General features: G+C 44.0%; 7 protein-coding genes and 1 pseudogene across 18 annotated transcripts in view; 5 read left to right on the forward strand and 3 right to left on the reverse strand.

The window, feature by feature from the left end:
* Window positions 1–1,945, forward strand: part of LOC117594240 (zinc finger protein 624-like) — a 4,714-nt gene extending 2,769 nt beyond the window's left edge. For both annotated transcript variants that reach the window (XM_034291345.1, XM_034291346.1), the window contains exons 6-7: window positions 59–185; window positions 323–1,945. In XM_034291345.1, the coding sequence (XP_034147236.1) occupies window positions 59–185; window positions 323–1,704 (1,509 nt within the window). In that variant the 3' untranslated portion in view covers window positions 1,705–1,945. The remainder of the gene's footprint in view (window positions 1–58; window positions 186–322) is intronic.
* Window positions 1,946–4,097: 2,152 nt separating this feature from the next.
* LOC117594270 lies at window positions 4,098–6,441 on the forward strand (annotated as a pseudogene).
* Window positions 6,442–7,039: 598 nt separating this feature from the next.
* On the forward strand, window positions 7,040–12,750 carry LOC105006070 (zinc finger protein 30 homolog). 2 transcript variants are annotated; one of them, XM_034291343.1, is made up of 9 exons: window positions 7,040–7,171; window positions 7,956–8,161; window positions 8,528–8,620; window positions 8,774–8,869; window positions 9,321–9,431; window positions 10,064–10,190; window positions 10,328–11,168; window positions 11,565–11,745; window positions 11,853–12,750. In XM_034291343.1, exons 1-9 carry the CDS (start codon window positions 7,168–7,170, stop codon window positions 12,435–12,437), a joined length of 2,244 nt encoding a protein of 747 aa, XP_034147234.1. In that variant the 5' UTR covers window positions 7,040–7,167; the 3' UTR covers window positions 12,438–12,750. The 2 variants fall into 2 exon arrangements, with proteins under 2 accessions (XP_034147234.1, XP_034147235.1); XM_034291344.1 differs by having other exon boundaries at window positions 7,959–8,161.
* Window positions 12,751–19,621: 6,871 nt separating this feature from the next.
* LOC106024249 (zinc finger protein ZFMSA12A-like) lies at window positions 19,622–27,792 on the forward strand. Of its 2 annotated transcripts, none has more exons than XM_029116748.2 (9): window positions 19,622–19,977; window positions 20,863–21,068; window positions 23,014–23,106; window positions 23,262–23,357; window positions 23,699–23,809; window positions 25,113–25,239; window positions 25,377–26,217; window positions 26,383–26,500; window positions 26,652–27,792. In XM_029116748.2, the coding sequence occupies exons 1-9, from the start codon at window positions 19,974–19,976 to the stop codon at window positions 27,234–27,236; spliced, it is 2,181 nt and encodes a 726-aa protein (XP_028972581.2). In that variant the 5' UTR covers window positions 19,622–19,973; the 3' UTR covers window positions 27,237–27,792. The 2 variants fall into 2 exon arrangements, with proteins under 2 accessions (XP_028972581.2, XP_028972586.2); XM_029116753.2 differs by having other exon boundaries at window positions 20,866–21,068.
* A 1,985-nt stretch (window positions 27,793–29,777) lies between these two features.
* On the reverse strand, window positions 29,778–37,185 carry znf414 (zinc finger protein 414). Of its 5 annotated transcripts, none has more exons than XM_029118978.2 (8): window positions 37,054–37,185; window positions 36,682–36,805; window positions 34,738–34,851; window positions 34,489–34,594; window positions 33,809–34,248; window positions 33,386–33,769; window positions 30,645–30,800; window positions 29,778–30,269 (listed from the first exon to the last, which is right to left on the reverse strand). In XM_029118978.2, exons 1-8 carry the CDS (start codon window positions 37,054–37,056, stop codon window positions 30,193–30,195), a joined length of 1,404 nt encoding a protein of 467 aa, XP_028974811.1. In that variant the 5' UTR covers window positions 37,057–37,185; the 3' UTR covers window positions 29,778–30,192. The 5 variants fall into 5 exon arrangements, 4 of the variants coding, with proteins under 4 accessions (XP_028974811.1, XP_028974803.1, XP_028974820.1 ...); XR_003781616.2 differs by adding an exon at window positions 32,962–33,035 and having other exon boundaries at window positions 30,178–30,269; window positions 33,386–34,248; XM_029118970.2 differs by having other exon boundaries at window positions 33,386–34,248.
* A 2,027-nt stretch (window positions 37,186–39,212) lies between these two features.
* On the reverse strand, window positions 39,213–43,295 carry LOC105006074 (zinc finger protein 16). 3 transcript variants are annotated; one of them, XM_029116054.2, is made up of 6 exons: window positions 42,967–43,295; window positions 42,423–42,588; window positions 41,706–42,334; window positions 40,929–41,657; window positions 40,296–40,815; window positions 39,213–40,214 (listed from the first exon to the last, which is right to left on the reverse strand). In XM_029116054.2, the coding sequence occupies exons 2-6, from the start codon at window positions 42,586–42,588 to the stop codon at window positions 40,009–40,011; spliced, it is 2,250 nt and encodes a 749-aa protein (XP_028971887.2). In that variant the 5' UTR covers window positions 42,967–43,295; the 3' UTR covers window positions 39,213–40,008. The 3 variants fall into 3 exon arrangements, with proteins under 3 accessions (XP_028971887.2, XP_010862705.4, XP_010862706.4); XM_010864403.5 differs by having other exon boundaries at window positions 39,214–40,214; window positions 40,929–42,334; XM_010864404.5 differs by lacking the exon at window positions 42,967–43,295 and adding an exon at window positions 42,817–42,948 and having other exon boundaries at window positions 39,214–40,214; window positions 40,929–42,334.
* Window positions 43,296–44,674: 1,379 nt separating this feature from the next.
* LOC105006075 (MAP kinase-interacting serine/threonine-protein kinase 2) lies at window positions 44,675–56,521 on the forward strand. Its single transcript, XM_010864406.3, has 12 exons — window positions 44,675–44,788; window positions 45,264–45,482; window positions 46,063–46,153; window positions 46,580–46,684; window positions 46,972–47,069; window positions 49,658–49,737; window positions 49,842–49,915; window positions 50,075–50,235; window positions 50,529–50,624; window positions 54,406–54,600; window positions 55,406–55,570; window positions 55,685–56,521. Exons 2-12 carry the CDS (start codon window positions 45,435–45,437, stop codon window positions 56,045–56,047), a joined length of 1,476 nt encoding a protein of 491 aa, XP_010862708.1. The 5' UTR covers window positions 44,675–44,788; window positions 45,264–45,434; the 3' UTR covers window positions 56,048–56,521.
* A 5,373-nt stretch (window positions 56,522–61,894) lies between these two features.
* LOC109615554 overlaps window positions 61,895–69,236 on the reverse strand; it is an 11,230-nt gene continuing 3,888 nt past the window's right edge. The window contains exons 1-4 of one of the 3 annotated variants that reach the window (XM_020045057.3): window positions 64,176–64,345; window positions 63,695–63,970; window positions 63,000–63,056; window positions 61,895–62,327 (exon numbers count right to left, since the gene is read on the reverse strand). In XM_020045057.3, the coding sequence (XP_019900616.1) occupies window positions 62,224–62,327; window positions 63,000–63,056; window positions 63,695–63,970; window positions 64,176–64,224 (486 nt within the window). In that variant the 5' untranslated portion in view covers window positions 64,225–64,345 and the 3' untranslated portion in view covers window positions 61,895–62,223. Of the gene's footprint in view, window positions 62,328–62,999; window positions 63,057–63,694; window positions 63,980–64,175; window positions 64,346–69,236 lie in introns of those variants that run through there. The other 2 variants (XM_020045051.2, XM_020045054.2) reach the window with 2 other exon arrangements.

Genomic DNA, 69,236 nt, shown 5'->3' on the forward strand with positions numbered 1-69,236 from the left:
TGGCTGAGATGTTCTATGAATTTGATGACATATTTTCACCACCATTCCCTGTCTCCAGACTGCTTCGTTGATCAGTGCTGCCCCCTCTGTTCTGGAGGACTACATGCGCTGTGTCTCCCATGATGATCTGAACTCCATGTTACACAACCAGCAGTATCATGGGAACCTCAAACTACCCCAGAGTGGTAAGTCTGTCTGATTCCCAGAGGCACCAAGTCCCATAGAACTCTGGTCAGTAGTTTGACACAGGTACTGTAGTCATTTAATAACAAATCATCTGTTTCCTGTCTTCTTTCCATTGGTCCTTGTTGTCATTGGTCAGCTCCCACTCAGACAGAGGACCGCCTCCTCCACTCCTTGTCCTTCCCCCCCTCACTGAGACTGGCCAATGTCTTGCACCACAGCACTGGCTACAGCGAATCTGAATCGTTCACTGTCTATGAGAGGCCGCCCCTGCCTATCAGAGATGATCTGGAGACTGTGACTGACAGCTTGTGTGGTGAAATGTTAAAAGGAAATGTGGATAAAAACAAGAATGAAACCAATTCAGTAGAATACCAAAAAGGTCCTCAAAGCACAAATGAACACAAAGAAGTGAAAGATGAAGCTGTGCATGTTCAAAATATACAATTTAAGTCAGAGGAAGAAGGAAGGACTGTAAGCATTTACCATGAGCATCAGTACTCAAGGAGCACCAATGCCTGTCCTCAGACTGTACTACAACTCCAGGTCCCATCAACCAGCCCCCAAGCTGCCCTTAACTCCACCTCATTTCAGGACGCTACATCATCTTCATCCACCATGACACAAGGAACTACAACCTCCACTAACCCTACAACCAGTATATCCCCCTCCACCACCCCTACCATGTCTTCCCCCAGTTGTACCCCTGGTTCGTCAGATCAACCTCCACGCCGGGTGGCCCATAAATGTCCCCAGTGTGGTCGCTGTTTCATCTACCGCTACAAGATGTTAGAACACCAGCGTCTCCACACGGGGGAAAACCCGTACAAGTGTTCCCAGTGTGGCAAGACTTTCAGAAGGTCCTCCGACATATCCAACCATCGCCGGACCCAGTGCTCCAACGCAGCTTATGTTTGTATTAAATGTGGGAGCAGCTTTGGGTCCGTCCAGGACAGGGTTAACCATCGATGCGGTGGTAGCCACAGTTGCCACAACTGTGGGAAGGTTTTCAGGTGCCAATCCCACCTGACGGTGCACATGAGAAGCCACAACGGTGAGCGACCGTACCACTGCACCTACTGCGACAAACGGTTCACCTTGAGAGGCAACCTGACCATACACATACGGACTCACACAGGGGAGAAACCTTTTGTCTGCTCTTACTGTGGCAAGGCCTTCTGCTCTCCGGGGGACCTGCAGAGCCACAGGAGGACACACACTGGGGAGAAACCATACAACTGCACCATCTGTCAGAAAGGATTCACCATGTCTGGTCAGTTAACTCTCCACATGCGACTTCACACTGGAGAACGTCCCTACCTCTGTCACGAGTGTGGGGATACATTTCGTCGTGGTGTAGATTTGAAGACGCACGTTCTGAATCACTCTGGGCTGCGACCTTTTTCCTGCCATCTCTGTTCTAAGACTTACAAATGTAAAAATCACCTGAATTGTCATTTAAAAACACACAGTTCCACGTCTCTGGATATTATCAAGCAGTCATCTGTAGCTACAGTATAACTACGACACAAGCAGATTAAATATTATTTGAAGGGTTGTAACTGTTGCAGCTCTCTTCCATTTTCCGGATTTGTGACTTCCTCTGATCATGTCCTTATAACTAATGGTGTTGGCGTCTCTGTTCTCTCCCAACAGGCTCTCAGCATTGCCAAATTCTATGGTTTTATAAGGAAGTACAAATGCATTGACATACAGCACCAGAAAAAATGATGACACCAATGCACTTTTTTTTTTTCTTTCTGAAAAAGTTGAAAAGGAAAGTTTTGAGTGAGGAACAGAAGCGTTCCCTTTGCAGTGGTCTCTTAATTTTAACCCTTCTGTTCCTCACTTAAAACCTTCCTTTTCAACTTTTTTGGAAAGGAAAGAAAAAGGTGCAGTGGTCTCTTAATTTTTACCGGAGCTGTAGATATACAGTACCAGCCAGAAGTTTAGACCCACTTACCCATTCAGGTTAATGAGCATGTGTGTCCAAACGTTTGACTGGTACTGCATGTGCTCTAGCCATGTGGTATTTCAGGACTGTGTCATTTCTCTGACCTGCTGCAGTAGTTTGCTCTTTTGCCTGTTAGAGACATTAGAGCAGTGATAGAGTAGATTGTGGATTCCTATGTAAGGATTTTCATCAACTGAGCTACAATGCAATGAATCAGTAAAAACGATTTTCACGACCAAATAAAACATCTTGTTTGTTCATGGTCCAGACTAGCGATACTCAACTCTTATGGCGCCTGCTGATTTTCCATTCTACCGCATCAGTAACGGCACCCACCTGGTGTCCCAGGTCTAAATAGATCATTGATTAGAGGGATGTAATGTCTAACTGACATCAAAGTCCATTTGAGTTTGAGGGGTCAAGAGGACATCCTAGACCAGAACATCCTTGTAAAATCACTGTAGTGGTTCATATGTCCTTATGAAACGGACAGTACATACTTGTTTCAGACGCTGCCCCATCTTTAGTGCCGCTAGATTATTTAATTTTTTTAAATATCTTTCTCTGTGTTGCCAAAAGTAAAAACAGCATTAATTGAGGACCAAATATGATCAGGCCATCTAATAGCCATACATGTAACGATGGTAGACTTTCCATGAAGAGAGGGATATTTGAAACAAAAACAGAGCTCGCTGTCTGTTGATTAAAACAAAGGAATTCATAGCATTTTCGTAGCATAGGTTTTAATAGACCCACTTATTTTATTGGACACTTCAGTGGGCCTTTTCTAGTCTTGTCACAAAAAATGACAAACCGCAGACCACGTGTAACCACACCAGCCCAGGAATTCCACATCCAGCATCTTCACCTCCAACTTCCTTATATACATGTAAACACGACAACTGAAGTGACCCATCCTTAGACAACAGACTCTTGGCTTTCATCACACCATGATTCCGCTGCGTCGCATACAACATCCTCATTAAATGTATGCATGTATTCATCCCGGTTCTCGCTCAGTCTCTGTGTGATGTTCGGCTCCAACTTGAGCTCATGCAGAAAGTTCTCAGCGGCCGCGTGAACATCAGTCATCGGTGCATGAAAACCTGATGTGTTCAAAGCCTTGACCAACACATGTTTCATTCATGGTGTTAAAACAATCAAAATATTTACTGTACATTGTGTAATTGTACAGTATATCATTATAATTCATTGAGAACAAAACAACGGTCAGTGGAAACCAAAATCAACTGATTGAGGGCTGGATTCAAACTCACACCGAAAATCTAAGTCAACTATTGAAATCACAGGCTGTTCCAACTTGCGTAGATTTCATCACAGCAACTCGTAATGTGACTCAGTAGTGTGTATGACCCCACATTCCTGTATGCAGTCCTGACAACGTCTGGCCATGCTCCTGATGAGACGGCGGATGGTGTCCTGGCGGATCTCCCAGACCTGGATTAGGGCATCACTGAGCTCCTGGACAGTCAGTGGCATGTCGGGTGAACCGATACATAACGTCCCAGAGGTTCTCAATTAGATTCAGGTCTGGGGAATGTGATGGCCAGTCAATGGCATCAATGCCTTCATCATCCAGGAACTGCCTACACACTCTGGCCACATGAGGCTGGGCATTGTCCTGCACCAGGAGGAACCCAGGACCCACTGCACCAGCATAAGGTCTGATGATAGGTGGATTTCATCCTGGTACCTAACAGCAGTCGTTGGCTAGAACGTGGAGGTCTGTGTGACCCTCCAAGGACATGCCTCCCTAAACCATCACTGACCCACCACCAAACTTTTCATGCTGGATGATGTTGCAGGCAGCATAATGTTCACCACAGTGTCTCCAGACTCTTTCATGTCTGTCACTTGTGATCAGTGTGAACCTGCTCTCATCTGTGAAGAGAATGGGGCACCAATGGTGGACCTGCCAATTCTGGTGTTTTCTGGCAAAATGCCAATCAAGCTGCCCGGTGCTGGGGTGTGAGCACAGGTCCCACTAGAGGACTTCAGGCCATAATGCCACCCTCATGTAGTCTGTTTCTGATAGTTTGCACACCAGTAGGTCACTGGAGGTCATTTTGTAGGGCTCTGGCAGTGCTCCTCCTGTTTCTTCTCGTATAAAGGAGCAGATACCGGTCCTGCTGCTGGGTTGATGCCCTTCTACGGCCCAGTCCAGCTGTCCTCGTGTAACGGCCCGTCTCCTGGTATCTCTTCCATGCTCTTGATACTGTACAGGGAGACAGCAAACCTTCTTGCGACGGCACGTATGGATGTGCCATCCTGGAGGAGTTGGACTACCTGTGCAACCTGAATGGGCTGCAGGTACCACCTCATGCTGCCAGAAGTGACAAGGACACTAGCAAAACGCTAAACTAGAGAAGAATCCGTCAGGAAGGATGAGAGAGTAATTATCTGTGGGCACCACCTGCAAAACCATTCCCTTTTTGGGGGTTGTCTTGCTGTTGCCTCTCCAGTGCACCTGTTCACTTGTCACTTTCATTTGCACCAAAACAGGTGACATTGATTCATAATCGCTTATGCTTCCTAACTGGACATATTGACATCCCTGAAGTTTCACTGAAATTGATTATATACTGTGATGATTACATGTTCCCTTAATATTTTGGGCAGTGGATATCAGTGATAGACTAATATCAGTATGAATACAAATAAATCAGCCAGGCTCTAGTCAAGACAATGCTGGAGCGGTTTTGGGACAAATCTGTAGATGTTCTTGAGTGGCCCTGCCAAACTCTGGACTTGAACCCCATTGAACATCTGGGGGTGACCTGAAGACTGCAGTTCACCAATGCTCCCAATCAGTCTGACAGAGCTTGACAAGATCTTGTAAGGTGGAATGACAGGACCAGCCAAAATCCAAGTGTGCAAAGTTGGTAGTGACAAATCCGAGAGGACATGAAGCTGTGATCGCTGCAAAAGGCACTTCTACAAAATAAAAGGGTTTATAGAAAATTCTACATGAGAGAAATTGACTTAAATGTTTAAAAACATATTGTTGCCTTTTCATTATAGGTTGTTTTATGTAGATTGATGGTATAAAACAAAATAATGTCAAGAATGTGGAGGAAAGGAAGGCGGTCTGAATACTTCCCGAAGCAGCTGCCTATTTAAAATACATATTATAAGTATATTATAATAATTATTTTAACAATAAACCATCACTTTATTAGGCCTTCCTAAATAACCATGAGAAACGCCACATGAAGAAGTCCCCGATCTGCCTCCAATGTGGGAAGACCTTCAAGTATGAAGCCAGACTGAAGGAGCACATGAAGACCCACACCAGTGAGAGACCATACCACTGCACCTACAGCGACAAGCGTTTCACCACTAGAAGGAACCTGATAATTCACATAAGGACTCACACTGGGGAGAAACCCTTCCTCTATTCTGACTGCGGCAAGGCCTTCTGCTCTTCAGGGGATTTGCAGAGCCACAGGTGAACACACTGGGGAGAGACCGTTCCAATGCACCGTCTGTCATAAAGGATTCAAAATGTCAATTATGTGTCCACATCCGGCATCACACAGGAGAACGACCTTACGTCTGTCACCAGTGTGGGAAGGTGTTTTCTCGGGGTGTAGATCTGAAAGCACACGTTCTCAATCACTGTGGGGTGCGACTGTTTTCCTGCCACTTCTGTTCTAAGACTTACACCTGTCAAAATCACCTAAAGAGACATTTAAAGACTCACAGTTCCAAGTCTCTGGATATTACCAAGCAGTCGTCTGCAGCTGCAGTACAACTACGACACAAGGAGATTAAATATTATTGTCACTGGAGCAGCTGTGTTGTATCTCAGGACTCTGTCATTTCAGACCTGCTGCAGTTCAGCACTTTATTCTGTTGTCTGGTATAGAGACATATAGAGACAGATTTAGGAGGTTTTGGATTCCAATGTATCTTTTTTAATCAAGTGGAATAAAATGCAATTAGTTAGTGAAAACGCTTTTAATGATCAAATCAATAATCTTGTTTGAAAATTATCTAGAGGATTTTCACACCTCATAATGCCTGGTAAAAATATTGATAACAAGGACCCTGCTGTCTATGGAGAGTGGAGTCTAGCGAACATGATGCTTCTCAATTCACCTGGTCATATTAGTGCTGTACTGTACAGGTCTATAAATGTTATATACAGCTGGTCCTGTAGAGTAAAGGTCTGTAGATGTTATACAGCTGGTCATGATGGTCCTGTACAGTACAGGTGTTATATAACATGTGCCATGTTGACCCTGTACATTCAGAGGAATTGAGAATTGGAATAAACTAGTTCAACAATGAATCTCCTTGTTCAGTTGTTTATTGAGAAGAGTTACACAAACAAATTGAGGATATTGTTAACACACAGTCTAAAACAGTCTTAAAAACCTAGAGCTGGTCAAATGTACCTGAATGAATAGTTATTAAGCTAGCAGGATTTCTGAGTAACAATTTCCTTCTCAGTGCTCCCAAAAGTTAGATAATTGACAATATAATGTAATAATTCCCTCTAATTCCAATATGGATGACTGAAGGACTTTTCACAAGGAAGGACACTCATCTGTATCTTTAGATGGTGTTTCTTTAAACCAATTATTTCTTTGCAAGTTGGGACTTCTCAATTGGAAGGATATTTAAGATGGATAATCCTGACTGTTGTCCCCCTTTAACCTCAGAGACCTGGCCTCCCATTTTGGACCCGATGTGTAATATGTTGTTGTGTGAAATCCAAGTCCAATCACTCATGTTTAGGTAGCCAGGAAATTCCACATTTGCTTTTAGACGGAAGCTTGTGTACATCAATGCAATAAAATAACACCCGTATTATCAATTTGGAAAGAATTGAAAAACAATGGACTTTTATTTTGAGAGAAAGCAGCACGACCGTTTCCGGAAGTACGCGTGCTGTTATTGTCAACAAAAACCAAGACAAAAAGGCGTTTCTCTGGTAGTTTTGTTATATCCGCCATTCATTTACTTTTGCTTGAAGGAAGTCCGAAACTTATTTTAAGGACAATATGGGTAGGTATTTGCTTGTTTCATAATGATTTAATTGTTTTTATTGCTGCTGTAGCGCGGTGCGTCCAGCTGCTTGGCCTCAACTAAGGTTCTTAACTAGCCAGTTACAGTAAATGTAGCAAAGCTATATTGTGTTATATAACGAGTGGGCTTTAATTAGTCAACAGAAACATGTATATTCCATGCAGAATTATTATTATTATTATTAGTAGTAGTAGTAGTAGTAGTAGTAGTAGTAGTAGTAGTAGTAGTAGTGGTGGTAGTATGTTTCGAACATTAAGGAATTGCTCTCTTCTTGAAAAACTTCTCCATTCACATAGTTTCTTGTTGTCAGGTCATCAGTGTTTTGAGCGGATACGAAAGTGTTTGTGTCAAGTCATGTATTTTCCCAAAGTAGATCATTACGATGTATTTAGGTAAACGCAGTCTTGTTCCACTACTGGTTGGAAGTGTACCATCTGTAGCGTATGGGGCTAGCCTAGAAACAAACTGGGCCAAGTAGGCTGGCGATTTCCGGCCCCTAGCTGGTTTCCAGAAGAAGTATATGCGTCCTTTTGGCGACATCAGTCCTGGGGCATTGTGATTGCATTGTGTTGTGGACGGCCACCATTGAAATTAATGAAATCCTGCTAACCATAATGGAATGGTTGTATTTCATGTAAACTCACTTCCCCTCAGTCACTGATGAAGAAGGGTTGTGATTGGTTATTCAAAGAGAAAACAGCCGGACTCAATGCTGACACTTAACTTGTGGCATACCTCTCATGTCTCTCATTTCTTATCTCAGCAGAACCCCACTTTCCTTTTCCCTCCCTGGGCTTCTTAGTTCCTCCTCTCCGGATTATGTCAGCCTTCATGTGGAGGGTGGTACATCAGGGGAACACAAAGCATTATGGGAAACTGGAGGAGTTTGTATCCATGGTTACTGAGGAGGTTCCAGAACTCCTTAACAACAAACAGAAGTGTCTGCTCATCCTGGCTCTCAGAGGACGGGTAAGAGACCCTAGTAACTATTTATAGTTTTACTCTCAGACGACAGGTACGGAACTGTAGAAACTAGTTCTAGTTTTTTTTGGTTATAGATCGAAAGACCTGTACATTGCTCTTACCTGTTGCACTAGGTCATGTGTCACTCATTCCACAGAGCGTGTTTTCGCTCCTTCCTTGTACTTGATTAAGTTGAGTAGAGATTAGTAAGGAATCCCCTCACCTGGTTTTCTACGTCTCCATTGAGACAAGAACCAGCACAGTAGGAGGTCAGTGGAAAGAGTCTGACACCCCCGAATCATTAAGCTTCTGTGATTGGAGGCTTCGGGTGTTCTGAATTGACAGTTAATAACAGGTTGGGTCTTGTCCCAGATGACACTACAACTGCTACGATCTGGACGTCCTGATGATCTCAAGGCTGTTCAAACCCACCTGGACGGACTAAGATCACATGGTGTTAAACAGGTGAGTGTTTAATGAACAGCTGACAAGTCCTGACAAACCTGTTATATTGAACAGTAATAATGGAAATGTTAGACAGCTGTAGATCCAGCTGTCTAATAAATACAATATAGTGTTCAGCATGTGATTGGAGGTGTTGTTTTTCATGTGTTGCAGTCAAATGATGCAGTGATTGAATCTGCTGAAACCAACTTCCTGAAACTGGTTGAAAGCCTTCTAGAAGATCCAGAGGAGAGGGAACACTTCTTCAGGGTATGATAGATGACTCCAAATCATAGTGATGACTGATGGTCAGTAGAGGAGTGATAGACTGATCCAGTTCATTGTTATCTACTGATGGTCAGTAGAGGAATGATAGACTGATCCAGTTCATTGTGATGGAGAATAGTACCTGGGGATTACCTGCCTGTTAGAACATCTAACTAGTTGCTGAAAGGCTGCTAGATGAAATCCTTAAGCGTTCAAGACCAAGACCATTTCTTTAATATTTCCAGCGTCCTATATGGCTGTTCTTCTTACCTCTGAAATTTGGAGAGGTTGGATTAAAAGCAGCAATTGTATAAAATAGTGTTTTAAATATAATTAAAGAAATTGTTTCTTTTTTCTTGGTTAAGTACAGTAGGGCCCCCCTATTTTCTCTCTTCTATACCAGGTGGTGTTCCTGGTGGAGTATGGTCCTAACTTTGACTCTGTTCTACACCAGGTGGTGTTCCCGGTGGAGTATGGTCCTAACTTTGAAATGGCGCTGCAGGCTCTGGTGTGTCACTTCCTGTCTAGACTGGAGGAGCTGTTGCCGGTCCCAGACTTCAAACAGGTACTGACTGACAGTATGTTTCTGACCACCCTGGTACTGGGCGAAAGACACAAAGCGGGAGTGACACTGAGACTAGCTTTATTTTCTTTCTGGTCAACTCGTCTTCAGAGAGGTAAAACATTCACAAGGACAGTGAGACTGTTAATTTTTTATTTTATTGATCTGGATTTCCAGATAATGGAATATAGATTATTGCTGCTGAAGATGTATTGTGTGTTTCTAAAAAGAGAACCTTCACCAAGTGTTTACTTCATGGATGAAGAGAAAATAAGCTCTTTATAATCAGATTTCACCAATGAACTCTAAACTTAATGTTAGGATTTCTGCACAATGCTGACTCTGAATCACCTCCTGGAGAGTCCCAGATATGGCTGCAAATATAGAGACGGCTTAATACACATTATCAGTCAGATATTTAAAAACAATCTGTACACATCCTTATTTGAGGCTGAACACTGAATACCCTATTGGCAGAATAGAACTATTTGATTGAACATGAGGCAAAGAGGCCTTCATTTAATTGCAGTAATCTGAGGTTATGGATGGTCACAGACAAATGTCTTGATTCCAGGGGTGGCTGAGATGTTCTATGAATTTGATGACATATTTTCACCACCATTCCCTGTCTTCAGACTGCTTCGTTGATCAGTGCTGCCCCCTCTGTTCTGGAGGACTACATGCGCTGTGTCTCCCATGATGATCTGAACTCCCTGTTACACAACCAGCAGTATCATGGGAACCTCAAACTACCCCAGAGTGGTAAGTCTGTCTGAATCCCAGAGGCACCAAGTCCCATAGAACTCTGGTCAGTAGTTTGACACAGGTACTGTAGTCATTTAATAACAAATCATCTGTTTCCTGTCTTCTTTCCATTGGTCCTTGTTGTCACTGGTCAGCTCCCACTCAGACAGAGGACCGCCTCCTCCACTCCTTGTCCTTCCCTTTCATTAGTGGCCAATCAACAGCAAGTTTGGATAAATACCAGAATGAATCTGATTTGGTACGAAATGACGGATGTTCTCAAAGCGAAAGCAAGCAGAAGGCAGTAAAGGAGGGAGATGTGGAAAGACCAAGTGTAAGATTGGTGTCTGAGGACAGAGGAAAAGCAGTAAACATTGACCCTGAGCATCAGTACCCAAAGAGCACCAATGCCTGTCCTCAGATTGTACTACAACTCCAGGTCCCATCAACCAGCCCCCAAGCTGCCCTTAACTCCACCTCATCTCAGGACGCTACATCTTCTTCATCCACCATGACACAAGGAACTATAACCTCCACTAACCCTACAACCAGTATATCCCCCTCCACCACCCCTACCATGTCTTCCCCCAGTTGTACCCCTGGTTCGTCAGATCAACCTCCACGCCGGGTGGCCCATAAATGTCCCCAGTGTGGTCGCTGTTTCATCTACCGCTACAAGATGTTAGAACACCAGCGTCTCCACACGGGGGAAAACCCGTACAAGTGTTCCCAGTGTGGCAAGACTTTCAGAAGGTCCTCCGACATGTCGACCCATCGCCGGACCCAGTGCTCCAACGCAGCTTATGTTTGTATTAAATGTGGGAGCACCTTTGGGTCGGTCAGGGAGAGGGTCAGCCATCGCTGTGCTGGTAGCCGTGGCCGTTCACAGCCTGGACAGAAGTTTGGGTGTCCTCATTGTGGGAGGAGCTTCAAGTGGCGGAGGTCGTTACGAAGACACCTGGTAACCCACGTCAAGGAAACCGACTTCAGTTGCAGGTATGTCAACGTTACACTACTACTGATCTGGGTGCTGTTTTAGAAATGCAGAGAAGAGTGGGACAAAATTCTCAAACAGACACTTAAGACTCATTATCAACTACAGGAAGCATTTGGTTGCAATCATTATCAGTATAAGGGGTTCAGTCATGTTTTTACAGGAGGGCATTGGGTATTTGATAACTTTGTTAATTAAATAAAAACCAGGTTGACAATCTTTGTCTTATCAACACCTAATGGGACATAAATGCCCAATGACAGCAATGGAGTTGGTAAGAGAGCACAAACAGAGCTGGGACAACATGGCTGTCATACAAGCCTGTAAGGAAAACCTATATGTTTGTGTCTGTTGTCCCAGTAATTGGCCTTTTAAAATGCCATCCTGCATAATCTCAGGTACTGTGGCGAGGGCCCGTTCCCTGGCATCACTGAGTTGAGGGCCCACCAGAAGGTCCATGATGGAGAGGAGAAGCCCTTCCAGTGTAAGAAGATCCATGGTGGAGAGATCTGTAAAATGGTCCAAACTGGAGAGAAACCATTCCAGTGTCAACAGTGTGGGAGGGGCTTTAGCTCAAAGGTAATCTGTCATGGTTACGGCTGAGATGTTTATGTCATCAGTCATGTTGTCTAAGAACAAAACCCATATCCTGTATTTTAAATGTCTACAAAACATTTTTGATTTAGGCTTCTCTGCACAACCATGAGCAGCGCTACTCCACAAAGAAGTCCCATATCTGCCCAAGCTGTGGGAAGGCCTTCAGGTGCAAAGGCAACCTGAAGATACACATGAGGACCCACACCGGTGAGAGACCGTACCACTGCACCTACTGTGACAAGCGTTTCTCCATGAGGGGGAACTTGACTATTCACATACGGACTCACACAGGGGAGAAACCCTTCCTCTGCTCTGACTGTGGCAAGGCCTTCTGCTCTGCAGGGGAGCTGCAGATACACAGGAGAACACACACTGGGGAGAGACCATACAAATGCACCGTCTGCCAGAAAGGATTCACCATGGCTGGTCAGCTAACTCTACACACACGACTTCACACAGGAGAACGACCGTATGTCTGTCACCAGTGTGGGAAAGCGTTTCGTCGTGGCGCGGAGTTGAAGAAACACGTTCTGAATCACACCGGAGTGCGACCGTTCCCCTGCGATCTCTGTTCTAAGACTTACACCTGTCAAAATCACCTGAAGAGACATTTAAAGACCCACAGTTCCAAGTCTCTGGATATTACCAAGCAGTCGTCTGTAGCTGCAGTATAGCTACAACACAAGGAGACTAAATATTATTTTAAGGATGTCACGGGGAAGTTATTCTGTTTCTGGGATTTGTTTGCCCTGTACAGTACAGGTCTATAGATGTTATATACAGCTGCTCCTGTACAGTCAGTGGAATTAAGAATTAACTTTAAAATGAAACTCTTGTATTTTTTAATGGCATGGACATATGATGGGTTGTCCTTTTTGAAGCCGTGTTTTGGTCATGGTTGACCGACTGTTAAAATGATCTTTCTGGGAGTGTGTGTGTGTGTGTGTGTGTGTGTGTGTGTGTGTGTGTGTGTGTGTGTGTGTGTGTGTGTGTGTGTGTGTGTGTGTGTGTGTGTGTGTGTGTGTGTGTGTGTGTGTGTGTGTGAATATACTCTGATACTGTCCTGTAGGGAGGCCTAATGTAAAGCTAGCTATGTGAAAAAATGTATAATGATGTTGAAATTAATATAATTATGGTGCAATAAAAATAATATATACAATTTCCACTGTGGGAGCTGTCAGGAATTCTCCATTGGTTGATGTTGCCTCACCTATTGGGCCAAACAACTGGTCAAAATACCCCAAAAAATATGCATTGTTTCAGACCTCAAATAATACAAAGAAAACAAATTCATATTTTTCGACAACAAAATATTAATGTTTTAACATAGGAAGAGTTCAGAAATCAGTTTTTGGTGGAATATCCCTGATTTTTTAATCACTGCTTTCATGTGACTTGGCATGCTCTCCACCAGTCTGTCACATTGCTGTCGGGTGACTTTATGCTACTCCTGGCACAATAATTCAAGTAGCTCAGCTTTGTTTAATGGCTTGTGACCATCCATCTTCCTCTTGATCAAATTCCAGAGGTTTTCAATAGGGTTCAGGTCTGGCTGGCCATGACAGGGTCTTGATCTGGTGGTCCTCCATCCACACCTTGATTGACCTGGCTGTGTGGCATGGTGCATTGTCCTGCTTGAAAAAACAATTCTCAGAGTTGGGGAACATTGTCAGAGCAGGAGGAAGCAGGTGTTTTTCCAGGATAACCTTGTACTTGGCTTGATTCATGTGACCTTCACAAAGACAAATCTGCCTGATTCCAGCTTGCTGAAGAATCCCCAGATCATCACCGATCCTCCACCAAATTTCACAGTGGGTACTAGACACTGTGGCTTGTAGGCCTCTCCAGGTCTCTGTCTAACCATTAGACGACCAGGTGATGGGCAAAGCTGAAAATTTGACTTGTCAGAGAAGATGACTCCATTCCTCTACGGTCCAATCCTTATGGTGTTTTGCAAACTTCAACCTGGCTCTTCTTTGCTTCTCATTGATGAAGGGCGTTTTTCTAGTTTTGCATGATTTCAGCCCTGTCCTTAGGAGCCTGTTTCGAACTGTCCTCGCCGTGCACTTCACCCCAGCTGCTGTTTGCCATTCTTTTTGTAGGACACTTGATCCTATGTTTATTGAATGAAATTCTAATGAGTTAACGGTCATCTCGGTCAGTGGAAAGACGTTTTCGTCCTCTGCCAGTCTGTAGCTTTTTTGTCCACAATGTCTGTTGCTTGACCTTGTTCTTATGAACCGCCGTCTTTGAAATTTTCAGGATGGAAGCAACCTGACGCTCACTGTATCCCTCTGCCAGTAAAGCCAGAATTTAAACCTTCTTTTCCTCACTCAAAGCTTTTCTTTTCAACTCTTTTGTCATGCTGAATAGTTATTTTTTATTCAAATGACCTTTGAGGTACTACTTGCACAGTTTTTGCCATCCAGCTGGTCCTATTGCAAGAGGATAGTGAAGACCACCGCAGTGGTTTTATACTTCCTTGTTAAATTAGATTTGATTCAGGTAATCACCTAATCAGTACCTCATTTAGTAAAATGAGGTGTGCCTGTGTTGAAATTTAACAGACACTGGAATGGAATGGCTGCCATACATGTAGAGATGCTGATTTAAGAAAAAATAGGAGTGGTCTCTTCATTTTTTCCAGAGCTGTATATAGGCTTCACGAGGGCTGTCGCAATTAGTACTTAATTGCCAGATCGCAATAATTTGAGCCAGATCGAAATAATTTGTAATAGACAACAATCTTTTTTCACAATATTTTTATTCCAAAAACATGTTTCCAATCAGAATTAGGGATTTTGAAGCCAGTTAAATAGCCTACCATGCAAATTATGTTTCATAGGTTGTCAGAGTGTTTGACAGCTTTGCGGAAAGTAATAAGCGCAGATTATTTACTGAAACTCGTTTGCTACTATATATGTTTAAATCTAGTTTAAAATTGTTTTGCAATGTACCAAAATGTAGTCTAAATTCACAACATTATTATTTAAGAGTCCTTTTTCAGGGGAGACCCCCTGGCAGATTTCGACTGGACGTGTGACTGGACACGGTCTGTTCACAGTTACTGACCAGTCTGAGACAGGGGTGCAGCAGAACCATCTCCTCAACGTACCCTGGTCTCATCACTCTAACATCTTGGTGAAGGAGGCCAGGAAACGGCTCTTCTTCCTACACCGATTAAGGAGATTTGGCATGGATTCCAGGATCCTCACCAACTTCTACAGATGCACTATCGAGAGTATCCTGTCCGGCTGTGTCACCAGCCTGGTATGGCAGCTGAACCGCGCTCGACCATAAAGCATTTCAGAGGGTGATTAAAACAGCAGAGAGCATCACAAGGTCTGACCTGCCATCCCTGCAGGATCTCTACACAGAGAGGTGTAGGAGGAGGAGCAAACAGATCATTACAGATCCCAGCCACCCATGACATGGACCGTTTACCAAGCTGCCGTCAGGCAGAAGGTACAGGAGTATTCAGTCCAAAACAAACAGGACAGTTTCTTTCCACAGGCTGTAAGGCTGTAAGGCTGCTCAACTCATGAACCCCTCTTCCCTTCCATCCATAGTCCCATGTACACCTGCCACTTTATATCATGTACACCTGTCACTTTATATCATGCACACCTGTCACTTTATATCATGTACACCTGTCACTTTATATCATACACACCTGTCACTTTATATCATGCACACCTGTCACTTTATATCATGCACACCTGTCACTTTATATCATGTACACCTGTCACTTTATATCATGTACACCTGTCACTTTATATCATGTACACCTGTCACTTTATATCATGCACACCTGTCACTTTATATCATGTACACCTGTCACTTTATATCATGCACACCTGTCACTTTATATCATGCACACCTGTCACTTTATATCATGCACACCTGTCACTTTATATCATGTACACCTGTCACTTTATATCATGTACACCTGTCACCTTATATCATACACACCTGTCACTATATATCATGCACACCTGTCACTATATATCATGCACACCTGTCTATTTATATCATGCACAGACACCTGTCACTTTATATCATGTACACCTGTCACTATATATCATGCACACCTGTCTATTTATATCATGCACACCTATCACTTTATATCATGTACACCTGTCACTTTATATCATGCACACCTGTCACTTTATATCATGCACACCTGTCACTTTATATCATGCACACCTGTCACTTTATATCATGCACACCTGTCTATTTATATCATGCACACCTGTCACTTTATATCATGTACACCTGTCTATTTATATCATGCACACCTGTCATTTTATATCATGCACACCTGTCACTTTATATCATGCACACCTGTCACTTTATATCATGCACACCTGTCACTTTATATCATGCACACCTGTCACTTTATATCATGCACACCAGTCACTTATACATTGCACTACGGTTGTATAGTTATTATTATTGATGTGTGTTTTTGTATAGTGTTATTACTGATTGATTGTGTTATTTTATTTTTCTAAATTATAATTACTGTCACTTTCAACTGCACTGTCAGGAGTAGGAAAATTATTTGGAAGAGTTTTATCAGAACGTATCAATACTAACAACAAAACAGCTTCAAGAATAGTTCCCTACATTAACACGGAGCATCTTAGTAACACAGAGCATCTTAGTAACACAGAGCATCTTAGTAACACGGAGCATCTTAGTAACACGGAGCATCTTAGTAACACGGAGCATCTTAGTAACACGGAGCATCTTAGTAACACGGAGCATCTTAGTAACACGGAGCATCTTAGTAACACAGAGCATCTTAGTAACACGGAGCATCTTAGTAACACGGAGCATCTTAGTAACAGAATACTAACAGGTTGTCTGTTATTAGAATACTTATGTTCTGTCTATAACTACAATACTAACAGTCTGTCTATAACCAGAATACTAACAGGTTGTCTGTTATTAGAATACTTATAGTCTGTCTATAACTAGAATACTAACAGGTTGTCTGTTACTAGAACACTTATAGTCTGTCTATAACTAGAAATACTAACAGGTTGTCTGTTACAAGAATACTTATAGGCAGTCTAAAACTATAACAGAGCTCATATTGATCGGTCAATCTCTCAAAGCTGCCTTGTACTTCTGGGGAAAGATCCCAGCTCCCATGTGATTAGGGGAATACCATCCGCTTCATAAAATGTCCCCTGCTTCCAAATGCTATTGAAATTTTGTTTGAAAGTTACTTCCATAATTTGGCAGAAACCCAGTGGGTAGATGTTGAAAGCTCCAGTAAGTGATGTCAAAATATGTAATCACCTAATGTGATCTCTGCAACTGCATATACCATTGTGATTTAGTTACTTCAAAGGAACAGTCCTTTTCCATGTGGTGTTTCCATTATAATTTCCACCCCCTGTATATTATCATAGAAATGGTTACATTCTGGGTAATATATTGTCTTAGTGTGTATATTTCAGTGGACTGTTTTGGAGTTTTGACCTTAAAAGTACATCGGAAAACATCAGACCATCTGGAATGTTCATGTGTGATCAGTATGATCATGGATCAGAGTTGCTGGTTGAGGAGGCTTATGGCTTGTGTGAAAAACCTGTGAGTCTGGAAGTGCGCGCTCCGATGCTCAGACAGTGTCAACCAGACGGCAGTAGCGGTGTGAACAGACCATAGCCTTGGTGGCTGTAGTCTTTGATGATGTTCCGTGCTTTCATCAGGCATTGTGTATGTCAGATGCCTGGCATGGAGGGAAGATGGCAGTCGATGACACGCTCCGCAGACTTCACCTCCCTCTGGAGGGCCTTTCGATCGGAGCGGCTGCCGTACCAGGCAGTAAAGCTGCCTGAGAGGATGCTCTCAATGGCGCACCTGTAAAAGTTAGCTAGAGTTTTTACAGAATTTTTTTACGTCTCCTCAGGATGTATAGTTGCTTTTGGGCAGTTTTCAATGCCGAGTTCGCTTGCCTGGGGCAAGTGAGTTCATCTGTTTATGCAGGTGCAACCCAACAGGAACAAAACATAGTTGGCAGCAACTGAAGATGTAATAAAAATATATACTACAAACAAGAAAAGTATAATATTAGTACAAGCAATTGTGATGTTGTTAAGCCTCCCCTACCTAATTAAACACATTTCAGTGGCTACATGCAACGTATATTTAAGTAGAAAGTGCCATTTTCTATAGGCAAAAAATAAGTACAATTCTTGAAAAAAGTACAATTCTTTGTTGGCCTATCATTCTGGGATTTGAACACTTAATTTCAATAAGAAATATCAGACTACTGTTTACTTGAAGCACTGGAAGTGTCTCATTGATGTGAAATCATCAATGAGACCTGTTAATCAAAGAAATCAAAGCAGTAAACATCAATTGATGGTGTCCTGAAGACCATTACTTTGAAGTTTGATACAAGAGCCAATTGAGAAGCCTGTTGGTAGAAACTTTCAGAAAATCTATAATTTTGACAAACAAAGATGGTCTGTACTGATCAAATCAAAGTAAAAGGTAACTTAAAGGGGCACAGTGTAAGATCCTCCATCTAAACAATAACACGACTTGTCTCCTCCTCTCCCCTGAAACAAATGAGACCAGAGTAGCATCAGCTAGTCCAGGGTGGGAAGGATATAGTACTGACTGGTATAGTACTAGTTAGTCCAGGGTGGGAAGGATATAGTACTGACTGGTATAGTACTAGTTAGTCCAGGGTGGGAAGGATATAGTACTGACTGGTATAGTACTAGTTAGTCCAGGGTGGGAAGGATATAGTACTGACTGGTATAATACTAGTTAGTCCAGGGTGGGAAGGATATAGTACTGACTGGTATAGTACTAGTTAGTCCAGGGTGGTTTAGAGAGGGAAGGATAGTACTGCGAGTGTCTAAAGCATGTATAACGAGATTACAAGTCAATGCAAATGATAGACGGACCGGTGAGAAAGTTTACATTGGGAATCTCAGGAATTCACACACATTTTGTAGAAACATATTTGAAACATCAATTTAAAACATCTGTAGATGTGTCCTGGTAAATGCTTGTATGTATGCTAGTAGTACAGTAAAAATCTTACATTTTCCCCCTTTAAAGATTTGACTTTTGAGATTAACAAAAATGAATAACTTCCCATTCTGGGCTGAATATTTAGTGTTGTGTATTTGTGCATAATCTATTAGTAAAATCACTATCATACCTCACTCATGAAACTCCACTTTTTAAAGAAAAGGGTTTAAAATGTAGGTGCACCCCTCAACACACATTTTACACTCATCTATGCCTCTCCATTACACTCAATTTTTTATAAATGTTTTCTGTGATATTATGTTTTAAATAATAGTTTACCATATTGTTTTGAATAAAGTAGAGCCAAATAACTCGTTTTTTTGCTTATCTTTAGAGGGAAAATACAGGGCATAGCAAGCAACACTTAGCCACCCACTCCTTTTGCTCCAGTTCAATACACTATACCTGAATATGCAAATTGGACTAAGAACCATGGACAGCATTGATGGGTGTAATTGTGCTGCTGGCACAATAAAATACCCTGTATTTTCCCCCATGAATTGACACTCTGTATATAAGGCAATTTACATTGGCCAAATTCAGGTGTACAGTCTAGCACATTTTATGCTTTAATATTGTGGTTTAAATTATTTATTATAATATATTTTTTCTATTATTTGCTCTTTGCATTCCTTAGAAAACGTGTTAAAAAAAAATTTTTTTTAACACTACCATCTTTAAAACGAATTATACACTATGCAATATATTGACATAGGTGCTTTTATTTTGAAGGGATCCTCACTACAATACAAATATGACGTCATCGTTAATGCTGCTTGCAGACTACTAGTTCAAATTTAGGTTGTTGTGTCTCGTTACTGGATTTGTGATTGTTTTGGATAGATACTTTTTTAAATTGTATACCTCTGTGGGTCTTTATTTGGAGATTTAAAAAAAGCTGATATTCCCGATATAAACAGCCCACTTATTTGTTTCTAATGTAATTCAAATGGTTTCCTCAAAAGAACGAAAACAAACCAGGACATTTTCTTTAAGGAAGCAGCGGGACAGTTTCCGGAAGTACGAGGGCTATGATTTGCTACTCACCAATGAAGAAGCCAAGATGGTCCTATCACGGATAGCGAACTAGCTAGTAGTTTTAATTTACATTTTCTAAATATATAATAAGACGATTTTTGTTGGGAGAAATGGGTACGTATGCGTTGGTTTTATATTGACTGAAATGTTATTTTGGTCACCTTAGGGTCTGGTGTTTCGGTCCTCAAGCAAAGGGGCATGTGTTGTTGTAAGCTAACTAGCGGAATAATGTCTTGTTCTATGAAATGCATTTAATCAACAGCAACTTGCTCCTTCAGTGTAACAACAAAGATAACCGCTTAATTCATTTTTACATTCTTTATAACTACCCTCCATTTCCCTTTCTAAAGTTGATCAGTAATTTGGAAGGAATATGAAAGGATGTTTGACGAGGAAGAAGCAAAACAAGTCACAGGTAGTTAGGGAGCTGGACAACGCACCCGATGTAAAACATTTGAAACGTCTAGGTCTTTATTTCCACCTCTTAAGGGAAACCCAGTGGACGGGCGGAGTGAGTGCGATGAAATAGGGATGAAAGAGTTTCTTATCAGTAAAAAAAATAGGATCTCACGATTCTGTGACTTTTACACAAGACATTATTTTTTATTTTTTTTACATTTTACCTTTTGGGCTGGATGTGTAATATTTTGTTCATCTATGTGTACTCTGAGTAGAATCACCGTCATACTTCATTTAGCCATGAACGTTTTGATGACAGGGCACGTTTTGTTTCAGGGACACTGACCAGTAACAAAACATTTCAGAATTAATCTTTTTTTAATATTTAGATAGGCTTAATTTAGTTACACCCTGAAGTGCGTTTGTGCAGTATCTTCAAAAAATGCTAGTATATGACAATATTGCCCAGCAGGATCTCGCCAAAGTGTGTTTGCCCTCAGCCCACCTTTCCTAGATCCGGCGCACTCTGCTTAACCAGGTTGTCTTACATCTTGTTATTCATAAACATCTTCTGTACTGTGATCCAACCTTTTCTCTCAGCAGAATCCCTCTTTCCTTTGCCTTCCCTGGGTTTCTTGATTCCACCTCTTCGGATGATGTCAGCCGTCTTGTGGCAGGTGGTGCACCATGGCAACACAAAGCATTATGGGAAACTGGAGGAGTTTGTTTCCATGGTAACAGAGGTGGTTCCAGAACTCCTTAACAACAAACAGAAGTGTCTGCTCATCCTGGCTCTCAAAGGACGGGTAAGAGACCCTAGTAATTAACGATAGTTTTACTCTCATTGGACGGGTAAGAGACCCTAGTTACTAAAGATAGTTTTACTCTCATTGGACGGGTAAGAGACTCTAGTAACTAAAGATAGTTTTACTCTCAGAGGATGGGTAAGAGACTACAGTAAATCATTATATTTTATCAGAATTTCACTGATCTTTTATTTTAGTAAATATGGTAAAGAGGTTAATGGAATTCCACCCAAACAATGGAAAGGTCACGTTGAGGAGATGCTGTGGGGTTAGAACATTAACCTACAAAACAGCCTACATTGTGGCTATTACTTGTCTGTGTATTTTACATTTTATTTATGTAAATATAAGAACCTGATGCTTGTATGGACGTGAACCCCAGTATTTGTTTTAGTCACTGTCAACAATCCACTGCATTAAACACAACTTACAACTACCGATTTCTCTACACTAGTACCAACTGACTCAGATTTCTCTACACTAGTACCAACTGACTCAGACTTCTTTACACTAGTACCAACTGACTCAGATTTCTCTACACTAGTACCAACTGACTCAGACTTCTTTACACTAGTACCAACTGATTCAGACTTCTTTACACTAGTACCAACTGATTCAGATTTCTCTACACTAGTACCAACTGATTCAGATTTCTCTACACTAGTACCAACTGATTCAGATTTCTCTACACTAGTACCAACTGATTCAGATTTCTCTACACTAGTACCAACTGATTCAGATTTCTCTACACTAGTACCAACTGATTCAGATTTCTCTACACTAGTACCAACTGATTCAGATTTCTCTACACTAGTACCAACTGATTCAGATTTCTCTACACTAGTACCAACTGATTCAGATTTCTCTACACTAGTACCAACTGATTCAGATTTCTCTACACTAGAACCAACTGATTCAGATTTCTCTACACTAGTACCAACTGATTCAGATTTCTCTACACTAGTACTAACTGATTCAGATTTCTCTACACTAGTACTAACTGATTCAGATTTCTCTACACTAGTACCAACTGATTCAGATTTCTCTACACTAGTACCAACTGATTCAGATTTCTCTACACTAGTACCAGCTGATTCAGATTTCTCTATAGTAGTACCAGCTGATTTGAATTGCATGTTGTCATTAGCAGTCCCCTTTCTCAATATGAAAAGGAGCATTTAAGTTAAGTGAAAATAAGCAAATATCAAAATCCAATTTACGTAATTCCATTCAGGGCATGTTTTAATAAAGGAAATATCCAGGACCTAAACAATATTCACTTAGATCAGAGATTAGAGTTTCTGACTGTGTGCTAATGGCAGAGTCCTGATGGGGGTGCGCCTTCAGCAATGTGTTTGTGTTCCAGTCACCTCATACCGCATCTGTAGCACCAGTCTGTAGCACCAGTCTGTAGCACCAGTCTGTAGCACCAGTCTGTAGCACTAGTCTATAGCACCGAAAGAGGATCCGGTTTAGGTTCTATGCAGAATAATTGACCATCACCATCTTCCACCTGGAATATCCAAGTCAGTTGTTAAAGATAAGTGTCCGCTACGCGATCAGACATCACCTTGAAGGTGGGGTCTTGGATTGGATGCAAAAAATAGCAAATAACATCTGAGAGTGCTTGCAGCAGGTGTGGGGATAACTAGCTGAAGACAAGAAAAACCCATACACTGCTCGTCTGTATGACTATGTCATGTCTCATTCCTCGGAGGTCCAGGTGTGTCAGCGTGTTTTCGCTCCTTCCTTGTACTTGATTAAGTTGAGTAGAGATTAGTGAGGAATCCCCTCACCTGGTTTTCTACGTCTCCATTGAGACAAGAACCAGCACAGTAGGAGGTCAGTGGAAAGAGTCTGACACCCCCGAATCATTAAGCTTCTGTGATTGGAGGCTTCGGGTGTTCTGAATTGACAGTTAATAACAGGTTGGGTCTTGTCCCAGATGACACTACAACTGCTACGATCTGGACGTCCTGATGATCTCAAGGCTGTTCAAACCCACCTGGACGGACTAAGATCACATGGTGTTAAACAGGTGAGTGTTTAATGAACAGCTGACAAGTCCTGACAAACCTGTTATATTGAACAGTAATAATGGAAATGTTAGACAGCTGTACATCCAGCTGTCTAATAAATATAATACAGTGTTCAGCATGTGATTGGAGGTGTGTTGTTTTTCATGTGTTGCAGTCAAATGATGCAGTGATTGAATCTGCTGAAACCAACTTCCTGAAACTGGTTGAGAGCCTTCTAGAAGATCCAGAGGAGAGGGAACACTTCTTCAGGGTATGATAGATGACTCCAAATCATAGTGATGACTGATGGTCAGTAGAGGAGTGATAGACTGATCCAGGTCATTGTGATGGAGAATAGTACCTGGGGATTACCTGCCTAACTAGTTGCTAAATGAAATCCTTAAGCGTTCAAGACCAAGACCATTTCTTTAATATTTCCAGCGTCCTATATGGCTGTTCTTCTTACCTCTGAAATTTGGAGAGGTTGGATTAAAAGCAGCAATTGTATAAAATATATGTATAGAATAGTGTTTTAAATATAATTAAAGAAATTGTTTCTTTTTTCTTGGTTAAGTACAGTAGGGCCCCCCTATTTTCTCTCTTCTATACCAGGTGGTGTTCCCGGTGGAGTATGGTCCTAACTTTGAAATGGCTCTGCAGGCTCTGGTGTGTCACTTCCTGTCTAGACTGGAGGAGCTGTTGCCGGTCCCAGACTTCAAACAGGTACTGACTGACAGTATGTTTCTGACCACCCTGGTACCGTGGGAATGACACAAAGCGGGAGTGACACTGAGACTAGCTTTTTTTTCAACTGGTCAACTGGAGAGAGGGAAAACATTCACAAGGACAGTGAGACTGTTTATTTTCTATTGATCTGGATTTCCAGATAATAATAGAATATAGATTATTGCTGCTGAAGATGTATTGTGTTTATAAAAACACAAAGAAATTAAGAACATTCATCAAGTATTTACTTTACAAATGAAGAGAAAAGAAGCTCTTTATAATCAGATTTCACCAATGAAATCTAACCTTAATGTTAGGATTTCTGCACAATGCTGACTCTGAATCAGCTCCTGGAGAGTCCCAGCTATGGCTGCAAATATAGAGACGGCTTAATACACATTATCAGTCAGATATTTAAAAACAATCTGTACACATCCTTATTTGAGGCTGAACACTGAATACCCTATTGGCAGAATATAACTATTTGACCCACTTCAGGTTGGTGGAGAGTGCCTGCCTCAAGTGGAGGAGTTTAAGTATCTAGGGGTCTTGTTCACGAGTGAGGGAAGGATGGAACGGGAGATTGACAGACGGATCGGTGCAGCTTCTGCAGTAATGCGGTTGATGTATCGGTCTGTTGTGGTGAAGAAAGAGCTGAGCCGTAAGGCGAAGCTCTCGGATTTACCGGTCAATCTACGTTCCTACTCTCACCTATGGTCATGAGCTTTGGGTCATGACCGAAAGGACAAGATCTCGGATACAGGCGGCCGAAATGAGCTTTCTCCGCAGGGTGGCCGGGCGATCCCTTAGAGATAGGGTGAGAAGCTCGGTCCCCCGGGAGGAGCTCAGAGTAGAGCCGCTGCTCCTCCACATCGAGAGGGGTCAGCTGAGGTGGCTTGGGCATCTGTTTCGGATGCCTCCGGAACGCCTTCCTGGGAAGGTGTTCCGGTCCCGTCCCACCGGGAGGAGACCCCGGGGAAGACCTAGGACACGCTGGAGGGACTATGTCTCCCGGCTGGCCTGGGAACGCCTCGGTGTCCCCCCGGAAGAGCTGGAGGAAGTGTCTGGGGAGAGGGAAGTCTGGGCATCTCTACTTAGACTGCTGCCCCCGCGACCCGGCCCCGGATAAGCGGAAGATGATGATGATAACTATTTGATTGAACATGAGGCAAAGAGGCCTTCATTTAATTGCAGTAATCTTAAGTTATGGATGGTCACAGACAAATGTCTTGATTCCAGGGGTGGCTGAGATGTTCTATGAATTTGATGACATATTTTCACCACCATTCCCTGTCTTCAGACTGCTTCGTTGATCAGTGCTGCCCCCTCTGTTCTGGAGGACTACATGCGCTGTGTCTCCCATGATGATCTGAACTCCCTGTTACACAACCAGCAGTATCATGGGAACCTCAAACTACCCCAGAGTGGTAAGTCTGTCTGAATCCCAGAGGCACCAAGTCCCATAGAACTCTGGTCAGTAGTTTGACACAGGTACTGTAGTCATTTAATAACAAATCATCTGTTTCCTGTCTTCTTTCCATTGGTCCTTGTTGTCACTGGTCAGCTCCCACTCAGACAGAGGACCGCCTCCTCCACTCCTTGTCCTTCCCTTTCATTAGTGGCCAATCAACAGCAAGTTTGGATAAATACCAGAATGAATCTGATTTGGTACGAAATGACGGATGTTCTCAAAGCGAAAGCAAGCAGAAGGCAGTAAAGGAGGGAGATGTGGAAAGACCAAGTGTAAGATTGGTGTCTGAGGACAGAGGAAAAGCAGTAAACATTGACCCTGAGCATCAGTACCCAAAGAGCACCAATGCCTGTCCTCAGATTGTACTACAACTCCAGGTCCCATCAACCAGCCCCCAAGCTGCCCTTAACTCCACCTCATCTCAGGACGCTACATCTTCTTCATCCACCATGACACAAGGAACTATAACCTCCACTAACCCTACAACCAGTATATCCCCCTCCACCACCCCTACCATGTCTTCCCCCAGTTGTACCCCTGGTTCGTCAGATCAACCTCCACGCCGGGTGGCCCATAAATGTCCTCAGTGTGGTCGCTGTTTCGTCTACCGTTACGAGATGTTAGAACACCAGCGTCTCCACACGGGGGAAAACCCGTACAAGTGTTCCCAGTGTGGCAAGACTTTCAGAAGGTCCTCCGACATGTCGACCCATCGCCGAACCCAGTGCTCCAACGCAGCTTATGTTTGTATTAAATGTGGGAGCAGCTTTGGGTCGGTCAGGGAGAGGGTCAGCCATCGCTGTGCTGGTAGCCGTGGCCGTTCACAGCCTGGACAGAAGTTTGAATGTCCACAGTGTGGGAGGAACTTCAAGTGGCAGAACTCCTTGAAGAAACACCTGGAGAACCACACCAAGGAAAAGGTCTTCAACTGCAGGTACATCACAACTACATTACTGTGGTCTGTGAATCCCACATCAATTTCTCTCTATCGCACTAGCTTTGACCTGGGCCCGTGGGGTTTAGATCTAAAGTAGTGCACTATTAGGGGAACAGTTTGGAACTTTGTAAGTAGACCATATGCCATCCTATGTAATGTCAGGTACTGTGGCGAGGGCCCGTTCCCTGGCATCGCTGAGCTGAGGGCCCACCAGAAGGTCCATGATGGAGAGGAGAAGCCCTTCCAGTGTAAACAGTGTGGGAAGTGCTTCAGCTCACAGGTCAGTTGTTGAATTGAGCATAAGTGTTGGTTTTAGGGTATTGTGTTGTTCATATTTCACTGTTGAATTTAGGTTTGTTGGTATTTCAATGTTGTATTTATTGTATTGTTATGTGTTTTAAATATCTAATGACACATGGATGTTCATTAAGGGCTGGCTACATGGCCACGAGCAGCGCCACTCCCAGAAAAGGTCCCATATCTGCCTCAGCTGTGGGAAGGGCTTCAAGTGCAAAGCCGACCTGAAGCTCCACATGAGGACCCACACTGGTGAGAGACCGTACCAGTGCACCTACTGCGACAAGCGTTTCTCTGTGAATGGGAACCTAACTATTCACATACGGACTCACACAGGGGAGAAACCCTTCCTCTGCTCTGACTGTGGCAAGGCCTTCTGCTCTGCAGGGGAGCTGCAGATACACAGGAGAACACACACTGGGGAGAGACCGTACAAATGCACCGTCTGCCAGAAAGGATTCACCATGGCTAGTAAGGTGACTCTCCACATGCGTCTTCACACAGGAGAACGTCCGTACGTCTGTCACCAGTGTGGGAAGGCGTTTTCTCGCGGTGCAGAGTTGAAGAAACACATTCTGAATCACACCGGGGTGCGACCGTTTCGCTGTCATCTCTGTTCTAAGACTTACACCTGTCAGTATCACCTAAAGAGACATTTAAAGACTCACAGTGACTCCCAGTCAGGAGACATCAGTGGCGCCTCTGTAGCTACTGCATAGGTAAATGGAAATAGATCCAGTACCTATAGCAAGTCTACAGCCCCTTGACATTGTCACATTTTGTCAGTACACCAGGGTTTCTAGCATTTTAAGTTGTGATTTAGGGCTTACTTGCAATAGGCGTTTTCTATTGTTGTAAAATATTTAAACATACACACCTGAAATCAAAATTGGTACCCCCAATATTGGATAAATCCAACATGGAACATGACCCAAATAATACCTTGCAGAGGAAGCAATGGTGGTGGCCGCATCATGTTGTGGGTGTTTCATCGGGGACTGGGATATTTAACAAAATGTGGCGATGTACAGGAACGTTCTTCACAAAGACCTGCTGCCCTCTGCAAGAATGCAGTAATTGGGATGGACGTTTGCCTATGGCAATGACCCAAAGCACATCTAGTCGAGGCTAAGGAATTAAAAAGGTTGCCCAGGCAGAACCCTAATCTGAATCGACTTGAAAATGTATGAAACATGGCTGATGGATTCTTTTGCCAATTGTGTGAGGAAGTCTGTGAAATTAAATGTTTGTTGCTGCTGTTGACAGTTCATTCCACTGGAAGGTTCTTGATTCTTGAAAACAAGTAACTGACTCCTCCTTAAATAGTTATGGTCCTCAAAATCTCAGTTGTCCTGAGAATGTCCTGAACCTCCCTGACCAGGTGTCAATGGGGACACTTGAATTTTTTGATACTGTATCGCTCGACACATTCACAAAATTTGTAATGACTTCTAAACCCACAAACTGTCAGCTAGACCCAATTCCAACAAAATTACTTAAGGAGCTATTTCCTGTGCTAGGTCAGCCAATGTTGAACATAATAAATTGCTCCCTTTCCTCCGGATGTGTACCAAAGTCTTCAGGAAGACAAATAACATTTATGAAATGCTCCAGTCCAGTTTCAGATCCCATCATAGTACTGAGACTGCACTCGTGAAGGTAACAAATGACCTTCTAATGGCCTCAGACAAAGGTTCCGCATCCGTACTGTTGCTTCTTGATCTTAGTGCTGCTTTTGACACTATTGATCACTCCCTTCTCTTAGACTGGAAACCCATATTGGGCTACGTGGACATGTTCTAGCCTGGTTTAAATCTTATTTATCTGAAAGATATCAGTTTGTTAGTGTAGATGGCATATCCACTGACAAGTCAAAGGTATGCTTTGGTGTTCCTCAAGGCTCGGTTCTGGGCCCATTATTTTTTCTCACTATATATGCTCCCTCTGGGCGAGGTAATCCGAAATGTACATTTTCACTGTTATGCAGATGACGCACAGTTATATATTTCAATGAAGCATGGAGAAGCCCCAAAATTAGCTACTTTGGAAGTATGCGTTTCAGATATTAGGAATTGGATGACAGAGAACTTCTTGCTCTTCAACTCAAGAAAAACAGAAATGCTCGTTTTAGGACCCAAGAAACCAAGAGCTTTGTTGGGAGATCTCACTGTGATTTTTTAGAAAACTCGGCGTTACCCATGACCCTGACCTCTCCTTTGATGAACATAGAAAATATGTCTCAAGAGTTGCTTATTTTCATCTTTGAAACATTTCAAAAAATCTGAAACCTATCAAAAACTGATGCAGAAAAACAAATCCATGCTTCCGTTCCTTCTAGACTAGATTACTGCAATGCTCTTCTTTCCGGTCACCCTGACAAATCAATAAATAAACTTCAATTAGTGCTGCACACGGCTGCTAGAATCCTAACTCAAACACATTTTTTTTTAACACATTACTCCTGTCCTAGCGTCCTTACACTGGCTGCCTGTTAGGGTTAGGGCTGATTTTAAGGTTTTACTCTTAACCTATAAATCAATACATGTTCCTACTTACCTTGCTGAAATGATCCAGCCATACATACCCACACGTAACCTACGATCGCAAGATGCAGGCCTTTTAATTGTACCAAGAATTTCTAAACAGATAGCCTGGAGGCAGGGCCTTTTCTCATAGAGCTCCACTACTGTGGAATGATCTGCCAATTAAGGTTAGAAGTGTCTAGTAAAAACTCATCTCTACAGCATGGTTTATGATTAGGTGTAGCCTGGCCCAGGGCGTGAAGGTGACCAGAAGGCTTGATACTGTCCACCCTTGCTGTCTTGCCAGGTGGGCTCTCATCGCCACTGAAATTCAACATTACTGTTGTTTGCTCCTTGGGGTTTAAGGCCGGGTGTTTCTGTAAAAGCACCTTGTGACAACTGCTGTTGTAAAAAGGGCTTTATAAATACATTTTATTGATTGATTGGAGTGGAAAAGGATGTTGGCTAGTTGTTTTCAGGATTTAGTGCTGCTATGATTCTAGTACAAGCACAACATTTTCAGTGTGATTATTACAATCAGATAACATCTTCAAAACTAGGCTTTACCGGAAATATCACTAGGTTTTTTACTTGTTAGCCATGTGGAAATCTCCCATGTCAAGAGGTGAACTCAGTTATGTGGAGTAGTTTCTGCTGACAATTCAGAACAGTTGCGTTTGAGAAACACTGGGTAATTAGAAGGGTGGTCATGTGTCATTTAAGTGCACAGAAATTCAATTGAACACTGGTCATAAATGTTTATTTAAATTCAATTTCCAGTGGAAATTATATAATTTGACATTTCAATTATGCTAGTTACACTCCTCACACAATACAAAATAGGGGAGTACATTTTGAATGCAGAGAATAACCCTCGATAGTCCCAGCTGGGTGTAGGTGGAGGACCCTCGATAGTCCCAGCTGGGTGTAGGTGGAGGACCCTCGATAGTCCCAGCTGGGTGTAGGTGGAGGACCCTCGATAGTCCCAGCTGGGTGTAGGTGGAGGACCCTCGATAGTCCCAGCTGGGTGTAGGTGGAGGACCCTCCATAGTCCCAGCTGGGTGTAGGTGGAGGACCCTCCGTAGTCCCAGCTGGGTGTAGGTGGAGGACCCTCGATAGTCCCAGCTGGGTGTAGGTGGAGGACCCTCCGTAGTCACAGCTGGGTGTAGGTGGAGGACTCTGTTTCTGACGATGCCTTAGTTTGTGAGGTGCGCGGGGCTTCTCCGCCTTCTGCAATCAGCAGAGGACTCAGTTGAAGGCAGAAAGACTAACAGGGTTTCTACTTTGATAGAGCCACATCAATGCACTTTTGGTCCTAACCTAGAATTCTGATTAGTGTGAATCGTCATGGAAACTGGTAACAGATCATGTGAAGTCCCTGTTAAGCCACATCCACATTTGAGACATTCGTGTGGAATCCTATGCCACATCCACATTTCAGACACATTCGTGTGGAATCCTATGCCACATCCACATTTCAGACACATTCGTGTGGAATCCTATGCCACATCCACATTTCAGACACATTCGTGTGGAATCCTATGCCACATCCACATTTCAGACACATTCGTAAGGGCTTGACAACAGTGTCAGCAGTGCGCATACCGGTGTCGTTGGTGGGCTTGGCGGTTGCTGGGCTCTTGTGCTGGCCCTTGATGTGAGCAGTCATCTCCTTCCTGTTGGCGGTGGAGTGGCCACACTGGACACAGCTGTAGCGCCCCCTGGTGTGCTTCCACAGAATGCGACTGTTGAAGGACTGACCTGAGATCGAGGAGGAGCTACAGTAAGTATGTCGTAAGAACATTCACCATTTCATTTATACTTCCGCTTGAAAGTGGGTGCTTTGTGCGTCGACTGGGGATTTCTGCAGCGTGTGCAAATTATTTACTAGCTTTCTTCTGTTTGGCCTAACTTGGTATACCGGGATTGGTCAGAAGTTCTCGCCCTTCTCGTTTTCTCCGGGGCAGTAGTAGAACTCTCCCCACACTTTTTCCAGAGTGAGAGATTAGAAGTATGTGAGCACACCACGTTCAAGTGTGAGACAAAATGGTGGAATGTGTCATGAGGCCAAGGTCTACTGGGGCCTTCAGAGACCAGCCAGGGGGTTCTAGTTCCACAAGCTTGTTAAATCACACTCACCTGGTAGTACATGGCTGTAATACCAGGTGCAATAACCAGTACCTGGTTAGAAGGATGAAAACCAGAAGTGTTTTAGCACCCCAAGATTGGAGCCACCCTGCCCATGAACCCCCCCCCCCCCCAAACCCATCGCAATTAAAACCAAGACACCAGGTGAATGTGACTAACCACCAAGTAGGATAGAAAACTAGCAGTAAATCAAGTCCCCAGGTCAGAAACACATGTAGACCATACACACATCCGGAAATCTGAGAGGATTTCACAAGAGTATTTAATGTGGTAATAGCTTGCCCACGGAAGGTAAGCTGGAAGTTTCACCAGACCACAGTTTCATTGCAAGACATCTACCTGTCTTCTCAGAGGGTTAGACCTCTTATCACATTAAACGCACCTATGAAACCCTATCAGAATATGGTCTATGGAGGACCTGGGTCCACTATAATTGACACAGTGACAGTAGGGTTAGTTTGCTGTCGGTGCGAAGCGTGTAACCTGGACACCACAACAAGCACGAGGTCGCTGATGGGGGATGTAGCTGGTGAGCAGGTATCAACACGTAGCAGCAGAGAGTAAAGGCAGTGAGACAGCAAAGACAAGCCTTACGTTACCAGCAGATATCCTGAGCCTACACCATAGAGATGGATAGAGGACTCAACCCGGACAAGTTGGCATTGACGTCACCACCATTTTAACTTCATTGGCAGCTCCCCCCTAAACACCTGGACTATTTGTGTGTGTGTGTGTGTGTGTGGGGGGGGGGGGGGGGTCTAAATGAATACTGCATCCAAAGTGCTGCCCTTGTGCTACCAGGGGCATGATGTGAAATCTCACAGGGATGCTTGTACAATCCTTCTCTATGATGGCGTACACCTAACAGCACACATCTACCACTGATCCTGGTACAGCTAAATTATCCTAAAGCTTTGCCCTAAAAGTGGGATGTTTTCTCCAGAGAGTGGATCCGTTGGCTGCCATGTTTCGGCCTACTCCTCTTTGATTGGTGGATTCATGTTAAGAGCAGGTTTTCCATGACATCAGCAACCCATCCATGTATCCATCTTCAAAGAGGATTTCCCTCCACTAAAGGTTACAGAAAGATAGAAGCCACAGGAGGCTTGGGAAAGTGAGTTAAATATGTAGACAGTAACTTATCAGCCAGCATTGATCTAAAACTGAAACATAACAGGCTGTTTGGGGACTTGAACACCATCTGCTGGTGAAGCATCAACCCAGAGAGATAAAGACGCTTGGAGCTGGTTATGTTGCACCCCCAGCCAGGTTATAGATTGATTGATTAGGGGGCTGATTATTGGTTAGCAGAGGCGGGAGGCGGGAAAGCCAGAGCTGTGTTCAGTTAGTTCTTACGTTCTGGATTGGTCCTTTGAACAGTGTTCTACTGAACAAACAGTTTAGAAATGGGGATGGGTTGGGTTGTGGAACATGGCTGCTGTCCTTTAAAGACGTCAGTCATTACTTCAAGCAACACCAAGCCACACCCACCCAAGAGAATGAATTGCCCCTCAAAGTCTATTCCAGAAACTTCAGTGAAAACGGGTTATTCAGTAGATGGTTCTGGAACATATCCAACGATCAAGAAAACGGAACGCACCTCTGGTGAGGAGGAAAGGGTGGGGCCCAAAAGGCAGGACAGCCCTGGAGGAGGGAGCAGGAATCCCATTGGACATGACTCGTGAGGGCAGTGTCAACCTCCCTCCCTTATGTGTTTGTCATTTCCCCTTAGCAGTGTGCGTGCGTGTGTGTGTGCAGTTTCTCCGCATCTCACCTGCGCTCTACCTGTACTTAACCAATAACTGGCAGGTGGAGAGTTCCATCTGGCATTCAGAGGCCCCGCTGAGTCTGGCAGGACAGTGCAACAAAACAGTTCACTCACCGCAACGCCGCAGCCACCCCTGACATCTACAGACTGTCTGATACCAGCACCTTCTGTCCAGCTCTGTCCGGCTGGTTCTCTACGAATGTTTACAAGGATTAGCCTGGGGGTCCCAGATCATGGTGCTGTGTAGCTAACTCCGGTGGGGGTTTCAGTGGATCACACAGCACAAACAGATCTGGGACCAGGCTATCGGGGCACTACAATCAACATGAAATGACATGGCCGTGGATTCCACACGAGCAACGTAAAGACAACATTCCCCAAACATTTTGAACCCCGTCCTGAGAACCCCTGTGGACTCATCTGGGATCACCTTGATTCTTCCTCCAGCGTGCGTTGGACCTGGCTGGGGTACCGGTCTGGGGCAGAGGGGAGGAGGTGGCAGCAAGGCCGGGCCTGGGGGCTCTCGGGTGGGGGTGCTCCATCGGTGACGGTTGGAGGAGGTGGTGGTGTGTCTGTTGTAGCTCGGGAGCAGAGACCTCCAGGGGAGACTGGAGGTACTGGGAGAAGGAGCCATAGGGGCCGTCAGAGACTTGGAGCTGGTCCGACGGGCCGGACGGCTGGGCGACTGATGCCCCAGGGTGGAAGGTAGAAGAGGAGGGGTCCAGGGCAAGGAGAGAAGCATCTCCCGAGGGCTGAGGTTGGAATTGGGTCGTGGTTGAGGCCAGATCAAACCCACTGGACCCCCCAGCAGGATGTGAGGCTAGATCAAACCCACTGGACCCACCAGCAGGATGTGAGGCTAGATCAAACCCACTGGACCCACCAGCAGGATGTGAGGCCAGATCAAACCCACTGGACCCACCAGCAGGATGTGTGGCCAGATCAAACCCACTGGACCCACCAGCAGGATGTGTGGCCAGATCAAACCCACTGGACCCACCAGCAGGATGTGAGGCCAGATCAAACCCACTGGACCCACCAGCAGGATGTGAGGCCAGGTCAAACCCACTGGAACCACCAGCAGGATGAGAGGAATCAGACTCCATGGGCTCTTGTGGGGGCCCCTGGTCAGTACCAGAGGGTTCTGTAGCCATGGGAACAGTGCCGTCGGGGTCAGGCTTGAACTCTGCGACCTGGCCAGCTTTGGCCTTGCTCTTGGCCACCTTGGCACAGGTGTGGAGATGTTTGAGGAGGGCGCGGTAGGAGCGCAGCCTGGACCGACAACTCTCACACCTGAGACACAGAGAGAGAGAGATGGACACAGAGACCAGACACAGAGAGAGAGAGACACAGACACAAAGAGAGACACAGACACAGAGTTCTGTGAGAGAACATTTCATCCAGGTGGGAATGTAAACACCAACACAGCTGAATCGAGTCCAACTGACCAATTCTACACTGTAATCATCATGACCAGAATGTGTTTACATCAGTGGAGCACACACGTGCACGCGCACACAGAGACACACTTACAGGAAGTATGTGTTGGGCTTGTGGTGCTGCCTCATGTGCTCCATGAGCTGCTGCATGCTGGGAAAGGAGCCGTTGCATCCGATTGAGGAGCAAAGGAAGCCCTTCCCTGAGAGGAGGGACAGAGACAGCGTTCACACACAGCAGGAGAACCTCATCGGAAATAACGCGACATGCATTAACTCATTCCACCATCCTCCACACCAGGGAGGGACAGAGGATGGTGAAACAACAGATGTGTTTGGGGCCAACCTGGGAGGGACTGCGTGGGCATGTGTTTCTGGTGGTCCTGGATGTGTCTGCCGAGGCTGTCGCCGTCGGCATAGATCCGCTGGCAGCCGTACAGCGGGCAGTTCATTCTCTGGCCTTTAGGAAGATCAAACAACAGCTTTCTGTCGAGCTCACGTCACCTGTCTGTAGTTATCCAAGTGTTCTGTGGTTCCTACCTAATCCTTCACCATTCAGAGAACCCTGAGCTTAGCACCACAACCTAGGCCCCGTGAAAAGACAGCACTACCAACCTTGGTTGTTATGTAGTGCAACACTCATCACGGCATTGCTATGGTGATCACGACAGGACCCGTTTTGGCCCATTGTCAAGCATTTTATCATCAAATTAAAATACCATTCTGCAAGCAATTGAAGGCTTAATTGCCATGTTCAATTACATATTACATTATTTAACATTACTGCATATTTTTACAAAGCACTGTGAAAACTGAGTTGTCAGAAGAACACTGAAGCCGGGAGATCCGCCGAGACAAGAGTTCAAATGAGAATTCAACTGTAGATCCTAATTACATTTGCAGAACCCATACTCCGATTTCTTTCTCCTTCCATTCATCAAATCACTAAGCTGTGTGGTTGTTTCACCTAGTTCTTATAATGTATGCACTGGATTAAAGTGTCTACTAAATATGTAAACTGAAAGCGTAAACTGAATATTCCTTTGCATGTACCATTCATAAGCATATTACACTCATATGTATCAATAATAGTCAATGCTTCTACCATCCTGTTCATACTCCCCATCATACTCTTTCAAAAATGCTAGTTTAAATTTGTTATGAATAACACTGCCAAACTTGCTATATCTATCATTTCAATACTACTATCAATATTGCTGCTAGTTCACAGTACTCTTTTTGAACTGCTGCTATGTACAGTGTTATGTATAGTATTGCTTTATCCTCTTGCTTTATTTTGGCTGTGTATATATATTTTTCTTCATTCTCACTACATCGTTGTAGTGTGCTATGCCACCATTCATAAGCTTATTACTCATATGTATCTATAATATTCAATAATTCTACAGAATTGCTGCTAGTTTAAATTATGTATATTACTATTATACTTGCCTTATCTATAATGTTCAATACTACCCAGATTGCTGCTAGTTTCTAGTACTCTTTTTGAAACTGCTACTAGTGTACAGTGTTATGTATATTGTTGATTTATTTTTTGTCTGGCTATATTTCTGATTATATATTCTTCTTAACTCTGACTAGGTAGTTGTCAGGTGCCATGTCACAAGATTTTGTTCGGTGCATTTGACAAATAAACCTTATATTTAAATAATATATATCATACAATCATATATTAAGTAAAGCCAAAAGCAGCACCTTTTAATCTGACTAAATTAATTACTGGTATTACTCCACACTACAAGGTACAGCATAGTAAACGTTAAATTACTAATCTTTACAACGACTACTCCGCCTACGGAGATCACAATTAATAGGGATCCTATAGCCTGCTTTTATAATTCGACTATTTGATATGAGATGCGGGTCGTACGGACCGTACTGTTAAGAATAAGTCCACTTCTACATGTAGAACGCATTCGTTCATTTTTCCCAGTTATTTAAGGGGTTAGTCAACTGAGAACCAAATCATTGTTTCCACGCCACAAGTTGCGCGACGGAGTACGTGCGCTTTAGCGCGTTCAGTTCAGACTACAGGGGGGGGTGAACTAAAAACTCAGCCAGAGTCTAGCAAAATCATCCCAGCGTTTTTGTTTTTAATGTAGTCACCTTAAGTATTGCTAAAAAAGCTGCACGAATGACTATTCGTGGTATCATGGTACTGATTAAGACAATTTGCATGCCAGCTTCATTAAAACTAATGAGCATGCTTGTTTGTTTATATAGGTAGCTAGCTAGTTGTGCAAATGTTTCGACAAGGAATTGGGTGAACCTTGGTTTGTGTTGCTAGAGGGCTGCAGTTGAGAAGCCATGCCTGTAGACATAATGGCGGTGTTGGTGACAAGGTAAGTAGGAAGGTGACGAGGAGCAGTCGATAACAGTCTCTTTAGTTCAGACTACCTAAAACAAAAGAATCCACGCTGTTATATCAATAAAACGGACATTTTGCACGTTTGCCATGCATACTGACGTTAGGTAGAAAACTAGCTAGTCAATTATATTTCGTCAGGTTCAAAGCAGTTGCTGACGTTATTTGGTTACAGCAGACTTGTTTTTAAAAATATCTCGTTATGCTTAACGCGTTAGCTAGCAAAACAACATTCTATTATGAAAATTGAGATTTAATCAGCCAAATAACACTTACCATAGCCCATTTGAAATTAGTATTTTCAATCTAACCCTTGCCAATTTAACAATAGAAGCAAATCATACGCGTAAAGCTTTTTATTTTTTTACGAGGGGTTGTTCCGTGTTTTTGTTTCCGGTATCTGGAGGAAGTGGTTTTCAAAACTGATAAACAGATAGAGGGCGCTCTATTTTAAAATAATTTTATGTTACGCGAGAGATGATGGACGCATGCAGTTGAAGATCAGAGACAAGTTGGTTTGACTTTGAGTCCCTGGTAGATAACTATAGATTTTAGATGTAGGCTAATCTGTTTGGTCAGGCCAGTTAACAGTTCGGTGTGTAATCGATTTTTCACAGAATCTGCATTTGGTGATGTAAACTCTGTTATTGTTTTGACCAAATCTGTAATACAAATCAGTGGTCAGTTGACGATGGCGGTTTCTTAGAAATGTTTCTTAGCTTCATATAAAGTTATTTATAAAGTTGTTCTTTATACAGAACCTACAAACCTGCATGTATGTTTTGATGCACTTGGCTATTTGGATTCTCAAAACAAAATATTTCACAGCTATTTGTTTCAATGTTCTGTTATGTATTTCCACATGCTAGAGGAAACCTTTTTTTTTTTTTTTATTCTATTTAAATTACAATAAGTGCATTTTATCTGGATTTTGTTGTAACGTGCCAAATGTTCTGTAATCGCGGTGAATTAATATGCGTCCATGATCCATCAGGTGGCGCCTGAGCACATTACCCACAGTTCTGTTTTTCTGATTATATGGCGTAACCGCTGAGGATCGTAACAAAACCAAAGACTTAGTGAGTGGCAATATTTACAAGGAAATGTCAATACTAGACAGTCCTGTCAACTCCTTGGGTAGCAATCTCCTGAAGTCCTCTTAGAGCAGATACTACGTCCAAAATGGCAGGTCGGGCTGTGATCTAACGCAGTGAACAGGGCACCATTGGGATATGTATCAAAAAGTGGAATAGTTCGTCGAAGACTTGTCATGTGTAGGCCTACGTCATTTGGTATAGCCTGGCGCTTACAACTCCAGGTTTGAGGGTTCGAGACTCATTGAAATGAAAATATATAAACTCTTTTGAGCTTCTGTGGAATTAATATAAGAACAAAACATGTGTCTGGGTGCACAGCGTTGATCGGCCTGGGTTGTTACCTTACTAGGAACCACTTTTGATTAGGGCCCATTGGGCCAAAGGTTGTTTTTATGTATAAGAAATACACCAGCATTTAGAATCCAAATACAATATGGGGGGATAGAATTGGGATTTTGTCAACTGACCGTTATTAAATGTGTATGACATACGGTATATTCGTTTGATCTTTGTATTTATGAACCACACAACAGGCCCTATAGCTTGATAATGCCAGAAAAACACGTGATGAGTCACTATGTCCCTCAGACGACGGTATCGACGGACACAGGTGCAATACAGGCGTACTGTCCACTATTTTCTCACACGGCTCCGAACCATCAGGCAGCCGGTGGAGCGAGATGAGTTTACACAACAGACGTCATGCGGGTCCCTCGCGTCAAATTCTGTTCCTGGAAAAAGCAAGTTGAAGCCATTTGTAGGGCATTGCAAAGACGTGGCCTTAAGGCTAGTTTGTAAGCGCCAGCTATGATAATGGAATTAAAAGACCCGTTTCTGTCATGTAGGCTACTGCATGATTAGAGTTGTTTTCACGACACTAACAGAATGCGGATGTTATTCTCCGCTAAGCAGATAACCTGTCCTTAGCCGGTCCCTGCGATCTCAACTTGGATCTCAGTAACTGATTAGTTAGAACGGTTCTTGGCTGAACATTTGGAATCCTCAGAGTAGTTGAACTCTTGCTTTAAGACACAAGCTGTTCTTGCCAAGTTGGATATTTCAAAACATTTTTTTAAGTATTAATATGGGCGAGACGTTCCACAACACTGCAAACGGGGCAGTAACATATCTGTGTCCAATCACATCAAGACATTTGCCCCTCCCTGGCCCCTACGTCGGCGTTCTCAATAACATCACGGGTTAGAAAAACTGTTCTTCGCTCCTAGAAACATGCCGTAAAAGTCATGTGATTGCTAGGCTGAGTTCCTGAAAAGTGTTGCGTAATTCCGGGTTGTCTGTCCAGTTTTTAAAGTTCATGGATGCTGAACCTAGCCTGAACGCTCCACTCTGCTGCCGACATCATGAGCATGTGCATTTGGAAAACAGGCTTCTTGTTTGACTTGATGATTTCAGAAGTATTTATGCCGGCAAACTCTGAAAGTTGTAGTTTGGAGCGGTTTGGATCAAACCTTATGATGGATGCAAATACTTTATTTCATCTCCACCTCTTCTGCCATTACAAGCAGCAATGCACAGTAATGCCACAACAGCCGTGAAATACACTGAGTCTCCAGCACCAACCTATTCAGTAAACATAATACAACTTCTAATGGAGTAAAGGGAGTGGAATGTAAGCTAGGGAAAATGTGCAAACAGGCTCAAATGCATTTACATTTCCCACTTAAATCACTAATCAGAATGCAGATCTATCACTTATTCGAGAACTTGCCAGCAACGTAACAGGATTAAAGTTGACAGTGGTGCAGTGCCCCCACTGGTGGGATGTGGTAAGACATCCTGACTCAGGTCTTCTATTGTCAAGGCCTTTCAATAGGAATGTATTGCCGTGTGTTACCATAGCATTCAGCTAATACAGTTCATACTTGGGATTCCCCAGCTGCCTGGATTGGAGAAACTCACACAGAAGCTTCTGGATCTTTAATGTGATGCTTAATTCCAAAATATACAGATCCACAGCTAATGCCTCTCATCAGAACTGTGTAAAAATTAAAGTGTTTTTCTTATACAATAACTTATATTCTTTGTTTAATAACATGTATAATTATGAACAGAGACATCGATTTTAAGCTATTTGGTCTGACTGCAGCATCCTGAACTGTCCAGGGGGCGTTTCCTAACAGTCAAGGAATGCCCCTTCTTTCCAGGCATCGTGGTGTGGGATGGAGGCCAGTTCAGATGAGGTAACATCAGCTGAGGCGTCTTGACATGTCAGTAAGTGGCGTGCCATGGTATTCTTCCTGATAATAGTTCTCTTACACTTGGGGCAATGAAAATGTCCAACTGTCCTACAGAGCAAATTGCATTTGCAAATCTTCTTACCTAGAAGAACACAACAGAAATTAGTGAAGCACACAAGAATAACAATAATATCTCCAGGACTACACTGTGAGAACATCATACCTTTGAAAGACAATGCATTTTTTAAATGCACATTTATATGACGCTTTAATCTTGAGAGAGCAGTCGGTTTAAACTGAAGACAAAGTGGACAGTGGAACAATTTGCAGCAAGTGGTGCATCTTGGGAGTGACGGTTGAGAATTATCCGGAACAATGGAATGGTGCTCTTTCGCAAGGGGTTCATCACTGGAGAGACACTTCTTTTTCCACTGCTGACCATCCTCTCTATCTGCTTCTGGCCATGCCGTCCGGAATGCCAGCTCCACCTGTTGAAGAGGTTTCCTCTGTCTCACTACGCCCCCCCCCAGCCCAGCCCTGCACTCTGTCCAGAACCTAAACCTGTCTAATCCGTCAGGCGGCACCACAGAGTCTGGGCCGTGGTACCGTTGGATGTGGTTCTTGAGGCTGAAGTTGTAGCTGAAGCTCTTGTGACAGTGCCGACATTGAAATGGTCTCCTCCCAGTGTGGACACGCACATGTGACTTCAGCCTGCTGGCCTGAGCAAAGGAACGCTGGCACACCTGGCAAGAGGGAAAGGCAACATAGACTTAATACGATACTTCTGCTTTAAACTATTTATTTTTGCCATCAGATTTCGGATACTTCTGAGCCTGAAGAGGACTAACGCTGGTACCTGGCACTTGAAGGGCTTGACGTCACTGTGCGTCCACGCGTGCCTCTCCAGAAGGCGACCTTGGTTGAATTCCTTGTAACACACGTGACAGATGTGCCTCTTGGACCTGTGCTCTTTGAGGTGACGGCTCCGAACAAGGATGTTGTGAAACTTGAGCGTGCACTCTGAGCAGCTGTAGGGGGGCTCCTTCTCTTTGAACCTGTGGCCCTTCTCATGAGTCAGCTTGTCCAGCCGCGTCGTGAAGGGCTGGAGGCAGAACTTACAAGGGAATGAGTAGTCCTGGCTGTGAAGCTTCTGGTGCAGCATGAGGCCAGACTCGCTCACGAAGAGCTTGCCACATTCTTGGCAGCAGACTGTGAAGTTGTGTTCACACCGTCGGTAATCCTGCAGCCGGGTGGAGTACAGGATACCGCATTCCGGACAAAGGATCATGGGAGGTTTCTGCTGGGTGCTGCCTGGTTCTCTGGGACCAGCGACTAACCCCTGCTGGTCTGTCTGGGAAGATGGTGGAGACGATCCATGGCCGTCTTCCACAGGGATGTCCAAACGAATCCCTCCTGTAGGCTTCTGCCAAGGTGCCCCCCCCCCTGGGTGGTCCGTTTCCTCTTCCTCTCGGTCAAACTCTGAGGCATATTCCATCGGTCCCTCTGCTTTAAACATTGCTTTCTCTACGCCCTCTACCTCACACAAACCGCCAGCCTCTACCTCACACAAACCGCCAGCCTCTACCTCACACAAACCGCCAGCCTCTACCTCACACAAACCGCCAGCCTCTACCTCACACAAACCCAACACCCCTGCAATCCCAGTGGAAGCTGAATGTTTCTGGTCTATTTCTCTGTCCATCTGAGAGCTCTGGCAGTCAGATTCTTCATGCTCTATGTAGAATACTTTCCCCTCGTTAGAGGGACCTGGATCAGCGCAGTTCTCCAGCTGTTCACTTACTCTGGATGTTCCCTTGTTCTCCTGTGAGGACAGGACCTCCTGTGAAACATCAAGCAAGAAAATAGCCACTTCAGCATCTGTGGACAAAGATTTCCTCTCCTTGAAGTCCCTCCATCTGGAAAAAGCTTCTCCGATATTGATGAAATGTTTGGAATTGTTTGTTAATTTTCTACACTCAGGGTCTCTATCAGGCTCCATTTCCAGTACCAAATAATTTTTACTGATCACGCTTGGACAGAGGGATGTAGCAGGTATAGACAATACTGATTTGTTGGATGATGCAGAGTTGTTGCATGATTCAGCGTGAACAGAGGCCAGTTCGGATGAGGTAACAGGAGCTTTTTCACACGACAGTAGGTGGTGTGCCATCGTATCTTTCCTAATGATAGTCTTCTCACACTGGGGGCAGTGAAAATGGCCATCTGGCCTGCAGTCTAAATGGCATTTGCAAATCTTTTTACCTAGAAAAAGTGAGACATAAATGAGTGAAGCACATCTTTAGAGGAATGAAAAGACATTCCATGAGACTACCTTATTAGTGTGACGTACCTCTGAAGGACAATGCATTTTTAAGATGCACATCTATGTGACGCTTTAATCTTGAGAGGGCGGTCGGCAGAAAGTAAGGACAAAGTGGACAGTGGAACAATCTGCAGCAAGTGGTGCATCGTGGGAGGGCTGGTTGAGAATTGTCTGGGACAATGGAATGGTGCATCTGAAACAAAGAACTTAATGTAAATACAATAATAATGAGATTGTCTCCATGTGAATCTTTACATACAGTTGTATGGCGCCATTTATACTGGAGTTAAAGTAGTGTTACAGTTGGACTTGAGATACAACACAATATATACAAACAAACGTCCATAATCAATTAAACACGTCTAATCCATCGTAATCTTCTAATTATACTGTTATCAACTCCAGCAGTTTCTGCGGTTACCTTTTTTAGATCGCAAATACGAATTGTTACACGGTGTCATACTCAAAGCCCCCATGTCAATAACTCCAGACTAGCTATTAGCTAGAAAGTTAGCTAGACATGAAACGTTATATCGGCTGGTTATTTGTTTTTAGAAGTTGCATTCTTTACCTTGGTATTCAATTCCCCACCAATAATTACTTTGTTAGCGCTTTGGACGCAATCCCAAAATTATATAATGTATCTGCTCCAGCTTGTCTCTGAGGTGTAACGGTCGTTATCATCTATAACTACAGCAGTAAACCCCGCCTAAATAATAATATTGTTAATCTGATGCTAAATCTAAACCTTAAATTAAGTCATCAACATGGGTTTTGTCTCCAATTTGACGATGTTTCTGTAACGTCTGACTGACATTAGAATCTGATTTAGTGGCTATAGAATCTAATGGAAACCGTGGTAAACAGAAAACATGTCTTCCGCTTTCGTCTCATCCTAAAGGGAAGTAGAGTTCAACTCGGACTTGTGAAATTCCAATAATGATCTGCTTTTATCCTAAAAAAAAATCGTCTTAGATTGATAATTGATCTATAAGCATAACGTTTCTACCCAGAAATGTTTTATTAGGAATTACAAATATATTTCGTATAAAAACACATCTTTATTCTAAATTGGTTGTAAATTGACATTTTCCTGGTGAAGCGGATAGGCTCCCACAATTTGTAAATAGTAAAAAACGATATACTCTCACTTAAAAAATAATAGAGCAATATGTTCTTTATTTCTGAAAGATTGTAATAGATCGACTCTTTATCTAAAAGCATATCCTCAGTGTCAGGTTTTCTTATGTAAATATTTTATGGCAATATGCGTACATTTTTCATTTGTGTGACTTTTCAGTTTTTTTTGGGGGGGGGGGGTGCTGCCGCGATATGTTGATTTCAAGAAAGTTTAATTTAATGAAATAAAATGTTCCTAAATGTAAATACTTAAAGGAAAAACTATATTATTTATTTTCGTCAAAAGCATGTGAACAGAACAAGTATTATACAAGATTCAACAAATAATAAAGCGAAAAAATATTTCACCCCTGTCTTTTTCTTTGTTAATTGTATGTTTGTTCTGGCTTTGTGATAGTGTTTTTTACATCCTGTTATACTTGTTATTCCTCTGTGCTTTTGCGTAGTAAAAAATTAGAAAAAAAAATCTGCAGCTGGATCCCTCTCGAATGCTCTAGACCAGACCGCTTTAGACCGTACATGCAGAAACAACCGATACGTGCAAGTTGCATGGTTTCACTGCAGTTGCAGACGAGGGAGTTCCATTTATAGGGTTCTATCAAGCTGATCTGCAAGGCGCCGGACTATAGTCCTGGCAACTGTGATGAGAGAAGAATGCAGTTCCAAAATCGAGAATCTGTGTTGCCCGGTCACGTTGTCACGAACAAGTCAGCATGGTGCATCATCGAGAAATATAAATCATGTGTTCATAAAATGTGTACGTTTTTCGCATTTGACAGAAAAATCTTATCCATAAAAGTTATTATAAAGCAGTGCTTAACCACAAAATTCTGCTTAATATTCCATGTCTCTGTTTGACACACTTATGGGATTTGAACGGGACCTCGGTTCAAACTCAACCAGTAGGCAGGCTTGCTCTAAAACGAATGCAAAATATTTACTCAATTTTAACTGTCTACATGGGGTATCTTTGGTCATATAATCAAATACCCTCAACAAAAAATGTCGCTCCGCCCACCTGCGCGAGTAATCCTATCGCGTGAGCCCATATGTTGTTTTGGTCTGTGTTTACTGCGGGCTGATTGGTTAAACCAAGGTAGTGTGGGTGAAGGATAAAGCAGAGAGATTATAAAAGCCCATCCCAACCGCTTCTCTGAGCTTCTCGAAATAATCGTCGCTCGAGCAACGCAGTGCCTGGCAGAGGGGGCTACCCGAACGGCTTTAAGGCTGGAGTAATACAGGACAATAACGGGGTAAGGAAAATGAACTAGAATTTTATTATATGAAAAAGTTTGGGAAATCTTCCGTACGAATACGTTGACGTTGTTATAGTCTTCAATATATTTTTTTAGGAACTTCACATAGATTGCGATGTAGCAGTAACGTTAGCATGACGTGTTTTAAACACAATGGACGCCTAGATTGCTAACTCGGTCTACACACAATAATACATCTTCGGGGAACGTCATTTACCCATTTTTATGTACTTTTAACTGACACAAATCTATCCGAATGGGATTTCAGAACTTCGCAAGATATTTTAACCGAATAGCAAAGTTATTTAGCGTTAACTAACGGTTTGTGATATCACGGTACTCATTGATTTTGGATGTGTGGTCTAACGGGCTGAAGCCATCGCTGCTCGGCCACCGTTACACTTCAAACCACCTAATGTGAGTCCTCTTATGTGGGTCAGCAAGTGACACATGTTTTACTCATTTTACGCAGGAATCCCGTTTAAATGAGCGCATAGCCATCTAACCACCCATGTCCAGGCGACCAACGGACCACAACTACTAGCTGCGGTGTCTTCTGTGTCTCTTGTTGGACTACCGTGACAGTGTATACCTAATACTAATTAGTGTATATCGGCCAAATTATCTTCCATCGACGTCCAAAATGGTTCAGATCAAGAATAACACCACAGATTTCCATCGCTCTTTTAAGGTGAGTTGCTGTTTTATTTGTGATATTCTCAGCATTAGTCATCCAAGCGAATTCAAACTTATTTTTAACGGCATGAAGTGAACATCACATTGAGAGCGGCATGAAGTGAACATCACATTGAGAGCGGCATGAAGTGAACATCACATTGAGAGCGGTCTTCACGCAATGAATTAACTATGTTCAGTCCTTTACGTGTACTTGTAGCCCTGTCAGTCAGTATCCCAGACGATGCTATTTCTGTCAATGACGGTCAAGTGTATATCCCTTCCTGGGAGAGTACCTAGTGACAGAATTACTTTTCTGCACAGTGACTCACGTTTGCCCCAGAGTTTCACTGCTGCTCCTAGTTTGAGCCCTGCACTATTCCCACCTAATTATGGACTGGGTGTATGGAAACAGGGGTATTCCGTTTACCCAGGGGTCTAGCTGTCTGAAGAGTCCGTAAGGACAAAATCTGTTCCTAGTCTTGGCCTATGGCGTCTTTCCTGGTGCTCTTTAGGGCTTTGTGCTGTGATAGGAATCTTCTGAGCCTTATGTCAGACGTAAAGCCTTGCCTGGTCATGTCTCGTTCTTCACTCAGGGCCAAAACCCTTTCGATTCGGAGGATTACACCAAAACAGGCTCCCATCTCCATGAGTCAAACTTCAATTTTGATTGTCCCCCAAGACCTGGTAAGTCCCTGGCCTTTTGGTCTAGTTCCCTTTTCACTTTACTGTCCCTTATTGACAACACACACACACACACACCCGGACATCTAATATGCAGTGACCTTGTTATGAGTGTATGATACCATCTCTGCCAGACAAAGTACACTTCTGATTAGTGATAAGGGGCTGGTGTACCATGTAGTTCTGTTTGTCACCTTGACGTCATAATCTCACCACCCGTTACAACAATATCCAGGTCAACCCGGTTACTGGCAACAACCGCCATCTCAGTCTGTTCTCAGACAAATCTCTTGTCGTCCTCAGTCTTCCTCTGTATTCTGGTCCCTGCTCTGTTTGAGACTCATCCCTTGGCTAGTTGACCTTCGACCTAACGCCTGTGGCCGTTTGCACAATGTCCCTCACCTTCCTGGTGTCTCCCTCTGTGTGCAGAGATGCCGTCCAGCCTGCCGATTGACATCCCCGATGCCAAGAAGAGGAACAAGAAGAAGAAGAAGAGATGCCGGGCGACAGACAGCTTCACAGGACGGTTCGAAGGCAAGTGGACTCGTCTCTAGAACGGGGCCATAATTCACCCTGACCTACATTGCGGGAATTTATGACAATAACGGTTAACGGAAAAGCTCCTTTGAACTCCTCGTCTGTTGCATCCACCAAATGTGCCTTGGAGTATTGCTTAATGATTGTTTAATGATTTACTGTGACAGCATCAATAGTGTTTGCCTCATTGCAGGACCTTGATCAGAATTTGTCCCAAATCTTAGTTTAAGACATTATATTGTGTCAGATGGTAATAGTGTCCATGTTAATGGTCTTGTCATCAGATGTATACAGACTGCAGGATGAGGTGCTGGGAGAGGGCGCCTACGCAGTCGTCCAGACCTGTATAAACCTCATCACCCAGAAGGAGTATGCTGTCAAGGTGTGTATCTCCATCTCTCCTCTGGGGCTTGTGGGGGATTCTGGAATATGCGTTCTGTTGAACTCCAAGATAAGCAAAATGTTATCAATCAAATGTATTTCTGAATCCCTTTTAACAAAGGCAGTTGTAACAAAGTGCTTTTACAAAACACCCGGCTGTGTGTTTACACCTTTATCTGAACAAAGGCTTCAGGCCCCGACCCATGTGGGCCCAAACGTGAGTTCACATGTGCCATAAATATCTAGAAGGAAGGGTAAAGTGCAGTTTGAAGTTGTTTTTGTTAGTCGTTCTGTCTCTGGTCATTATAATGTGGGGCGTGTCTAGGGATTGAGTCTACGGTCAGGGCACGTTTCCGTTAGCTACGTCCGCTTCTGTACGGTCCCGCCGTTAGCTACGTCCGCTTCTGTACGGTCCCGCCGTTAGCTACGTCCGCTTCTGTACTTTCTGGCCACAGCCTAATCAGACCACAGCCTATTGTGGCCCTAGCTGACCAGAGTTGTTGTATGCTGTTATCAAACATCGATGTGATGCCTGGGGTGCACTGGCTCCCTATTCAGACTGCTGGGAAGTGTTCATATGTTAACGCGGCACAATTTAAAGTTGTACAATGCTGGACTGAGTTTCTATTTACTTTTGGCGTCTTGTTTCTGGCTCCGTTGTTATATTGGTGAAGTGGTTCATTGCATTGTGTTCTGTGTCTAGTCTAAAGTCTGCAAATTGTAAGGGGTTAAAGCGCTCGCGCGTGTGTGGCAGTGGGTTGTGAGGGGTTAATGTGCTCGTGTGTGGCAGTGGGTTGTGAGGGGTTAATGTGCTCGTGTGTGGCAGTGGGTTGTGAGGGGTTAATGTGCTCGTGTGTGGCGGTGGGTTGCTTTAAGCCCTCGGGATAGTCCCATATCCATGGAGCCTTTGTCCTGCAGCAGCTGCTAACTCAGCAGAGAAACCTCCTCTTATGACTGTTCGCAACCTCGGCTGGACCTCAGTGAGCCAATCACAGCCCAATGGGGGCAGTCCAGTGCTCCCCTTTCATTCCTCCTATTCGCTGACTAATGGCAGGGAACAGAATGTGCAGCTTGCGGAGCCAAAAACAAAGCCGAGGGAGAAAAGAGGAAGAGGTTACGAACCAGGGAGTGCTGGTGTTTACCTAGGATTTTTCTCACTGGTTCCAGCCCAAATGCCATCCTATTCCCTTCATAGTCCACTACTTTTAACCAGAGCTGTAGTCTGATATAGTGTACTATGTAACAGGGTGCCAATTGGAACAATTGAATGTTCTGCACGTCTACCAGAGGTCATGTTCTACACGTCTACCAGAAGTCATGTTCTACACGTCTACCAGAAGTCATGTTCTGCACGTCTAGCCAGGCCTGTTTTCTTGTTGGCTGTTAGTGTTGATTCATCTGACGCACCCAACTGGCAGTTCCTTCTACTGTTATGAAATATCCCTTTTTAAAGCACTTCAACTATGTGGTTACAGCTGCAACTTGTTCTCTCTATGGATAATAAAAGCATTGTTAAATCTTTTTTATTTAAAGCATCTATTTGAATGTGATGACTTAGCTGGGCTTTTTCTAAAATCTTATTGCCCCATTTTTGCCTTTCCATTTGTAAAAGCTTGTGTTATTGTTTTGTAAGTCTGTGTAGCTATTGTTAGTGATCTGCTGCTGTCTGTTGTAGGCCTGCCTTCTCAGACAGATGGTTGGGGGAGGGAGGGGGAGGGGTACAACGGCACCCTTTCTCGTCTATTCACTGTTTGACCTCGGCCCAGACAGTCTGCATCAGCTGTCTACATCAATCTGCATGAGTGCGAACAACAGACCCGTTAGCCCATGGTGTTAGCATCTGTTGGTGTTAGCATCTGTTGATTCCACTGACTACAGCAGGTTAAACACTGGCTTAGGTACCCACGGGCTAGCCATCATAAACTTTTACTGACCAAGTTTTCCCATTCAGAATCTTATTTACATAACTCTAAACCTGACCTTAAACCCAAGCCTAAAATAAAAAATGGTGCGCTTGTGGTCATGTATTCCCAGACTGTAATGCAAGAAGTCTGACAGCTCTGTGGACTGCTGATTCAGACTCTGGCTTAGTGTCTGTGTACTAATCTCTGACGCCCATTCAACGCTCGCTTGGCTGCCCTCAATGGGTGCCCTGCCCCTTAAGAAAGACACTCACCCCTGACATGGGGGGGGGATGGCCGGTGCGCGTCTGGTGGGATTAATCAGAACAGCTTCTGTTTGAGAGGTTTTACACATTCAATGGTTCTGGTTGGCGGTACTGTGCTCTGTAAGGAGTAAAGGGCTCTAGGCAAAATGTCTGGAAGAGCAGGGCTTTGGAGCTCCATGCAGTTCTATTCTTTACCAGTGAGCTTAACGCTTTGATAGACATTGTTGACTAATGTTGTTGTAATTCCTACGCTCTGTTCTGTTACTGTTTAGCTGTATAGGAAGTAATGATTATTCTAGTAAGAACCTTTCCATTTTGTGTTTGGCTGGTAAATCATATCCTCAGGAAGATGGTCATCCCTTCTAAACGTGACCGTAACTCTAATATGGAACTGAATTTGGCTGTTGGATGTGTTTTTCCAGATCATCGAGAAGCGTGTGGGTCTCAGCCGGAGCCGCGTCTTTCGGGAGGTAGAGATGCTCTACCAGTGTCAGGGTCACCGGTAGGTATGGCAGCCCCGCTGGGACACCGAGCTAAACCTTGGAACACGAAGGTGCTCTTTACTGACACCACAAAACTTGACCATGACTCTTCTCTCTCCCCCAGTAACATTCTGGAGCTGGTAGAATTCTTTGAGGAAGATGACAGATTCTACTTGGTTTTCGAGAAGCTCCGAGGAGGTTTGTGGCTGTCATTAAGACATGCATGCTAAACCCAACACCCTTGACCACCACAGCCATGGATAAATGCTGTCCCAATCCCCAGTGGAGATATGAAATGCATTCCAACCAGTTGGAGTTATTCTTAACCACTGCCCCCCCCCCCACGGTCTATTGTAGGTTCTGTGCTGGCTCACATCCATCGCAGGCAGCACTTCAGCGAGCAGGAAGCCAGCTACGTGGTGCGGGACATCGCAAGCGCTCTGCACTTCCTGCACGACAAGGGAATGGCCCACCGTGACCTGAAGCCTGAGAACATCCTGTGTGAGCACATGGACCGGGTGAGTCCACGCCCCTAACCACGGTTACCCAACCCCGGAGTTCAACAGACTAGGCCCAAGGCTTCCAGGTCCGGGACCCGAGTCATCATAACGTTATGGTCCGGTTCATGTTGTTATGGTAACAAGCAGTCTAGAATCTCGCAGTTTATTACTGTGACCTACTGAAGGGTAAATGAAATGTGGACGGTCTTGTTTCACAGCACTCATGAGGGTGAGAGCTGGTCATCTCCCTTGACAGGACCAGACTGACTGGAGGTGTGTGGGCAGGCTAACCGGTATGTTCTCCTGTGTAGATTTCCCCGGTGAAGATCTGTGATTTCGACCTGGGCAGCGGGATCAAGCTGAACAGCGACAGCTCTCCGATCTCCACTCCTGAACTGCTAACCCCGGTGAGTCGCTGGACAGCCTTCAAACCGTCCTCTTCCTCATGTCCTATATTCCACCTCTGGCCATGTTTGGCCACCACTCCCTTGTGACTATTGGCCTGTTCCTCCCCAAGTTGTCTTTTGCAATCGGTTGTCAATAAGCCAAAAATGAATAACGTCACTAAGTGCCCTAAACTTTAATTTCCCCGGACCCTGCTCCTATTTGTATCCTCAACTACATGCGTGTTGGCCTGAACAGTCTGTTTACCAGGCTAGATCCCTGGGTTTCATCTACTGGGCCTCGAAGTGTGTCGAGTATTTCATCAGACTGGAGCAGAGGGTTTCGTCACATCAACGTCTAACTTTTAAACGGTTCCATTCCTGTTGCCAAGGGACTGTAAAGAATGTTCTGCAGAAAGAGGGACAAACATTCTTCTGTTGTGGATCATAGGTGCTGGGGATGGATCTGTTTTTGTTTGATCCATCCTATTCCTACTCTTTTCTGACCTATTAGAAGCTGTTTATTCACTCTGCGTCAGGGTTACAGCAGACTACCCCCCCCCCACCCAACTTCCTCCTGTCCCCCTCTCGTTCAGTCTCCCTGTCCCCCTCTCGTTCAGTCTCCCTGTCCCCCTCTCGTTCAGTCTCCCTGTCCCCCTCTCGTTCAGTCTCCCTGTCCCCCTCTCGTTCAGTCTCCCTGTCCCCCTCTCGTTCAGTCTCCCTGTCCCCCTCTCGTTCAGTCTCCCTGTCCCCCTCTCGTCTCTCACCATATTTCAGATTTGTTTTTCTCCCTGCTGTTACTAACCAGTTCTGGGCTTCATTCCAAGCCCCACCCCCTAATGTTGTAACCACATTGTGATAGGCCGGGCCGGCGGGAGGGAAGTGGGAGTGCCAGCTGAACTGTTTCACCTCAGTGCTGCTTCAGTGTCTGTCCCAAATGAACACACACTCCTTGTGACCAGAGCCCTTTGGGTCCTAGTGGACTAGACAGGGACTAGGGTACTATTTGTGCTGTGGCCAGTCACAGGACTCCAGCAGTGTTTGTTCAGGGTTCTAGAGGGAGCTGTACAGGAGGCAGGATATTACTGTTTGGCTGCAGGCATCAACAACCCCCAACAGTCAATGAATATAAGTGTTTACTCACACTTGCACGGGGCATTCCGGCATGTTCCAGCAGAGCTTAGGGCACGGGGAATTGACGATAAACAGGCGTAGTTCCTGCTCTGCTCTGGCTTCAGTGGGTTGTGGTTCCTTTCTCCTGTTTTGATATTCTGGGCTCCAGTGGTGGGACCTGAACTCCCAGGACGGATGCTTTCACCCCAGTGAGGGGTGGTGGCGGGCGCTATCGTGTCCTGGAAACTCCCTGGTTCACCATGTTGCAGTTGAATCTGTTCCATCTTCCTGCCCCTCTCACTGTGCTAAATGGTTGTGGTGGGAACAGTTCTGTCTGATTCCAGGAATCCTTCATCTGACATTCCAGGAAAAACCTACAGTTGGGCCTTAAGGAATGTTTCTGTCAATGTGGCTTTGAAAAAGCTGCCTTCCGGTACCTCCCAGCCCCAGCTAGCAGGCCTTCTAATTAATGAAGGCCTTGATAAACTGGTATTAATGCAGGGGCCTGTCTCTGGGGGTGACCAGCTACATGCTTCCTGACAGTGGTCTTGTATCGTTTGCTCTTTGGACCCTCCACACTACGTTTGGTATTTACAGGTAGGAACGTTGAAGGGGAGCAGTCCGGTACCATGGACAGACCGCTGGCCAGGGCCCTGCTCCTCTGGAGCTGCAGAAGCCATAGGGTCTAATACTGGAGTTTTGGGGCTCAGGCAAGACATTGACATGGCTCATCAGTTTGGTAGAAGTTCCTGATCTTCAGTGTCATCTGCGAAGGCTTGATGACTGGTGTCGTACTTAGGGTTTTGGATTTTCTTACTGGCCTGGTTTCTGCCTGGAACAGAGTGCTGTCCTTAATGTGTTTACCTGCTGTGGTCTGACAGGCTGGTGTCACCTGAGCAAGGCCATGTGATCTACTTCACCTCCCTGCCAGCTTTCAAAGTGAAGTGTCATCTGGACTGGCTGGTTTTCCTTGGCTGCTTGTTTCTCAGAAGTCATCCATTCCTCTGTCATGTTATGTTCTTCCTGCCATGTTCTCTCTTTTTTTGTCATACTCTGAACTTTGAGGTTTTTCTATGGGTCGTTTTAAGCATTTTTGGAGCGTCACTAGAACGGTATGGAGACAAAGTGATGGTGAAGGTTTGATGCAGTATTTAGAAGGCACATTATGTAATTGTGTGCTATTTGGACAGCCTTGCACTAATGTAATTAAGTTAATTAGTCATTTTGCAAAAACAACGGTGTCATTGGCAACGAAATGCTTGGGTTCCAAAAACCAACACACCAGTCCAGGCATGTGCAATAGAATAAAAATTGTATATAAGAAACATAAACGAGCAATAAAATGGTGGTAATAGTATTGAGGTAGAGCTTGGAATAAAGCGGCCTTCCTCATCCACGCCATCCTGAGTCTTCCATGATGTGTAGAACTGATGAGGGAGTGTGCTATAATTAGCAGTCAGGGACCACAGGAGAGCTCTCGGCTGGTCCCTCTGCCAGGTAACACACTGACTCACAGCTTGTATAACAGGCAGAATAAATGGCTGCAGGGACGTGTTCCTGTCTCCTTCCACCACTACATCACGTGCCGGGTCCCTTTGCCCAGATCCCTGCTTGGTGGTTTTCTACGGTCCCCAACACCTAACGGCCGCCGTAATGCCGGTCCTCCTGCTGGTGTGAACGTCATAGACGTTTGCTGTGTAACCTGCTGATGGAGGCTTGTTTCTGCTCTCTCACAGCCTCTACATCTCCCTGTTCACAGTACTATTTCTTGGCTTTTAGTGCTTCGTGAATGGCAGAATTTCTGGACCAAGGCTGCCCAACCCTGTTCCTGGAGGTCTACTGTCCTGTAGGTTTTCTCTCCAACCCAATTTGTGACAAAACGGATTAAGCTTTTCATCCAGCTAATTACTAGAATCAGGTGTGCTAAATTAGTTGGGGAGAATCTACAGGACATTAGATCTGCAGGAACAGGGTTGGGCAGCCCAGCCGTAGATACTGGTCAAGTAAGGACATTTTTCCTGCCCTCCGGCTGTGTTTGGCTTTAGTTTCAGGAGTTCTAGTTCATGGCCTGGGATTTCGGGGGTTGGGTGTGTCAATAGACCGTAGGCTGTGGGGCCTGCTGGAACAGTTGGTTGCTGACTGACTGAATCAAATCAGGCCACGGGGCTTTAGCCTCACAATGAGTTAATGCCACTGTGCTGGAGCCTTCACAATAAAGCCTGGCTGGGGGAGGAGCCAGACTCATGGGTCTGGATTTGGTAGGATGCATTTCTAATGGTCTCTGTTTTGGTTGGCAGCATTTGGATTGTTTTCTTTTGACCTTTACACATTTTAATGGTCTCTTCTGCTAGTCTTCTGATAATGCAAAAACATTGACTCGGCCCATAAAGATATGAACTCTTAGCCTTCACCCAGCACAGCCAGAAGAGGACTGGCCACCCCTCAGTGTTTGGATCCTCTACAGGTTTCTTCCAAAGTCCCAATCTAATGGAGTTTTTTTATAGCCATTGTGCATCAATCCAGTTGTTGCTTGCTCTGTGGTGTTTTAAGCTGGGTATCTGTTAAAGCATGTTGTGACAACTGCTGATATAAAGGGCTTTATAAAATACATTTGGTCTCTGTGGGTTTTGGTAGTCTGTATTTGTAATGGGCCCTGTTTTGGCTGTATTTCTAACGTGTGGTTCTCCTGCAGTGTGGCTCAGCAGAGTACATGGCTCCAGAGGTGGTGGAGGCTTTCAGTGAGGAGGCCACCATCTACGATAAACGCTGTGACCTGTGGAGTCTGGGGGTCATCCTGTACATCCTGCTGAGTGGATCCCCTCCCTTCGTAGGCCGCTGTGGAACCGACTGTGGCTGGGACTGGGGGGAGCCCTGCCAGGCCTGCCAGGTTAGTCCACACGCCCGTGCACGCAGTCCCGTGCACGCACTCCCACACACTCACTCCCAAGCTAACTGCCGGCTGCATTCAGAGTGCATTATGAACAATGCATACAACTTTTGTTGGACACTTTTGAGGGGCCGTGGCTCATTACGGTAATGTCTCACAGGATGGCTGTTCCAAAAGCCCTCATTATTCTGCACATTGTCCTGGCTGTTGATGTCAGTCCTGTGGGATTAGCTCAGTAAAACTGTGGTCACGTGGGAATTTAGATTAACAGACAATCATTTGTCTGTTGTGCAGCTTTGTTTCAAAGGGCAGGGTGGTTTTTATGTCTGTTGTGGAGAAACCGGCAGTGATTCCTAGCCCTGGTGTCTGTCAGTCAGAACATGACTTATGTAAACATGTTACTAAAGATTGATTTCATCACAGCCAGATGCCCAGAAGTTCACAGTATCCTGTCATCTTCCTCTTTTGTATATCTTTAAGTAAATATGAAACCCTGCAATATCTGGCCTATCATTTCAAAGTTCAAAGTTGTATTTGTCATTACACAGTAACAACGTTATTGGCACTGAAATGCATGATTCCTCAACAGTGCAGCTATAAAGCACTGTTTTAGCCAGTTGAGGCATACCTGGGGTTGTGGATTTCGGAATTGGACATTCCCAGATTTAGGTGTAAATTGCCAAAGAATATTTGGAAAACCTGGAATTTGTGACCGGACACTTCCGTCACCAAAACGAACAATGCGTTTTAAGAATGTCTGTTGACCTCAAACCAGATTGACGCGACAACCATGTCTCCTCAACAGAACATGTTGTTTGAGAGCATCCAGGAGGGGAAGTATGAGTTCCCTGAGAAGGACTGGCACCACATCTCCTCCGGAGCCAAAGACCTCATCAACAGACTGTTGGTCCGAGATGCCAAGAACCGCCTCAGTGCTGCTCAGGTCCTGGACCACCCCTGGGTCCGAGGGGTAAGTAATAGTTCTGACCCTTTCCCTCAATCCTATGCCTGTCACTGAACGGTCCCATGGAGCAGTGTTTCCTGGTGGGAAGGGGTCGGCTAACGGTTTGTCTTCCCCTGGCAGTGTGCTCCAAACTCCATCCCCTCCACCATGCTGAACCAAAGAGGCAGCCGAGCTCAGGACCTCACCTTCTTCGCCGGCCAGGCCGTGGCCGTCACCCGTCAGCTGGCTGAACAGGACGAGAGCGACCGCCAGGAGAGGGAGGAGCGGTGCCAGGAGGAGGGGCTGGAGGAGGGGTCGCTGTCCCCCTCGCCCCATCAGATGACCACCAGCACCACTGCCAGCCCCAGCCCCAGGAGCTCCCTTCACCCCTCGACCTCCGGGCGGGCCCGGCGCAGGAGGAGGCCGCCCCAGATGGGACCGGTTTGTGCCTCGGAGCTCCGACAGCTCCTCACCCCCCTGGTCATCTCAGGGGACTGTGCCTGAACTGTGAAACTGACTGGGAAGCTCTCCCTCCCTCATCACTCCTCCCCCGAAAGCCCTCACTGTTGTCATCTCTAAGCCACACCTGCAATACCTCAGTGGCTTGGACGATGATGACGTGATCGTTGCAGTCCCCCTGCTTACATCAAAGACTTCTAGTCTGAGCCCGGGGAGGTCATTAGAATGCTGAAAAACAAAGGCGCAGTTTATCGGTGAGGGGGGGGGGGCACAACAAATATTTTATTAAAACTCGGACACCAAAGGCTGCTGCTGTTCTGCTTAACCTTGTTCCAGCCGCTGGCTCGGGAGTTGGGTCAGAAAACTCCACCTTAACCAGAAGTGTCCCGTCATGTTACGGAACCGCACAGTGGACCCAGCTGTCCAGGGACACGATGCAGCACAGGATCAGTGAATTTGCCTGTTAACTAGAAGGAGAAAAAAAAACACAAAATGCATGGATGGTTTAAAAAAAAAAAATCTATTTGTTTATAAAATAAGCTTAAAATGGGCGTGGAATAATTTACCGTCCTACAAAACTATTTTGGGATATTCGGGTTGGTCGGCTCCTTGATCCTGTTTTCAGCCCTCTGGGCCGGCTAAGCAGCAGCAGTAGTGATATGGCGTTTAACCAGTTGGCCAGCCCAACGCCCCCTCTGGGAGTCAGCGCTCAGGTGTCTGGACAGCGCTGGGCCTCTAGTCTTTATGAAGTTCCTCCTTGTTTCTGGGACCTATCATACAGTCCACATTACCTCACCATAATTTGATCGGCCCTGAAAACATTGACCCTGTTTACATGTCAGTCATTTAGCAGAGGCTGTTATCCAGACTGAAGTTGGACAAACGTAAGTTGGTGTGTTCAGTTTAAGGTAGCTATGTGGAGCGCAGTAGTGAGCATAGTCCACTCATTTGTGTCCAGACAACCAGCCTTTTGATTGGTCTTAAACCAAGAGTCCCAGCAATGAGGGTGCTTTTAAACCTGAACACAAACTGTTTTCCAACTGATACCTCAGGACCTAGAGATTGAGAGCCAGCAGTTGGACCTGATACCTGCTATTGACACCAAACACCAGCCAGGTATCAAGTTGAGATGGGAAGACTCCGGCTCTTTCAGAACTCCCCTTGGAAATCTGTATTTCTGGGTTTAGATTTTTTTTCCCCCTTTTTTCTTTTACACAATCACATAATTGAGAAGTCATCTGCTGTATGTGGGACGAGTTTTGTTCAAAGAGAAATTTGAGATTTAAAGCCCCTTGGTAACACCTGACGGTGGTCATGCATTTCATTGTGGAAAGGCTGATGACCGTTTTCTAGGTGCAGTCGGGCGGGCTGCCTCTGGGGGGTTGTGGGGGCGGGCTGCCTCTGGGGGGTTGTGGGGGCGGGCTGCCTCTGGGGGGTTGTGGGGGCGGGCTGCCTCTGGGGGGTTGTGGGGGCGGGCTGCCTCTGGGGGGTTGTGGGGGCGGGCTGCCTCTGGGGGGTTGTGGGGGCGGGCTGCCTCTGGGGGGTTGTGGGGGCGGGCTGCCTCTGGGGTTGTGGGGGCGGGCTGCCTCTGGGGGGTTGTGGGGGCGGGCCCCATGATAGCAGGCTATTTCTAGACTGCTGACTAAACATTTGAGATTGGCTTTTATCCCAATGTGGTGTAATCCAAGATGATCAAATGGACCACTTGTGGAAGGACTGCCCAGGGCCCAGTTTTTGTTTGCCCCGTTAGGCTGGTACTGGGGAGCAGTTAACACAGGCCAGCCTAGCTCAGTGGAACCCTATTGGAATGTCCCATGCTGCTATTGAATAAATTACATTTGCATGACCTTAATGAATGCTAATGTTTTTTAAGTTCTCATCAGTCTTTCTGGAAGTCTTAATTGAGGCAATTGAGTCATTTCTGGCAGATTTGGGGGAGCAATCCAAATGAGTTTAAAGGAAGTTAAACAAATGTGAATTAAGAAAACGGTCATGCTTTGATTCAACTTTATTTTTTTTATATACTTTTTTGGGTTTATTCCAGATGTGGGTTGATGCTCTCAAGAACTCCTAGTTTGCAATCTGAATGGCACCCTAATCCCTTTATAAGTGAACTACTTCTGACCTAGACCTATAGGGGTGAGTGTTCACTTATATAGGAAATAGGGCGCCATTTTAGCTGAATATTATTTTCTGTGCCAGGCTGCTGTTTTTTCCAGCCGTGAAGCTTTTCTTTTTTTACGTTTCAACATTGGAGGAAGTACACCGGACGGTTATGCTTTCTTGTTCGAAGAATGTTTGTTTTAAATAGTTCATGTTATTGAACTCTGGTTGAGAGAACTGCATGTTAGAGGAATAGAGAGGAGATTAATGTTGGTATTTAACTTATCTTCATTTTGTCCTTGTTCAGGCAAGATTGCAACAGAAGTTGTCTGTTTTGTTTTTCCTTTGTGCTGGTGTCCAAACATTGTAAAGCAGAATCCTGGACTAGTGTCATTGTAAGAATAACTCCTAATTTAGTTTTGACTTCAGTTCAGCTGAATGTCTGAATGTGGACCACATCTCTTCCTGAGTCTGAAAACACCCCCAAGCAACGTTCCTGCTTTTACTCAACAGAGTAGTCTACATGGCTGGATCCAGGTGTAGCCATGCTCACCTGCCAATCCTGAAATGGCTTTCATTTTGTCAAAACATTCAATTGAGCATCTTCTCATGGACCTCATAATCAAATCTAGTTGTTTATCAGTTTGCTGGTTTCATCCTACTGGGTAGAATAGACCTCAGTGTGCCTGTGTCCCAGCTGAAATTAAGTAGAACAGTGAAATTGAGCATCTTTGTATCCAGGCTCACAGTTGTCACCAGCAGCTTCATAAGCAGTAGAAAAACAAGATGTTGCACTGAAACGGGTTCCTCAGCTGTGTGGACTGCGCCTGTGAGGATGGCTGTATGTTGGCCATTTCCCAAGGCGCCTCTTATTTTGGTAATTTGTCTTATAGTAAGACCTTTCCCTGTGTTGTTTTATGCAGATCCCATTTTACCATGTTCTCTGGTCATTTGCATTCTAAGGACAGCTTCCAACATTCATTTTTGTTAACACATTTTGGTTTAATTCCAAATGATATTTTTGATTCCCTGAGACCTAGAAGTAATGAAATCTCAAACCAAGGGCTCATGTTGAAGGAGCTAGTGTGCATCCCAAATGTCTCTATACATCAGGGCTGTTTCGGTCCTACCTGGTAGTTAATTAAGCTCACCTGGTGTCCCCAGGTTTGAGTCAGCCCAAGTTAGACAAAAACCAGACACACTTTGTCCTTCCAGGGCCAGAGGAGCAGCACTGTCTTCTATAGTGCACAAGTTTAGAAGGGCTGATACAGCCACATGAAGGGAACCAGGGAGTGATTTGGGAGGCCAGTGTTCTAGCCACATAAAGGTCCAAGGATATTTTTGCAATTCACTCGCGCCTTGAGTCTTTCTGTAGCTTGTGGGTGGGCTCAGGGTTGTAATGTGTTCAGATCCAAGATGATCAATGCTTCTGCTTGTTACGATGGTGTCTTATGATTTCAGTTGAAGATAAGCTAACATATACCCTGACTATTCTCACTTAATGAGTCTGGCCTGGTGGCTAGTCTGAAATCCTGTCTGTGCTGACACGACACTTCAGGTGTTTAATTTCAGACTACTGTGTTTTTAGGTTGTGTCCCACTTCAAAACTACAAATACTGTCTGAAACAAAATGTTATTGAACGTGCATTGTTCATGTTCAAGAATGTTGACTAAAGTCCCTGAACAACTTAAATTCAACCTGCTAGAGCGTTGTCCATCTGAAAGTGGTACCAGCAAATCTATGCAGATGTTTTCCTACTTTTTTTTTTTTTTTTTTTTACACTGTATTTTTGTTTGAATGATGTACATTTTGTTTTGGTTAGGGCCCCTCATTGGCTTTCTGTTCAGTAGTTTTGGCTGTGAGACTTCCAGGACCTGTCAGTCTGTCCTGTTGTCTGGCCTGCTGTGGTTTAATCAGCGGCCTGTTGGCACATAAAGGAGAGGGGTTATGCAACTGCAGCAGAAACAATGGATTTTAAAAAGCACTTTATGTAATGGCAGACCTCAACCCAAACCAGTTTCTCCAGGTCATTGCAAAACAATTTTTTATATTGTATCATTCTTTTTTGGAAAACTTTAAATAAATAAAAAATGCTTTCATCCACCATGATTATTTCTCTTTTCACTTGAAGTGCATTTTGGGTTTGTTCTCTAAACTGTTTCTCTCAGTCTAACTGGGTAAAGATGTTGTGGATCATTCTCTCTGCCAGCTGTTCCAGTACCACAGGTGTCTGGATTAGGAGCTTTTAAAGAGGCTGGAAAATGATGTCTCCACACAGATTGTAAGTGACATGAGAGAACTGACAACAGGCTGTAATGTGTTTTATAACATCTCCAGACAGTGGCCATATCAGACCTTTTTAGGTTTCAGTAGTTACACTAACTGATAACACTTGACATGTAGAAATACCAGCAGAAGGCAAGTGTTGAGCAAGCTAGTAATCAGATCGTGTGTGTGTGGCACTGTGCTGATGCAACCTACTGTAAGCACTCCCTCTGTTTCCCTCATCCACCTCCCTCCCTCCCTCCCTAGAGACTGATCACCTCGTGGTCACATCCCGCTGAGCTGTAGGGAACAGAAGGGTTCGTCTCCAGTGTATTTACACCAATGATGTCATACGTACACGCTAAATGATATCCATGATTTACACAAGTGATGAGGTGGCGCGGGTACATAACCGCTAACTGCCGGGTGGACTGCGTGATGAGATGTTGAGGAGCACGTTGGGCTGAACATTACCAGAATCTGTCCGAGGGTTGTCCGGGCAATCTGAGAAGCTGCCTTCGGGCCACAGGTACTGCTGTGGCACGCGTTTGATTCAGACCCAATCCTCTTTCAGCAAAAACCTTTCGGTCAAAAAAATTGTAGAGAAGATTAGAATAACGCACATTCCTAGAGTCCTCTTGAATAAGTGTAATGTGACTGGGTCTCTAATAGCTATATATCTTACTGTAGGCTAATCAAGGTAACCTTATTGGCGTATGCAGGATTTGGTCTAAATGAGCGCACTACACTTGTGTGCAGGTTTCCATCTAGTCTCCTTGCTACTCAGTGGGCATGGCGAAATTGTATTCCACAAAACGGTTCCTTACTACGTGGTGCCTTCTGGTGTTTAGAATATGGTACTGCAAATGTTATGACACGGTTCAGAATCAAAGCATCTCAATCGTTTCTGTAGTCCAGACCTTCAAGGAGTGAAGTCTTACAGCTTTGAACTGACAGAAATGCATAGAAGTACAGAGTGATTTAAAGCCAAACCATGTGTAATGCAAAACGGTTTATTTGCTAAAGAAAACACGCAAAAACTAGCGTCTGACCGCAAAACTAGTGTCTTACTACATAACACTTCGTCAGTCAACGTCGTATCGTATCAGGCGCCTTGAGGTGGAGCCAGACAGTCCTCCGGATCCGCAGACGCAGCCAAACGTCGACACGGATACGCACGGAGACCAGCGTTGCCAGATGAGGCAGGTTGCTAGATATTGGGTTATTTTAGCCGGACCGGGTAAGAATAGCGAATGTGACTAACTGACAGACCCTTGTTAAGTATCGTAGTGGTTAGAGAAGCGGACTTGTAAACTATAAGTCCCGAGGTCGTATCTCCTTGCAGGCGAAGCGAAGTACGCATTGTGAATTATTCCGTATTGACCAAAACTTCACTGGCTGAAACTGTATATGGTTATATTGCGACTGTTTCGGGCATGGAATAGTTCATCTTCAGTCTCGCTAGCAATTGCTCAAATCTTATGATTATTCCTAGGAAGTTAGTAGATACTAGTAAGCCTATTACTGGCTAATAAGCTGTTAAAACGACTAGTGGCAAAAGAAATACAGTTCATAGACGCTATAGTGGTGGTAAACGTAATAAGGAAACGGCAAAACAAGACACTGAGTGCAGATAGTTTATTGCAGTTACTGAGAATTACATGTTCATTAAGTAATGAGTTAATACATCTTATCATGTAATACTTAGTTGCAAAGTTGGGCCATTTGGCAGACACATTTAACACACACACCCCGACAATTAACTTGAAGGGAATTTACAACATGAGATGGCATATGTGCCTGATCTTGAAGCAAAGCTGACTAGCAGTCTGGTTTAAGAGCTGGATGGTGCTCAGTCAGTCAGGCAGGACAGCACTATGCTTACTGTAGTCACCATGGTGATCAGAAGTCCAGCCTTCAACAACAGGTAACAGGCCACCCCCACAATCAAGATCTCTAAGAGAGACAGGGAGGAAGAAATGAATGTACTATGAATAAGAGGATAAATGACAAATGCACATTTAAAATGTTGAAGGGGGGGTAAGCGAGCAGATAAGTTCTATCAAATCAAATATTGATCAACTCTTGTACCCGTATAGTGAAGATAACCCAATAGTAATGGACAGTAACTAGGTTAAACCATGTGGATGATAACCCAATAATACAGGACAGTAACTAGGTTAAACCATGTGGATGATAACCCAATAATACAGGACAGTAACTAGGTTAAACCATGTGGATGATAACCCAGTAATACTGGAGAGTAACTAGGTTAAACCATGTGGATGATAACCCAATAATACAGGACAGTAACTAGGTTAAACCATGTGGATGATAACCCAATAATACAGGACAGTAACTAGGTTAAACCATGTGGATGATAAACTAATGATCCTGAATGGTTAGTAGGTTGAACCATGTGGATGATAAACTAATGATCCTGAACGGTTAGTAGGTTGAACCATGAGGATGATAAACTAATGATCCTGAATGGTTAGTAGGTTGAACCATGTGGATGATAAACTAAGGATCCTGAACGGTTAGTAGGTTGAACCATGTGGATGATAAACTAATGATCCTGAACGGTTAGTAGGTTGAACCATGTGCCTTAACTGACTACATACATACCGGCCTTTGTCTTGATTGTGGGCACAGTAGCTGTGGATACGGCAGCAGTAGGAAGATCTGGAGGAAAGAATGTCATGTATTCTTAATTGGATTGAGGTGCAGTCTTTGACTGGGACACTCCAGGAAATTCTGATTTTTAAAACCAACTCCTTTTTGCTTTGAATGTTCCTTTGTTTTCATTATGTAATTTTTGTTAAGAATTGTACTAACCAACTGTGGGACTTCGCAGAGACAGGTGTATTTAACCTGAAATCACGCGAATAACCTCAACTGCACACAGGTGCACTCCATTCAACTCATGTGACTTCTAGAGACAGCTGGTTGTAACACAGCTCATTGAGGTGAAAACCTTGTTTCTTTTTTTAATTAATGGACATTTTATATATATTGATCAGTGACAAAAACTCCTGATTACATTTTGATTTTGAGTTGTAACACAATTCTGAGAGACACTGAATGTCATATGAGTGAGTCCTCACTGAACTCAGACAGAACAACTAATCTGTAGAATATTCACAAACTAATCAACTGAATGTTCATTTCGGAGGATGGACTGTTGAGATGTAACCAATCACACTGTAGCCAGAACTTTCTAATACTCCACAGTGTTTGGGTACTTCAGCAACACATGGAGTCGTATGAAGCTTCACATGTAATAAGTCAACATGTTAATCAGACAGAACGTGTTTCCTCACCTTCCACGACGATGACTCCCACCGTGCCAATGGCATCGGGCGGCTGTGTTTTACAGCTGTAGTTCCCGCTGTCCTTCACTCTGGCATCACTCACATGCAGACACAGGGAGATGTTTCCCTGAATGGACGAGGCACTCAGGAGGACATGGTCATCCTTCCACCACTGAACGGTGTGATATGACTTCAGGCAGCTGAACTTACAGGTCAGGTTGAAACTCTGGCCGGACAGGAGCCTCTGGTCGCCGAAGTCTGAGTCGATGGAGGTGTCGCTGCAACCTAAGACGGCTCACAGAAAACTCTTGTCTTGTTATAACCAGTGGTTATGCCGTGCACTTGTTATAAACACTCGTTCAGCCATGAACATGTTATAAACACTTGTAACTAGGTTTAAACAGATTTTTACTTCATCATCTGTCTTAGGAAAAAAAACTTCATTTCAGATTACAGAAGGGCCAACAATCATAGGCTGATTACAACCTACCTTCAACATGAACCAAGACAAAGACCATCCCCCAGGTCAGATACATCATTTGAATCTGGTCTACTGGTTAATAAATCCACCCGTCTGTCAGTTCACAGCTTGCTATGTCGACTACCCAGCCACAGGCTGAATGGAAGTTACAGTGTTTGACAACTCGCAGCCATGCAGGAAATGCAGTGCTGAGCTCTGAATGGTGTTTCAGTGAAAAAAAGGTAGATGGTTTGATAACACTGACCAACAGACATTACCTCCTACTGACAGGAAAACCTTTGCAAATGTGCAACAACAACTGGGGCTGGCGTGGAGCCCAGAGGTAGATGGGAAGACGTATGTTCAAATGTACAAATGCAGTCAATATACCACAGCTAAGAACAAAATGGAGTGTTTACATTTAACTTCTGACAGAATTTGGACAATGGCACATCTCTGGGGTTCTTGTCACTGCGTTTTAAATGATCCGATGACTACTGGGTTGACTAGTGAAAGCTGAATATGACTACGGGGTTGACTAGTGAATGCTGAATATGACTACTGGGTTGACTAGTGAAAGCTGAATATGACTACGGGGTTGACTAGTGAAAGCTGAATATGACTACGGGGTTGACTAGTGAAAGCTGAATATGACTACGGGGTTGACAAGTGAAAGCTGAATATGACTACTGGGTTGACTAGTGAAAGCTGAATATGACTACGGGGTTGACTAGTGAAAGCTGAATATGACTACTGGGTTGACTAGTGAAAGCTGAATATGACTACGGGTTTGACTAGTGAAAGCTGAATATGACTACGGGGTTGACTAGTGAAAGCTGAATATGACTACGGGGTTGACTAGTGAAAGCTGAATATGACTACTGGGTTGACTAGTGAAAGCTGAATATGACTACGGGGTTGACTAGTGAAAGCTGAATATGACTACTGGGTTGACTAGTGAAAGCTGAATATGACTACGGGGTTGACTAGTGAAAGCTGAATATGACTACGGGGTTGACTAGTGAAAGCTGAATATGACTACGAGGTTGACTAGTGAAAGCTGAATATGACTACGGGGTTGACTAGTGAAAGCTGAATATGACTACGGGGTTGACAAGTGAAAGCTGAATATGGCCAAGGTAAAGGCCTCCCCAGGGTAAACACTCCTCAAAGGATGTGCGACCAAGTACTAATCATTACTTATTTATTGTATGTAACTTTAATATGCCCAAATACTTCTGGCACCCTAAAATGTGGGAACTATGTAAAAAAACACACTGTGATTTCAAAATTATTAATACGATAAAAAAAACTGAAATTTAAGCGGCCACGTTCAATGACCCCATAGTAATTTATTATTTCAAAAAAGCTGGAATACAGAAGAAAACAAATAGGTCATTTCCAAATACTTTTAGAGATTAGTGTGCATACATTAGTGACAGTAGTCAGAGTAGTTAGCATGGTTCGATCTAGATTGAGCAAAGTAATTACAGGTGTATCCCACAGCAATCTTAATAGAACAAGGCCTTCCTCCATTTTAGTGATTAACAAAAAAGACTGTAATGCCTCGCATCTCAGAATTGGACTCCTTAATGTTAGCTCTCGTGGTTCAGAGGCAATTGCAGGTAATTAATTAATCACTGATCATAAGCTGGATATAACTGGCCTGTTGTGAAACCGGGCTAAAGCCTGATGCTTACTGTCCTAAATGAGGCTACATTGATCATATCCAGGGGTGTAAAAAGTACAAAGTAGAAATACTCGGCTGTGTTCACCAGTTTTGGGAAGTTCCTAAAGAAGGGTTAAATGACCATGTAAACAGAGTTCATAACTCATCAGTGTCCTTAATTGATAATTTACACTCTTCCTTTTTATTTAATTGATCACTAGTTAGTTTTGAACTCCCTTTACCTGGTTATTTAGATCTTAATTAGATACTTCCCAAAAGTGGTGAACACAGCCGAACCCAGTACTTTTACTTTGTACTTTTTACACCTCTGATCATATCCCTGTGAATCCCATAAAGGGGGAGGTGTTGCTAATATGTATAACAAAAATCAAGTTCTTATTTGTCATTACTCCATTTGTAATAATTGTTGCACCAACAGCCAGTACAAATTCCTAGTTTGATGTGGAACTTTCTTGGCAATGAAACTCTTTCTGAATCTGATTTACAGTGAAACACATGACAGGGTTTCTGTCTTTTAAGGTTTTAGTCATGAAAGCTATGCAGGCCACTCAATAATTGTTCAGAGCAACTGTTTACAGCCCCCCTGGGACGTATTCAGTGTTCCTCAATAAGTTCCCAGAATTCTTATCAAACCTTAAGGTCACAACAGAAAATATTCTAATTGGCCATTTCAATATTCACTTGGAAAAGTCCCATAATTGACTCAGTGGGTTACATCTTGGGATATACACCTTAGTCTTATTCCATGGAATACATATTGTGGATCTGATGTGGAAGTGTTTTCCCTCATAATCCAGGTGAATAAAAATAATCCAACATTTGTATTTGTGGCAGTTAACCAAAATGCAACACGCAACAAGTGATGAAAACCTGAACTTCTTTGATAAAAAGATCATCATCACTAGAAAACAAGTAACAGACTCCTTGTGAATTAAGTCCTCAAAAACTCAGTCCAGAGCTACCCTGACCTGGAACTAATGGGGACAATTGGACTTTTGAATTCCATATAGCTTGATATGTTCACTAAAATATAAATGAGCTCTAAACCCACCAGATGTTAACTAAACTACTTAAGGAGCTGGTGCTTGGTCTGCCTGTTTTGAACATTCTAAATATAAATGTGTATCTAACTCAATAAAAGAGGCAGAAATTGCTAACCTGCAAAGAATTACATGGACTTCCTCCTATATAGCTCTCTGAATTGGTCCAACCATACATATCTAAACATAGGCTAAGATGGAGGCCTCCTTATTGTAACTAGGAATTTCTAAACAAACAGCTGTAGGAAAATGTGGGTGGAGTTACTTCCTGCCTGGCTGGCCCTGTCCAGGATTCCTTCAGACAGGGCCAGAGTGTCTCTGGACCCCCCTGTCTCAACCTCTAGTTTTAGGCTGCTTTATTATTGTGCCGGGGGACTAGGGACAGCCTGTGTTTTCTTAAGTCCCAAATGTTTAAGTTGCATTAGTTTATGTGATCGGGACAAGGGTCAGTCTGAAAAGTGCTCAGGTATGGTTTTGAATCCATGGAATTCTCAGGTATGGTTTTGAATCCATGGAATTCTCAGGTATGGTTTTGAATCCATGGAATGCTCAGGTATGGTTTTGAATCCATGGAATGCTCAGGTATGGTTTTGAATCCATGGAATGCTCAGGTATGGTTTTGAATCCATGGAATTCTCAGGTATGGTTTTGAATCCATGGAATTCTCAGGTATGGTTTTGAATCCATGGAATTCTCAGGTATGGTTTTGAATCCATGGAATGCTCAGGTATGGTTTTGAATCCATGGAATTCTCAGGTATGGTTTTGAATCCATGGAATTCTCAGGTATGGTTTTGAATCCATGGAATGCTCAGGTATGGTTTTGAATCCATGGAATTCTCAGGTATGGTTTTGAATCCATGGAATTCTCAGGTATGGTTTTGAATCCATGGAATGCTCAGGTATGGTTTTGAATCCATGGAATGCTCAGGTATGGTTTTGAATCCATGGAATGCTCAGGTATGGTTTTGAATCCATGGAATGCTCAGGTATGGAATGCTAAGGTCACCCCTCAGAGCCAGGTTCCTCTCTATGTTTCTAAGTTTTGACCCTTTTAGGGAGTTTTTCCTAGCCACAGTGCATCGACTTTCTTGTTGCTGGCTCTTTGGGGTTTCAGGCTGGGTGTTTATAAAATCACTTTGTGACAACTGCTGATGTAAACAATTAATTCATAAAATAAATGTGATTGATTTGCCTTCTTAGCCTGGAATGGATACTATTTCTCTAAAAGTGTACAATGTGTAAAATCTGAGAGCCTGCTGTTTAATCCACAGGCTGCTTCAGTGGATGTTCCCCTGGGTTCAATTCTTGGGCCTGTCATATTTTATGTATAAATCAATAGCCGGTGACTCTCTTATCCACCTCTGCAGTGTTCTGTATACATCTGGCCCCACATGTGCTGATCACCCTTCAACACAGCTTCAGTAACACACCACACACCTCCCTTGGTCTTCAACTACTCCTTAACTCCAGTAGGCTAAAACTAAATACATACTCCTCAATCAGAAACTACCTACAGTGAGGGGGAAAAGTATTTGATCCTCTGCTGATTTTGTACGTTTGCCCACTGACAAAGATATGATCTGTCTATAATTTAAATGGTAGGTTTATTTGAACAGTGAGAGACAGAATATGAAATGAAAAATCCAGAAAAATGCATGTCAAAAATGAGAGGATCTTGTCAATGATCTCAAGGCAGCTGGGACCATAGTCACCAAGAAAACAATTGATAACACACTACGCCATGAAAGACTGAAATCCTGCAGCGCCCGCAAGGTGTTGTGGTCATATGAGACCAAAATCAAGCTCTTTGGTGTCAACACAACTCGCAGTGTTCGAAAGAGGAGGAATGCTGCCTATGACCTCAAGAACACCATCCCCACGTCAAACATGGAGGTGGAAACATTATGCTTTGGGGGTGTTTTTCTGCTAAGGGGACAGGACAACTTCACTGCATCAAAGGGACGATTGACGGGGCCATGTACCATCAAATATTGGGTGAGAACCTCTTTCCCTCAGCCAGGGCATTGAACATGGATGGGTATTTCAGCATGACAATGACCCAAAACACACGGCCAAGGGAGCAAAGGAGTAGCTCAAGAAGAAGCACATTAAGGTCCTGGAGTGGCCTAGCCAGTCTCCAGACCTTAATTCCATAGAAAATCTGTGGAGGGAGCTGAAGGTTCGAGTTGCCAAACATCAGCCTCAAAACCTTAATGACTTGGAGAAGATCTGCAAAGAGGAGTGGGACAAAATCCCTCCTGAGATGTGTGCAAACCTGGTGGCCAACTACAAGAAACATCTGACCTCTGTGATGCCCAACAAGGGTTTTGCCACCAAGTACTAAGTCATGTTTTGCAGA

Source organism: Esox lucius, chromosome 3 (genome assembly GCF_011004845.1).
Source record: "Esox lucius isolate fEsoLuc1 chromosome 3, fEsoLuc1.pri, whole genome shotgun sequence".
Lineage (NCBI taxonomy): Eukaryota > Metazoa > Chordata > Actinopteri > Esociformes > Esocidae > Esox > Esox lucius.

Bases quoted from the DNA above. Each gene is read 5' to 3' on its own strand.
- LOC105006070 (XM_034291343.1), top strand. The intron at 8,621-8,773 runs GTGAGTGTTTAA...CATGTGTTGCAG, and splicing joins GATCACATGGTGTTAAACAG to TCAAATGATGCAGTGATTGA. The intron at 11,746-11,852 runs GTAATCTGTCAT...TTTTTGATTTAG, and splicing joins GGAGGGGCTTTAGCTCAAAG to GCTTCTCTGCACAACCATGA.
- LOC106024249 (XM_029116748.2), top strand. The intron at 25,240-25,376 runs GTAAGTCTGTCT...GTCACTGGTCAG, and splicing joins CCTCAAACTACCCCAGAGTG to CTCCCACTCAGACAGAGGAC. The intron at 26,501-26,651 runs GTCAGTTGTTGA...ATGTTCATTAAG, and splicing joins GGAAGTGCTTCAGCTCACAG to GGCTGGCTACATGGCCACGA.
- znf414 (XM_029118970.2), bottom strand. The intron at 34,852-36,681 runs GTTCACCCAATT...ATCTTCCTAAAG, and splicing joins CTCTAGCAACACAAACCAAG to GCCAGAGAATGAACTGCCCG. The intron at 34,595-34,737 runs GTTGGCCCCAAA...CCCTCCTCTCAG, and splicing joins GCCCACGCAGTCCCTCCCAG to GGAAGGGCTTCCTTTGCTCC.
- LOC105006074 (XM_010864403.5), bottom strand. From the start codon at position 42,588: ATGCACCATTCCATTGTCCCAGACAATTCTCAACCAGCCCTCCCACGA. The intron at 42,335-42,422 runs GTACGTCACACT...CACTTTTTCTAG, and splicing joins AAATGCATTGTCCTTCAGAG to GTAAAAAGATTTGCAAATGC. The intron at 40,816-40,928 runs GTACCAGCGTTA...CCCTCTTGCCAG, and splicing joins TCAAGCCCTTCAAGTGCCAG to GTGTGCCAGCGTTCCTTTGC.
- LOC105006075 (XM_010864406.3), top strand. From the start codon at position 45,435: ATGGTTCAGATCAAGAATAACACCACAGATTTCCATCGCTCTTTTAAG. The intron at 50,236-50,528 runs GTGAGTCCACGC...TCTCCTGTGTAG, and splicing joins TGTGTGAGCACATGGACCGG to ATTTCCCCGGTGAAGATCTG. The intron at 50,625-54,405 runs GTGAGTCGCTGG...GTTCTCCTGCAG, and splicing joins CTCCTGAACTGCTAACCCCG to TGTGGCTCAGCAGAGTACAT.